Raw genomic sequence first — 72,089 nt, 5'->3', positions numbered from 1 at the left:
CAGCAAATATTTGATATGATTTGTGTAAGTTGTACAATTTTTTCTCACGGTTTTCTAGATCTCTGCTTGCTGTCCTGCTATCAAAGCTTCTATTTTTACTTCCAGAGGATATAAATCTGTCCATGTGATGTGCTGGAGGTGCAGGTGCACAAGCTCCTATGACTTCCTGTGATAATAAAGGATTGTGCATGTGCGTGTCCATCACATCACATGGACACTGGAAGTAAACAAAGAACATTCCTATAGAATGACAGCAAGCAGTGATCTAAAAAACTGTGAGGAATTGATACAGAAATTATATTGGAAAATTGTAAAACTTTTCCTTACACAAACCATATCAAATATTTGCTAAAAGTGGACAACCCCTTTAAGTCCCCCCTACAGACTGCCCATTGGATCTGCCCATAAAATAGCTGAGGTCACCCACTTTGTGGTAGAGGTTCACAAGCCCAAGCATATTTTTTTAAGCCAAGTCATGTAGAATTTTGGGTCTCTGGCACATACACATTTTTTAGAGATCTGATATGGCATAGTTGGTTGGGTTACTGGTAATTCACCAGTAATTAATAATAATAATAATACCTCTATTTATATAGCTCACACAGATTCTGCAGCGCTGCACAGAGATTGCCAGATTCCCAATGGGGCTCACAATCTAATCAATCTACCAGGATGTGGAGTGTGGGAGGAAACCGGAGGACGCGGATAAAACTCACGCAAACACAGAGAGAACATACAAACTCTTTGCAGATGTTGACCCTGGGACTTGAACCCAGTGATTATTTCCCCCTTTAGCCACCTCCAGGCCGAGAGGACATAGAAGGGTGTGAAGGGCATAGTTGTCCGGCGCGGGGCGTTCCTGCCCTATGTCTGTGCGCTCATTACAACCAGTGAACTTTCATGAATAAAGGATTGCTGGAGGCAGGAGCCTTTTGATGTATCTGCCGGGGCCAGAGGAACTTCACAGGAGCCGACGTATCATAAATGCCCCCTATGTTTTTATATTTATGCAAATGAGCTACTTAGTACAACAGGGGTGTGGCCATGACTGCTGGTGCTCCTATTGTTTTTCTTCTCTGCTGCTTAGCACAGCCCCTTTACACAATGATTGACACCCCCGATAAAAAAAGGCGATTAAAGAGAGCACTTATCGACATGCCCCTAGTGCACTGAGAAACTAATTTGAATAATGTAATTTTCACTAAAATTGCAGATTGAAGGGAAACCGCAAAGAAATGTCTGGAAAGCTTATAACACAGCGCTGGTTTTACTGGAGGGTGAAAGGGGGAGCAGCTAGACTGCTTTTAACAACACCCTTGTGTATATCGTGTAGCCCAAATTTTTGCTTAAAAAAGTAAACTCTTGATAAAGTTCATGATGAATAGCACAGGGTTAAATAAAACCAGAAAACCACACAATGACCTCACAGTGACATGGAATAAATACCCCCCGAGCATTGAATTGGGTACAATGATGTCCTGTGTGGCCCTCAGCGCATGAGACAAGACAATGAAGAATGAGCTTCATTGAAAGCCAGGCACAATATTTAGTGTCAGTCAAGGTAGTACTCTAAGTATATCTCCGGCACGTGCCCATTTCTTAAGGAGCTTGAGAACAATCCTGACTGTAAGGGGCTTGTGACGTTACAGCTAAACGCTCTGAAAAATACTACGCCGCACTCTGCCCATGGCTAATACCCCTTCCTCCTGTGGTTACATCTCCGAATAATAGTCAACGTCAATAATAATCTGCTGCGATGGGTTTCATTACTAATACAAAGCTACAATCATAGACACGTGATGAGAGGTGGCGCCAATCTCTGAAGACATCTGGGGCACCTTGGGGCAACAATGAGGCCGAAACACTTTGGGGATGAAGGTCATATCAAGGTTATAAAATATATTGTAATATGGGTCAGAACCATTCAACTCCAACATTGGAAGTGTCGCTCAGTTTTAGCTGAAATAAAACAGCCTAATTTATGTATAATATATACGGTATATATATATATATATATATATGGCACCCGGACTTTCCACCAATAATGTTGTTGGGATGAGCTAGGAATATTTAAAGGGGTTATCCAGGGGAATATTATTGATAATATTATTGAAGGGAATACATAGTCCCCAGGCCATTTTTTAGGTGATAAGGCAGTTTTAAAGTATAGTTTGTTGCGGGAACTGAGAACTTGCTTTTTGTGGTAAAGTTAATTTTGAGTTTTAGCTGCTATTTCAGTTTTTAGTTGTTATTGAAGAACAGCTGGATCAATGGCAAACTTGTCAAACTAGGGGCGTAACTTGAGGGGGTGCAGAGGGTGTGATTGCAACCGGGCCCTGGAGGCCTAGGGGCCCATAAGGTGTCACTTTCCCATATGAGATGACTGGTACTATAAAACATACATTATAGTCGGGGGCCAGGCACAGACTTTGCACTGGGGCCCATCAGCTTCTAGTTACACCACTGAGCAAACTATCATTGGTGGTCAGCTGATTGGAAGATGACTGCATCTACTAACAGATGAAGGGTCTGTCAGTGGGGTCCTGGTTCCAGTTTTGAAGATGAAGCCGTGTTCAGAGCCCCTCCCACCCTTTTTATCGGTTTTATTTATTGTCGTGATTGCTTATTAGCGGGGGTTTTTAAGTTAATATATTGGCTCACATTTAATAAGCTTCTTGCGCCAGTATTCTGTCCGTCTTTGTACGTAAATATATGTGCAGACTGCTTGTACATGTATTTATGAAGCTTGTGCGCCAGTAATGTGTCGTGGCTGCACTGTGTCCGGTACAACACAATACTGTGCACCAAAATAGGCGTTCCAGGGCATTCGCTCTGTTCAACACATGTATGGCGGCAAGTCCACCATAATTGTGCCGCACGCCCGTTAAACCGGGTCCTTTAGAAAAAAAAATGGTGCACTCCGTTTATGCGCTATCAGCACGTAGGGTGCGCCAGACTATTGAAGACTCTGCACATTTTTTATCCAAGTTGGTTGTTCTGAGTTTTATTTAATTTTAAGTATTCAAGTATTCTCTGCATAAGTACGAATAGTGTCACCATGCACACTATTAAAATAAACTCCCCATTACAGGCAACTTACTAATATATGTTTAGATTTTTCAATATGTGATGCAGAAAATAGCATTACATGGTCGCGGTCACTTGCTATGACATCATGTCTACAGAAAACTGATGATTGATGTAGTTCACCTTAAAAACACATAGGGGCTTATTTACCTAGTGTCCGCGGATCGCATTTCCGTTGGACTGTTCATGGTTTTCGGGATATGTGCCTCTGGGACAGGGATTTAGATGGGGATTGTGTTGCACGTGATCGGATTTTGGCGCAGTGGTCGGCTTTCATACGAGGGGGGTGGGCCTGATTCAGACTGAGCGTGGGATTTAATATTCAAATTGTGTTGCAAGACAATGTACATACATCCATCGGGAAGAAGAAGGTGACCTGAGTGGGAAAGCGACACATGCAGGATATCGGGTGCACAACCTTAGTGAATCACGCCAGAGTGCATTATCGTTGGGCACTCCGTACTTTGTGAACTCCTCCGGATGGGTAAGTAAATGTGCCCCATAATCTCTTAACAGGTATATATTACATTAACGCATGTGTGGATTTGAGCACCCTCTCCCTTCCCCTTGGCGCCAATCAAGACATATCTATTCCAACCAAACTACATCATGTCCACACATCAGTTGTAGTTGCCAGGCCCTTGCATTGCATTGCATTGCATTGTATTGTGACCTCTGTTGTCAAACCCAGATAGGAGGAGGGAGTATTCATGAGGACTGTGCCTTACTTGGTGTCTGATTGCAACTTGGCTTTCCGAGCCATCTCTAACCTATCCCTCTGCAATCCTATGTCTAGACGTAGATAGGGAGGGCCTGGTGGCATGGTGGGCACACGGCCAAGACAGAGATGGTAAGGCACCTTTATTTTTCTTATTTTTTTACAACAAGGGAGAGGTTTATTTTTTGACTTCCCCAAAGAACCCCTTTAATACTGACCAAATTCTAGTCAAAATATAAGTGTCCTAGGATCAAATTCATCTGTCATAGATCTTTAAAGGAAATCTTCCCCCAGGTTTATCTGAACAGTCCAGTCAAAGCTAATTCATGGAATAATGCATGGTGCAGGGCCTGGAGGGAGGAGCGGGACTCATTATCATTGTATTCCTAGAACCTGTAACATCCTCCACTGGGGCCTAGCCTTTTCTTGGGGCCTGGAGGCAGCCAGGGCCCAGAATACCGGGGTAGCTGGTTAGTGCGGCCTTGGGCACGCTGTGGTCACGGTGCTTGGTATCGGTACCGGAGGGCTGTCCTACAGCCTGGCAGGTCTCCAGCAGGTGGTGTGTGCAAGAAAAAAGGAGGGAGAGGCTGATGCAGTGGTTCTCCTTGGGGCAACCCCTGAGGTGTCTGTAGGATGAGTTCCTGGGTAATGGATGGGGAGCCTTTGGTGGTGACAGTCGTATCCAGGGATCAGACAGAGGCAATATTGTGAAAATCAACTTACAGTTTTTTATTCAACAGCAGGCAACGGCCAAACAATTAACAGCAGATTCTCATGCTGGAGCCGGTTCGGAAGGTTACACACAAACTCGTAGTTGGTTCAGGCTGGGTTGGTGCAGGTGGAACTGAGTCCGGGTGGTGGAGCTCAGTTTTGGGCTTAAGTCTCTGGAGCAGTAGGCCTGAGGCACCTGAAGTTCCTGGACAGGGGCAGCACTAACATGTGCTGTTCACCCTGGCTTGACACTGCAGACTGAACCTGAGACCATGTGCTTCCGCCCAGAAGGGGTTTATATACTCCCTGGTCAGGTGATAGCACCTCTCCAATCACCTTGCAGCTTATATTGTAAGAACATCATTTGGACAGTCACAGATCACAAGGTTAACTGTTGCCTTACCAGGCAGTAGCTACAGCTGCATTTAGTCAATATTCCAAGTTCTAGAAATAGAGAGACTATCAGTCCCCCCAAAAGCTCCTGACCTGGAGAGGATGCTATTCACAACTACAGGCCTGCCCATGCATTGGCAGGGGTGTTGCAGATCAACTGTGACTGGAGTGTAAAGCATGCACACTTACATGCTGGTGTGTGCCCCCTGCTTTCAGGTTCCGCTCTTCTTTGAGGGTGCAGTTTTTGATGCCCAAACCTGGAGCGGAGTGAAAGTACTGTAGAGGAGCAGGAGCCCTTCTTAATAATAAGTCCTCACCCATTATCATCTACAGCTGCTTTTGGCTTCAAAAACTGCATCTGTAAAAACTGAATGTGTGGCTGCAGCCTTAGCATTATATGCCCTTGTTTTTATGAAAAAAAGGCTTTAAAAATTATGCAAATTAGACTGAGGGGTCAGGGCACGATCAACTGCTTTGGAGCCTGGAGTCCCTCAGGCTATTGTGCATAATTTATAAAGCCTTTTTTTTGTTAAAACATGGGCGTTATAAGCTAAAAAAAAGAACAGATTCTGCCAGAGGGGGCACACACCAGTATGTCATGTTCTTGGTTTACAATCTTTGATCCTGATAGTAAATTTCCTCTAAGATGTCTTGCCAGTTTGGTTAAAAATGAGATTGTATGGTCGTAGTCTAGAACAAATGAATCAGAGGTCCATAAACCAATTATAGAGATAAGATGTGATTTCCATATATGACAGATAAAATCATAGGGTCCTGATATGTTAAATATTCTGCCAATGGCCATGGGACCCATTACTGAGATCTCATTACTCCCGAATCAGTGTTCTGCATCATATACCTCTGGGTTAACTACATGTAATTGCTTAATGGTAAACTAGGCCGCAGCCTGTCTCTGAAGGGAATTTTAATGTCTTGTAGTTACCACTACTAGATGTGGGCCTAGTATTTAGATTGAATGCACTTGTGACTATCCTCTAATGTAAGGTAAGGTAAGGGGTTAGCTAGATCACAACACTGTTAAATAAAGCTACAGAACCCAATGGAATATGAAAGTACTTTGCAGCAGTCTTACTTTATGGCACCAAACACAACACATGGTGGAATGTATAGTTTGTTTTTACTGATAGTATGAAGTAATTGTACACTAAATATTGGGCACGACTGACAGCAATTTCCAGGCACTTTGTATATATTTTTACCTCAGGAATTTGAGGGTCATGACTGAAGGTTCTTTGAGTCACCTCATAGCAACACCTGTCGTCTCAAGTCTTAAATGTGTTGAGCGACTATATCCTTAAGCCGGTTCCAGACATGCAAAGATATATACAAAATGTATGGGATGCTATGATGATATTCATGTTAGGATGGTCACACAGCGGTCAGCGTGCCATAGAGCTATCCGCTGCTTCAATGTATATTCTGTCATCGGCAAGCGGATAATTAAAGGGGATCTCCACTTCACAATCCCTACTTGTTAGACGGGTCCATTAACAAAAAAAGGGAAAAAGAGACATTTATCATCTCCTTATGCTAGAAAACTCGTCACATTTCTTTGATGCTTTCTCCACTAACTAAATTGGGTGTGGGGGCGGGGGGTAGAGGCTTCCAGCAGATTTATTATTTCTTGCACTATTTGTCTGGCTTAAGAGATGACTGGAAATCTACAAGCTGGCATAGATTTTGACCTGCAAATGCATTTACCGAATTTTTCGGACTATAAGGCGCACAAAATATCCTTTGATTCTCTCCAAAAATCAAAGGTGCGCCTTATAGTCCAGTGCGCCTTATATATGAACCGTACTTACAGACAACAGCTGCCTTGATCTGTGCACAGGTCTGAAACCTGCTGGTCATTCATCCTTATAATCAGGTGCGCCTTATAATCCGGTGCGCCTTATAGTCCGAAAAATACGGTATGTAATTTATGGTTTTATATAGACAATGCAGAAGATATATATATTCTAAAACTATTTTTTGGTGGTAATTTTTTTCATTATTTTGTGGTAGATTGAGCATATATTGTAAATTTCACCCTTTTACACCCTGCCAGGTTTTACTCCACTAAACTACCAGCCCCCTCAGCAAGGGTGTGAAATGTTCTTTTTAGAATTCATCCATGGGATAGGACCTAACTTGCTGATCAGTGGGGGTCTCAGTGCTGAGACTCCCACAGATCACAAAAAAAAAGAGGGGTCGGATGGGGTCCCACATACCTCCGTTGGATCCCTCATTGCTCCGTCAGACTATTTGAGAAGACGGCGACTCATGACTGTTCTTCTCCATCAATCTTTTTGGAGCTGATGGAAATTGCTGAGCTCACCGATCTACGACAACTACTTTCTTTTCTACAATTCGGCTAACACTTTTCACTCTTTCTTACTACGTCCTAAGAAATACAGAAAGAGAACCACATCCCCTTTTCTCGCAAATGTCAGTTTCGGTAAATAGGCCAAAAATGTCAGTATTTCTTCCTATATATTGTCCCAATTGTTATAGCATCTGAAGGTCAAGGGAGAGTTGCCAAAGGGTTGTCCAGTCAAGTTTTGGGAAACAGAATAGAAACTTATGAAAACAAAAAATTAAAAACAAAAAGTTTTACTGACCTTGTGTACAACCCCCATCACATAGACTGCAATCATGTAAGTAGTCTTTGTATCTCCTGTTGCAACATCTGGGTGAGACTCCTGAGGTCAGGCTGTGATGCAAACATTAGGAGCCACTAAGTTACCTTCATATCACACAAGAAACCTTTAAAAATGACTGTGGAATAAATATATTTTCAGAGAAAAAATGCTTCTTTTTCACAATCATTGTCAAATCTTTGCTAAATTCTTTCTATATCCTCAAGGTGGATCATCAAATAGTCACTGAATTATGGGTCTTCATAGAAGTCAAAAGAGAAAGGTATAGTCATGTAAAAGAGTGGCAGAAGCTGCTGGAGATAGTATTAAGTTTCCTATCTCACCAAAGGGCTTTATTCACATTTTTTAATGTCTGTATTTTTCTGTAATGTCTTATATGGTTCCATATTTTATCCCATTAAACCAGCTTCTAGTAGGATATGAAAGTGTTTTCTAGAATTCCCAATACTAATAAGTAACTCCCCAAAGTCATGTGACATTAAGCAGAGTAGATTGATATTTTGCCAGAGATGAGTCAAGTTTAGAGGCTGCAGTGGGAGGGTCACTTCAGACGCTGACTATCTTCTGTTCTATAGCACCAAGAACTCATTTGGGTATCATATTAACCATAAGAATTATATCTTCCATAACACATCAGGATTGTGGTTCTGTAAGATATAACATGTATAAAACCACACTACCGCACATTTACTTACCCGATCCCCGCCGTGCGTTGTCCGACGAGGATTCGGGTCTGCCGCAATTCACTAAGATCGTGCGTCCAATTTCCTGCATGTGTCGCTTCCCCGCTGAGGTCCACTGGAGTTCACCTTCTTCTTCCCGATGCATGTGAGTGCTGATCTTGCGACACAATTTGCTTTTTAAATTCCGCGGTTTGTCCGAATCAGTCGGGTTGTCGCGTTGTCCGATGGCCACGCCCCGATTTGTGTCACATCTAAACTGGTGCCGATGCGACACAATCCGATCGCAATTCAGGGCAAAACGGAAAAAAATTGCGAAACCCGTCGAAAATGCGGCGTTCGGACCCTTAGTAAATGTGCCCCATAGTTGTCTGAAGGGATTCTTCCCCTGCAGCCTCTAAACTTGACTTATCACAGGCAAAAAAAAGACTCTTCTTAGCTCATTTTCACATGACTTTGGGGGAAACATTTTATAAGTAAAAGGGTGAGATTTAACATAATAGAGGAAATTCAAGAAGAAACATTTCATACCCTACCTGAGAAGTCTAGTAGTTTAATAAATTAAAATCTGGTAACGAAGTCCCTTTAAGTTGTATAAAACGGATGTGGTCCCTCTTGTAGCTTAGGCTGAGTTATAGCCCCTCAATATTGTTATTGCTTCTAGGGTTGGCCTGTGCATTGACAATAAATATACAGGCGTTCCCCTACTTAAGAAATGCTGACTTACAGACGACCCCTAGTTACAAACAGACCTCTGTATGTTGGTAATTTACTGTACTTTATCCTTAGGCTACAATGATCAGCTATAACAGTTATCACAGGTGTCTGTAATGAAGCTTTAGTGTTAATCCTGGTTCTTATGACAACCCAACATTTTTAAAATCCAATTGACACAGGGAGCAAAAAATTTTTTGGCTGCGGTTACAATTATAAAATATAGAGTTCCGACTTACATACAAATTCTACTTAAGAACAAACCTTGTACATATTAATTAAAGAAATGAAAGAAAATGCCCACAATTGTCATAAATTGAGAAGCAGAAGAGGGACATAGGGTGTTTGTTACATAAGAAGACCAGATAATTGTGGAGCTGGGGGTCTTACTGATCTTGGTGTATCTATGACCCTGGTAATAACATCCATGAAGGCCTCATAATGTATTGTGTATACAGGAGATGTCGGATTGTATATAGAATAATATCCCTGCCTTGCATCAGCGGTGTGGGAGTCACAGGACCCAGATCTGGAGCAGCTCACCCATAACAAACATGCCTGGGAGCCGACCCAGATAATGGTCCAGTAGCTGAATGTCCGCACTGTGCTCCGAATAGTACACGGTCCTCCCCTCACACGATATAAATAACTTGTTTTGCTTTGTCTAGTAATGAATCCTGGAAAACACAGAGCAAAGGCTTTTTTTTTCCAAGGGCAAATAGTGTTTATTTGCTGTCACCCTGTTACACATTACAGACATCTGTGCACGTGTTCATGTCGCGTGACCTCCGAGGTCAAACAGGCGGCGAAAACACAGAGAAAGTGGTAAAAAATACTGAAACCGGGAGGAGATTTCAAGACGTATGAAATCACATGCAGACAAAACATTAAAGGGGTCGTCTGCTGTCAGCAAATATTTGATATGGTTTGTGTAATAAAAAGTTATACAATCTTTTAAAATACTTTCTGTATCAATTCCTGACGGTTTTCTGGAACTCTGCTTGCTGTCATTTTATAGGAAGTTTAATTGTTTACTTCCTGTGGATACAAACTGCTCCCTGGTCATGTGATGTCACACAGTTGCATAGCTCAATATATCCCTGGTCAAGTGATGTCATACAGGTGCACGGCCCGTTATATCCCTGGTCTTGTGATGTCACACCGGTGTACGGCTCATTATATCCCTGGTCATGTGATGTTACACAGGTGCACGGCTCGTTATATCTCTGGTCTTGTGATGTCACACAGGTGCACGGTTTGTTATATCCCAGTTCAAATGATGTCACACAGGTGCACGGCTTGTTATATCCCTGGTCATGTGATGTCACACAGGAGCGCAGCTCATTATATCACAGAGAGTAATCAGAGCTGTGTGATGTAACGGGCCGTGCACCTGTGTGACAGGTTTCTATCAACAGGAAGTAAACAATGAAGCTTCCTATAGAATGACAGCAAGCAGAGATCTAGAAAACAGTGAGGAATTGATACAAAAAGTATTTTGGAAAATTGTATAACTTCTCATTACACAAAAAACGTCAATCATTTGCCCTTTAAAATGGGATGTCCCCTCATTTATCCCCTATCTTCAGGACCCAGATTTTTAGAGATCCAACAGCTAAGATTAGGAGGATTGAGGACATTAGGAGGATGGAGGTACCAAGGTTCTGCAGCACAACATTGTCTGGAGCATCACATATTCTATCCATTATATTTATCATTGTGAACCTGTAACCCAGTTGACCAGACCATACCAGTTTGATCATTACAAATGTCCTGCTTTCAATATTTACAACTTTAAAGAGAATCTGTCATCAGAAATGCCATTTTTAGCTAGTGACAGGTTCCAATAAATTATGCTGATTTTACAAATGCCTTTTTCAGCATTCTTAATCATTTCAATACTTTATAAAAGTTTATTTTGCATTACCTGGTTCCCTGCCAGAAAAGTGTGGTGAGTCCCTAGGGAGGGGGCAACTGCAGCCTGTGTGTTCCTGTGTCAGATTCCTGTGGTGTGGAGTAGAAGAAACATGCATGTATCAGAAAGCCTTGTGAGTTCTGTCCATTTCAGACAGATAAGGAGGCTAATGATTACTTATTTCCATACCTAGAACATATCTCACTTGATGGTTCATCTCTCTTAGGAGATCAGACTAACCAGGGACTCTCTGTAAAAAGAAGACACTTTCTCAGTCTCCTTAATCTCTCAGCTGTCAGGATACAAAGGTGATTTATACAAACTGCTTAAATATGGAAGAAAGGCAGGGGAAAAAGAAGGACACGGGAACAGATTTCTTTAATAAGGTGTATTACAAAGTTTACTATTAATATTCATTTATTCAATTTGGTCAATAGTCTATTTACGTGTAGTGGCCACAGTGTGGCATGAGAACATGGCAAGTAAGTACAGGCGGACCCCTACTTAAGAACATCTGACTTACAGATGACCCCTAGTTACAAACGGACCTCTGGTAATTGGTTATTTACTGTTCTTTAGCCCTAGGGTACAATAAACAACTGTAACAGTTATCAAAGATGTCTGTAATGAAGCTTTAGTGTTAATCCTGATTCTTATGACAATCCAACATTTTTAAAATCCAATTGTCACAGAGACCAAAAAAAAATATGGCTGGGGCTACAAGTATAAATATACATGTCCGTCTTACATACAAATTCAACTTAAGAACAAACCTACAGAACCTATCTTGTACCTAAACCGGGGACTGCCTGTAAATTAGTATCTGGTGGATACATCAAGAAATATGTATCTGTAAAAGTAGCCACTACACTCAAGAGATATCAGCAAATAGAAGATTGAGGTACAAGACAGCCAGACTTACTGCTCAGGGCCTGCTAGAGTAAAAGTGCAAAGATGCAACAAAAATACCAAAAAGAAACCGAAAAGGGTAAAATACTAATAAATAAGACCTTACACTATAGTCATAGTTTTATGTTTTATTATGGTAACAGGGTGACCTCTTGTGGACAAAATAGGGTACTACTTGATTTTTAATATTTCATAATTGTAGATTAAAATTACAACATGACAAATGTTCAATTCCAGTAACTACTTAGCACCAGGTGGTGCAGAAGAGCCATTGCAAATGCAGGACCGTCCCCAGGTTTGTGTCAAGGGAGAAGGTTTTAAGTAATGTAAATACTGCACTCTATGTATATATAGATGCAGAATCACTTTAGTAAGTGCTTATATTTCACATAAAAGTATAATGCTGCATAATATCTGAAAAAGAACTAAACTACAAGGGTCAATTGCTATGCCCTCTTAGACTGCAAGCTCTGGTGGGCAGGGTCCATCTTTCCTATTGCTGCATTTGATCATGTTATTACTCTGTAATACCTTATTTTGTGTGTACATGTACCCCATGATCTGTACTGCGCTGCAGAATGTGATGGCGCTATATAAATATTTATTATCATTATTATCAGTTGTAGTCATTGGGACCTAACACTATAGTTCCCTTTGTGTTTTGTAATAGGTAGTAGGATGACCTCTAGTGGACACAATAGAGAACTACTTACTAAGCAAAGTGCATTGTCCGATGATAATGCTCTCTGTGCCCGATATCCTGCATGTGACGCTTCCCCACTCAGGTCCGGCAGAGTTCACCTTCTTCTTCCCGGTGCATGTAAGTGCTTGATCTTGCGACACAATTTGAAAGTTAAATCCCGCGCTCAGTCCGAATCAGTCAGATCGTCACATGGAAGCAGAGCAGCTGTGCCACAATCCGATCACGTGTGCCAAAATCCCAGCGCAGACACCTGTTAAATTCTTGTCAAAGCTGCGCAAATCCCGATACCGGCAAACAATCCGTCGAAAGTGCGATCCACGACCCTTAGTAAATGAGCCCCATAATGAATCTCAGTATGAAGAACACAATAGGTCCCCTGGCAAACCTGTGTTTGGACCTATTGTTTTAGTGGCATAATAACCAAGTCAGGTTTTGGTGAGGAAAATCCACAGCGTAATACAGTAGCATAAAAGTGCATGTGATTTGGAAAAAGTAATGTAGATGATGCGTATTGTTTCTATGCGGAAATTGTTGCTCAATGCGGAATAATAGTCAGTAGCACTTCTGCCTTGCAGCGCTGGGGTCCTGGGTTCGAATCCCACCAAGGTCAACATCTGCAAAGAGTTTGTATGTTCTCTATGTGTTTGCGTGACTTTTTTCCGGGTCCTCCGGTTTCCTCCTACACTCCAAAACATACTGTTAGGTTGTTTAGATTGTGAGCCCCATGGGGACAGGGACTGATTTGTCATGCTTTGTGCAGCGCTGCGGAATCTGTGTGCGCTATATAAATATAAAAAATATAATAATAATTATTGTGCCGCTTTTCTTGTGCATCCTTGCAGATTTTTGCCTGTGTTTTTTTTTTTTTTTACATTGAAGTCTGTGGGAGAATGAAAATCTGTGTCAAACCTGTATCAATGTTCGGTTTTCATGCAGAATTCCCTCGGATTAAACGGCTGGGAAACAAAGAGAAAGAAAACGTGTGAAGAAAATCTGCTTAAAAGTGCAACACTAAAAAGACAAACAGACATGAAAGACGCACATAAAAATAGCGCTAATGGTTTATTGATGGAAGGTTCGGATGCAGGTTTGAACTTGGCCCAATACTTCCACATTGTAGAAAACAAATGATGTTGTGTTACTATGTAGTGGAATCTGTATAGACATTGGGTAGTGATCTGTAGATACATCCATATTGGCCTAGGGTGCTGCAGGGGTTAATTCCCGTGTGTTCACTCATCCATTCTTCTGTTCAATCATAGGAAAAGAAGAATGGAAATGATACTTAGAGCAGATTGTGTGTCTTGGTATCTATTATGTTGGCAGGTGCATGAATGTTTTGTATACATATTGAGACATCCATAAAAGATGCGGCCTATGGGTTTATGTGTAACATTTAGTGACCTCTAGTGGTGGCTGCTGGTGCACATTTTGTAGTAATGAGAGGCAGGTGTAGCTACCTATGGACTACCTATACCTGTCGCTGTCTTTATATATTGTCTCTTAGTCAGAGATCCAAATGACACCAGAATTAAGCTAAAATATACATTGTATTGTAAAAATCGGACTATCCTTAAACTCCTGATGGCCGTATCATAGATTATTAACAAGATGAATGCATGGATTGCTTCTGTGGGCTGGGGGCACGTACAAGGTGAATCCAAACCCTGAAGGCAAATTCTGTTTTCTTTGGCACAGAGGATGAGATCTGTATAAATTCTATATATCCCATCCAGGGTCAGATTATAGGGAGGGTTTCCAGGAGCGCGCGCCCCAGGGCCCCCATCAACAGTCAGCTCACAGCTGTGAGCGATGTGCTGTGGCAGTGACTCTGTACCCGATTTGTGAGAGGAGGAGAGAGAACTCTATGGGACGTCAGGTCGAGTAGGACAAGCAGTCAGTACTGCTGACAGTGTGCCAGGGGCTAGGCGACATGTAAGTAGGAGAACGTTATATAGTTATGACAATATGGAATAGTGTGTACCATGTCTGGGCTACAAGCCGTGCACATGTGTGACCATGGTCAGATTTCTATCCACTGGAAGTAAACATAGACACTTTCTATAGAAGGACAGCAAGCAGAGATCTGGTAATTGGTGGTATATTGGACTCACATTGTCTATGAGCGGACTGCAGAATATGTTTGGAATTATTTTTAAAGGATTTTTTACGTCAGAGCTGCAGAGCATGGGACAATGGGTGTGATTTAGAGAAAAAGGGAGGGGCTTTGTCCCTCTTACTCTTGCCCAAAAGTTGGGAGGTATTCTATTGTAGTGGCTACAAGTTTGCCCTCTCAGAAGTTATTCCCTTGATGATCAGTGAGGGTCCGACTGTTGGGAGCCCCCTCTCCTCAATCATAACTATCACTATTTTGGAGGGTTAGAACATATGCTTAACCTCCATATTCACCCTCATAGAAATGAGCAGAGCAGGATGGTATGTGCTTGGCCTGTGGCTGCACCCACTGGCAATTATGGGATTCCCATTCTACAGATCAATGGAGCCCCATTCTTATGGTCAGTGGGGGGGTTCCCAGCAGTTGGGCCCTAACCAATCAGCTAGCTGTTCTCAATCATGTGGGTAGGGGATCACATGACAATTCAACACAAGGTAATCCAGCCCAGCTCTGTATGTTACATGAAGATTTTTTCCCCCATTTAGATTATTCCTTCCCGTATGGATGTAACCACATTGTGAGAAATAGGGCCACCATATTTATATACATTTATATGCATCACTGCACACAAAACCCAGGTTTTTCTACAAGGTTTTGATGTGGACATTCCAGTGTATTATAGTAGCATTGCATTTGAGTAACTGCTAGTTGAAGACAGTTATGTACACAATGGAGGAGATTCATTATGGCTTCTCCACCAAATTTACTGTAGTCTCCATTATGTTTTCAGCACAGAAATCATTTTGTATAGAAAAACAAAAAATTTACAATTGTCACTTTTCTGCCCCAGCTTTGCATTTTGTTTTTAAATATTAGTCTATGGCCAACCAGCAATAAAGGGACTGACCGCCTCTAGAAAACTAGAACAAGCTAAGCTTAAAGGGGGTTTTCCCCATGAAAGAAAATTCTCACATCTTAATCCCCTAGTGATGATGAAGATCATTTTAACCATTTACTTTACAAATTTACTCCGTTTTATTGCGGTTTTAGCTCCTATCACTGCTCAGTGTAAAATCCCAGGGTGTGGGCGGGGCCTCTCTAAGCAGACATATTATAATCCATCTAGTTTTATGGGGTGACAATGTGGTTATCAGGGTACAAGGTGTATATGAACTTTTATCTGGCTTCTGTACTGACACAGAGAGGGATGAGACAGATCAGAGATGCATGAGATTATTATACAGAGGCTGATAGACTGTCACACTGTGAGCTTTGCTACATCTCACAGACATGTGCCTGCCTCCCCCTTCCCCTAGTAGTTTGCAGCCTCTCTGCTCACCATGTGCTGGCAAGAAGTAATCAGTCAGTGTCTGAGCTGCGTGGCTACAGACAGTAATCTCAGCAGCACGATCACACACAAAATCCAAGATGGCTACTGACCCCAAGTTAGAAGTTACTGGGTTGTGTCTAGGGGGAAACTGAAAGTGTACAGCAGGACTGATAGAAACAGGTTGGACTTATATCTGTGAAATGCTGTATTTTTGTTAATAACAGCAAATTAGAGAATGTGTTATTTTGTTATCCTGAGTACATACAAGAAACTTGTCTTTGTGGGAATACCCCTTAAAGACCCCAATAGAATCACCCATTTTATAATTACTCTTGTAAAAGTTTCCTGTTTGCCCCTGGACCCCCTCCCAGCCAGCATGACTCAGGACTTCCGGTGACACCCCGAGTCTTGCTGGCTTCCAGATAATGGAGGAGGCCGTGTAGCCGTTTCTATGTGGATGCCTCCTCCATCATAACCACTCCCACAGCATTGGTTGGAGAGTGTCAAAGACATCTGTGCACCCCTCCAATCTCCGATAGGGTAGTGGTTTTGATATCTGAGACATACGGACGTTCACTGCAGATTTTGCATTTAAAAGTGTTCCCAACCATTTTGCATGTCCTCCATGTGCTGCAAATAGCAGCTAGTCTCCCTCTCCCCCAACCTTTCTCATCTGAGCTGGCAATGCTGTATACAGTGGAAGATGTGCACCGTTATACACATGTTGTACAATGGGAAGTATAATATGTATATAATGGTGCACATCCTCCATTCCTTGAAGTTTGCCAAGGCCCCCTGACACTGCAGGCCCCATAGGAGCCTCCATGGCTGCTACCCTTGTAGCTACGCCCCTGTCTGAAGTGTGTAAGACTGGTGAAACATCTGACTATATCAGTGATGGCGAACCTTTTAGCGACCGAGTGCCCAAACTGCAACCCCAAATCCCCTTCATTTATCGCGATGTGCCAACCAAAATTAGAGCAGTAACTTATTGCTCCCTGTTCTTCAACAATGTTCAATCTTCCTGGCCTCCTGAGGACACCAACACAGTAGAAAAGGAGGATGGCAAATTTGCATCATTGTGTACAGAGGGACACTGGAAAGAAGCTACAAAGAATCATGGGGCCAGCAGGGAGTCCTTAAGAGATAATTAGGCCCTGTCTACACATTCTCCCTCTTCCTACATTCCCAAGTAGCCAAGTAAGTCACTTTAAAAATATAACTGAAAACAGCATCTTTGCTTGGAACTACAGGAAAATTATTTGAGTCCTGTCTGAACTGGGTGCCCACAGAAAGAGCTTTGAGTGCCGCCTCTGGCACCCGTGCCTTAGGTTCGCCACCACTGGACTATATGAACAAATATATTTAAGATGGAATTTCAATTTTCTGTCACTAGTAGTGTAGAGATTCAAGAACATAGACCACACTGGTGACACCCCAACAGTATTTGGACAAGCAGAAAAAAAAGCATTTTATTATTATCTGCACATGTAAACAGTTTATTCACAGACAATATTTTTTTCTGTAGTTTTTTTTTTTTTTTTTTGCAGTTTGTGCAATACAGCATTAATAAAACAGTCATGTAATGGATACACAGCTTAAACTGAAACAAACTACTCTTTATAGCACAAACCAGTGTCTAGACATGCAATGACACACAAACAATAGAAGTAGTGACTAAACAATTGTTCACATATTTTCTTTGCTATGAAACCATCCAATAGTGGAACATATACCATATGTTCTCACCGATAGTTCGGCAATTTCATGTAAATGTGATCACGTAAAAAGTAGCTTTTGGGTCTACAGGATGACCGGTTTAGATCAGGATTTGACATCATTAGATTCGGAGAGGGTAGTGATAGGGGGATGCCAGGGGCAGAGGGAATCTCCCTCATTGACGATATCATTGCTACATGCAAATCCAAAAAAAAAAGAGAGCTCAAGCGTCTTTATACGTGGAACATCCAAAATGTACAAAAATTGTATATACACATTAGCCCTTCCAATATTGCTGGACTAGAAGAACCTTCTTGCCATGATTTTACATGGAGCGCTGATCTTCTAGAGGTAGAAGTCAATAGGAAGCACAGTTTTTACTCCATGGACAGGACCATTAATAGGTGGGGGGAGGGTTTGATGGGAAAAAGATCCCTTAGAAACAAATTTACTAAAAAAAAAAAAAAAAAATTAAGTGAATAATTAAAGAGCTAATTCATACTTAAGCAACTTTACTATAATATAAATGTTCACAAGACGACGTTCTGAAAATATATACAAATATTTAATATATAAATGTAACAAATAGTGTTTGACGAAAAGCAAAAAAAAAAAAATATGACGGGAGTGCATCATGCGAGGGCATTTGCATTCACAGGTAGACATCTGCTTCATGTTGCCAGCACACAAATTTATCAATTTTTTCGTCTTTTTTTTTTCCTTCTTTATTTGACTTTTTTTCACCTTTATTTTTTTTTTATATAATCTTAAACTAAAAAGGTTACATAGAATATCTGAAAGCTTTAGAAATTTTAAATCTTGACGTAAAAAAAAGAAAAAAAAAATTGTTGTATTATATACAACGCAAACGTATGCATGTATGGAACAGACGGGCCAAGTCTTCTCCGAGCATGGCAAATGGTGTAAATCTATAGAGCGTCAGCCTCTCTGGTTTCGTAGATTTGAAGAAAAAAAAATATAAAATATTACATAAGAAATATCACCGTATTAACACTCTTGGTGCAGCAGTGGAAAAAAAACAAAAAAAAAAAACAAAAAAAAAAAAAAGACTAAACGGAAGATGGCGGAAAAAAAATTAAAGTCTTATTAGCTGGAGAAATTCCTCACTTTGTTGGTTTGTGCCACTTCCTAGACACACACAAAAAAAAAAGTCCTTCCCCTTTAAATGCTCTGATGAGGTCATTAGTAAGCGGATGCTCTCATATCAGGGGTTGCCGATTAGTCCATCTACCCGGTCTATGTGAAGCCATTGACCATTAGAAGTTTATGTTCTTGACATCTTGGTGGTAGACTGCCATACTGTGGCTGCTTTTTGCCCAAAATGTCCTTCCTGGCTCGGTTTAGGAGAAAAATAAAAATAATGGAAAAATGGCCAGGGGGTTCCTGCTCAGCAAAGTGACACGGTACAATTAAACTGGTCGAGGAAAACCTGAAAAACAGAGAAGAAGAAGATTCAGAATGTGACCTAAGGCAGGACAACATAGGGGTTGTACCAACTAAAAAGTTAACCCCTCTCACAAGACAAGGGTCAACAAGATGAAGGTTGAGGGTCTGACTGCTGGGAACCCTTAGTAAGAATTTGACCTCTCTTCTCATGATCACTAATGGGTGGAGCAGCATGTCCTGTACATGTCCCGATGCTCCTGAGAAATAGATCATTACTAAATTTAGCCCCAATTATATTCCTAGTTGGCTGGAGAGGGTCTGGCCAGTTCTACCATGCCTCCTTTAAAGGACATCTACCACCAGGATGAAAGGCCATATACAATTGAGCCCAAGGGGCTCCAGGCTCCATGGGTCATATGCTTCTTTAAAGGACCCGGATGAAAGACTGTATGCAAATGAGCCTGAGGGGCTCCAGGCTCCATTAACACCTATGGAGCCTGGAGCCCCTCAGGCCCATTTTCATACAGTCCTTCATCCTGGTGGTAGATGCCCTTTAAACTCCCATCACCTTTAAAGCAGGAGTTCCGTTTGTTTAACCACCAATTCCTGCTCTAGCTATCCAATAGTGATCATTTTTTGCCATCTACTTGCTAAGAGTGTTTATACCTGTATTCCTTCATGTCTGCCACTGAGATTTATTATTATGTAGAATCACAGGCTGTGATTGGTAGGCAGCTTAGCATGCTTTTGCATGAGCTCAGCAAGAATCTATTCCAAAAGGTTCTGTGTCTCTGGGTCCATTCACTTGTTCAGTTTTGGCTTTGAAAACTGCATGTGAAAACCTGAACATGTGAACACAACTTCACTCTTTGAGATTCCTTCAGAAAGATACATCTCTGTACACAGATTGTTGTTATTCTGTGCTGCTGGTGCAGCAGAGCCAAACTGGCTCCTTTGGATAGAAATGCCAGTCTTCTGACCACTGATTCAAGGCTGAGGTATTCCCAAATGGATCATCGGCAAAGCCAACCAACCCACCACCATGTGTGGCTGCTTGAAGGACTGATACCAGCCTGTTACTTGCTGCTGTGTGGACTGTGTCTAACATTAAAAGAACTGCAAAGATTTCCATTGTCCAGTGTGATTCACCGTCACATGCAGCACAAACCCTTATAACACTTATATTAGGGTATGGTACTTCACCGATCAAGTGTGTCATATGGTGCACAAATATTTCCAAGGAACACAACCCTAAAATAATAAATTAGGATTCGATTTACCTCTTCTACATAAGCGCTGTGAAGTCCTCTATATACACACCCATTCCTTTGGGTGGGTGATCAAGGCCCTGGTCTGGTCAGTTACTGGGAGTAGCCCCTCTTCCGGGGAGTACTATAATAAATGAGGCATAGAACATACAAGATGAATAATGTCTGACAAATAAAATCTATGGGAAGATTTATCAGAAGTCTCTTAGAGCAGAACTCTTCTAGTTGCCTACAGCAACCAATCAGAGCTCAGCTTTCATTTTCCCACAGCCGTTTATAAAATGAAAGCTGAGCTCAGATTGAGGTAAAACTGTTCTATTTGCCCATAAAAACCAAACTCATGATAAATCTCCTATGTTTTTATACACATCTATAATTTAGTAAATCCCTCCTATGTGATTTCCAGACATCTAGAATTACAGGAATCGCCAGGGCATTCACTATACATATGTAGAGGGAAGCTTGTGTGTTGAAAATTCAACATAAAATTCTAAACATCTATAGAAATCATAAAAAAAAAAAAAATAATCAAAACTTAAAAACCTATACAAAGTCTAATTATTATACGCAACTTCCAGAAAACACCTAAGCAGCTACCATATGCACCAAAAGATTTCCCAGCACATACTGCATAAACTGTGTTGCAAAGATCCACCACTTTCTAATGTCTTTTGTGTTTCACTCTCTCGCGGTTTTTATATTCGCTTGTGGTCAGGGAAATGTTTTCGCATTAAACCTCATGAGTTTTCAATATATGACCCCTTTAAAAGGAATGAATACACCAATTAAACTTGATGCCAAATTACAATGTATACAAATCGTTATTAGTAACACAAGCACCCAATAAATGGGATACACACAAAAAAAGGTGCGAGTTTCAAAACAAGCGAGAGGAAGTTTAACAAGTACATACAATTATGTGACAAGTTAAAGGGAAACCAGGTAAAAAGTATCACAATACGAATCAAATAGAGTTCAAATTTCCCAAACCATTGCATTGGCTGAACTACTAGTATCCACCCGAATACCAAAAGGGTCCGAAACATGAATTGGGGTGCTGTACGGATGGGTGGAGTTATGGACAGTGGTGGGTATTCTGGTGGCCACGTATAATTCAGGTAGTGCAATGGTTTGGAATTTGGGACACCATTTGATTAGTTTTGTGATACTTATGACTTTGTTTCCCTTTTAATTGTCCGCATCATTAGATGTACTGTTACCCTTCCCTTTAGTGTGTTTTATGTGTATCCCTTTAAGGGGGTATTTTTAATTTATGATGTAACCAATATTAGGCTTCTAATGAAATTAAAGTGTAATTTGTGTTTTTCATTCATTTTGAGGAGGTCCTGTGTAGGAAATAGTAATTGTCTTTGGAGGGTCCTCTCTCATACTGGTATAACTGCAGAAAATAATTCGTATGAGTCTTACAAAAAAAAAAAAAAATTGATATCATCAATATCTGATTAGTATGAAAAGGTCCTTATTTGTTTGAAATTTCCATCACTTTGCAGCGGAGTTGCAATAAAAATCTGCTATGGTTATGACAACATTTTTACACCAATTAACGGTTTATCCGAAAAATAGTTAGATTGTCCATTATTTATCCGTCCTCGAGGGCGCGTTCACACGTTCCGCTAGCGCCGCGTTCATAACGCGACGCTAGCGCACAGGGCGCGGAGTTTGGGGCGATCGCATATGCGTTTCCAGAGAAACGCATGCGATCGTGTTATTAATCGCATGCGTTGCCCGGGAAACGCATATGCGATCGGCCCGAGCCCCGCCCACTGAGCGCTAGCGTCGCGTTAAGACCGTGACGATAGCGGAACGTGTGGACGCGCCCCCAGAGAGGCCATTGATGCCTGACATGGTCCTGCACCCTCATCAGCTGTTTGCTGGAAGCAGTTCATGGCCATCATTACCAAATCCTGGCTAAACCCTCAGCCTATGTTTCAGCAGAACTCTGCAAGGAAGTCTAACAGGAGCGGGTCGCACCTTCATCGGAGATTGTCGCACAGAATAAAGTGTCATACCAGGTCACCTACCTGATAACCTTGGAAGAAATTCAAGATCTCTTTGACACCAGAGTTGTAGGCCAGTCCTTGCATGCGCACCACTGTAGCTCCATTGTGAGGGGGGATAGTGCTGGCACCCGCCGTGGCTGGGAAGAACCCAAGATTGCTCGGAGAACCTGGAGGACTGGGGATTAGAGAACATAAGGCTTGATTAGGGTGAACATGAGAGTTAGCATTTCTATATTAGGTCATTCACTTTCCAGGTGGTCCAAGACTATTGGGGCATCAGTCATAATGGGGGTCCTTTGATATGTCTATAAAATTGGAATGGCTCATCAGCATGTATATGCAACAAATGAGAAACATGGCATTCACTTCCTACAGGACATGCGAGAACCCAGTTCTTGTGACCTTGTCAAGTTAACTACTAAATACTCGGGTGTGTATAAAGCCCCCTTCACACTGCACATATGGGGATGTATATCTGGCAGATTTGGCTATTGTAACCCAGCGGCTGTACGGTGGCATACAAGTGTGGTACACAGGTAACACAGAAAGCTCCATCTTTCCCTGTACATACAGCCAGGTAGGTAGTGCCGTTTCCTCTGGAGAGGGGAGGGGTGAGAAGCGTTCACGAATTCATGAAATTCGTTTCAGCATTCATGAAATGTCTTTACCCATGGGGGGGGGGGACATGCCCCCACCCCTTGTATACATCCCATTGAATGCAGCCACAATGGCTCTCACTTATGTAACATGGCATGTGCCATTTACTATACACTTTTTTCTTCGGTGAGACCCCACACATATAGAATACATATGTGCGGTGTAGCCCTACACAGGGCTAAAACAAAGGGCAGGATTCCCTCAAATACTCAAATAGTTGTAATACGAATGAAAAAGGAGGAGATTTCGCCATTCAAAAAAAAAAAATAAAAAAAGCCATAAAAAAAGAAGCCCTTAGGACAATGTAACTTTGATATAAAGGAGCACCCACAACCACAACTATGCACAGGCCTGTTCACACCCACAGCGCAGCCAATGACAAGCGCTAAATTGTGAGAATGTTGTTATTTTGCCTCCAGTCAAATGTAGGCGAAGAAAAACACGAACAGAAAAATTCAAACTTCGTTATAGAGGAAATTGAAAAAAAAAAACAAAAAACAAAAAAAAACCTCAACCTATAATCCAACAGTGTTAATCAAGACAAAGGCAAAAAGCCAAAAAGGAGGATGACAAATGGTCAATAAAAGGGGTGGGGGGATTATATCATAATCTTAAAAAAAAAAAAAAAAAAAAAACCACAGGATTTCCTAGAATATTTACCATAAATTGTAGAATAACACAAGTACTGATAACACAACCATGGAATAGGTCCTCAATATCAGATTGTTGGGAGTCTGACAACCATCTCTTCTGATAAACCCCCCCCCCCAAAAAAACAAAACAAAAAAAAAACCCCCACAGGAAACAGACAGCTCCGCTCTCTGTGTAGTGGCCGAGTTAGGTACTGCAACTTAGCACCTATTTCAATGAATGGGAGAGATGATCTGCAGTAACCTGCTTTGACTACTACACAGAATGGTGCTGACTGCTTTTTGTTCCGTTTTATTTATCACTTGCTGGGAACAGGTGACGTGTAGTGGCGCTGCGTGGTGCACGCCCAAGGACCTATACTATTGATTTTTATCAACCCTTTAAGTACACATCTCTAGATTACTGTAATTGGGAAATGTTTAAAGGGGAATTACAGTATCACATTGTGCAATGGGTCCCCTTTTTGCAATGTATATTCTATATTGGTTTTAATTTTTTTCAAAATTTTTAACTGCAGCCATTTCAATATTAACCCCTTCACGCTACACAGCCCTCTACATACACAGGTGGAGTTTGTTGCATAAAGCAACACTTGTCCCATCAAGTTCAACTAAGGAAGGGAATGGATTGGATGAGGAAGAGATTTATGGGAAACCATTCTATATAACATAACCATCAATGTTATTTAGGTGTAAAAAAGCATCTAGACCCTTCTTGAAGCTCTCTGCTGTCCCTGCTGTGACCAGCGCCTGAGGCAGGCTATTCCACAGATTGACAGTTCTCATAGTAAAAAGGCAGAAGGATATTAAAGCACAATAAAACCTTTATACATTTGATATCACTGTGATCGTACCGAACCAAAGAATAAAGGAACGTGTTATTTGGAGCGCACCATGTGAGTCAGAAAACTGAGCCCACAAGAATGTGATGCAAACATGTTTTTTTTTTCCTCAATTGTTCCACTTTTGGAATTTTTTTTTTTTTAAAGCTTTCCAGTACATGGCATGATATTATAAATAATGCCATGGAGAAGTAAAGTTTGTTATGCACAAAATAAGCCCTCACACGGATAAATTCTAAAGTTATGGATTTTTGAAGGTGGAGAGCGAGAAAACCCTGCATCCTTAAGGGGTTAAAGGGATTTTCCTGACTTGGCATCATAATGGTTAATCATGACCTATACTTATTACTTATGTTCCTGGTTGCTTTCCACCCCCCAGAGCTATGCAGGGGATGAAACTAGAAGCAGAAGACTAGTGGCCGGGTGGGGGTACTGCACTTCAACACACTAAAAAAAAAAAAAAAATCCTGCAACATCTCTGGTAACAAGTCAAAACAAAGCGTTATCCACTATGGCATAAAAAACTGTGCATACATTACAAAATATGTATAATTATTTGTTAAAGCTCTAATACTCCTTTAACTTAAAAAGTCGCCATCAAACCCGTAGCTCATGTGCGTCTTACAGGTTCCACCCCGCCCTATAACCTCGGCATTCACTTCTCCTACATAGGTAACATTCTTCAGTCTCCACAGAAGCTGCAGACCCAAGAAACAAAGCCTGACCTTGCACACAACTATTTTAACTCCAGGGCAACAATTTGGCAGGTTGAAAGATTTCTCCTCATTACAGAAGCCTTTACCCGCAAGACATTTATTGCCGCTCGCTCACCCATTAACCGTCGCCGCCCTTGAGCTTAAATAAAAACGGGAGTCTGCAGCTACCATGTAGTCGCGGGTCTGTGCACAAACATTGGTAATGGTGTAATGGATTAGTGATCTCCAATGCACCTAAGGCACAGCGAGGCCCAGCGTGCGCTATTCCAGCACATACACAGTAAGGTATCAGGCCCCCTGGACCCGTGCCAGGTGTTAAGTGGCACAATTCACCCATTGTTCCCGGTCATTCATACCTTGGGTAGTAAGCAGTGTAATTCATGAAGAGCTGTGCGCCAGCTGGGTAATACGCTGCAGATGGTTGCAGGGCACGTGGGTTGAGGAGTAAAGAGGGCTGGTAGATGGCAGCAGCTTCCGTAGGAATAACGGCGGTCGGTGCCGGGAATGTGTATGAAGGGGGAGACAAACCTGGACAAAAAGGAGGAGAAAACAGTAATGAGAGAAAACTCCAAAACCAATTAAAAAAAACGAAATAAATATATTGTAAAACTAAGCATCTGATTGCTGCAGGTCCAAGTGGTCAGGTCCCATCAATCGGGAGGATGGGACCAAAAACCTCTTAAAGTGAGGAGAATCAGGTGAATGTGCTTGACCTGTACTCTATTTTTATGGTGGTCCCCGAAGTCACTTGTAAGTGAATTAAGCCCAATTTAACCTTTGGTTCATTTATGGGACATTCATTTCCCCCCCCCCCCCCCTCTCCCATTGACCCGATACCTGGACAGACTCTTTAATCACTCTCAACCATCTTTTTATTGAAGCGGTTTTCCCATTTTGGCAAATTCATGTTATGGTTTGTAATATAAAAAGTTTAACAATTCTCCAATATACTTTCTGTATCAATTCCTCATTGTTTTCTAGATCTCTGCTTGCTGTCATTCTATAGAAAGCTTCTACGATCACTACCAGCGGACAGAAATCTGACCATGGTCACACGTGCGCGGCTCGTTAGTATCATAGAGAGTAATCAGAGCCGTGTGATATAACGAGCCGTGCACTTGTGTGACAGTGGTCAGATTTCTGTCCGCTGGTAGTGATCGTAGAAGCTTTCTATAGAATGACAGCAAGCAGAGATCTAGAAAACAATGAGAAATTGATACAAAGTATGAGAAAATTGTATAACTTTTTACAATACAAACAATAACATTAAATTGTTGAAATGGGAATACATATAGATTAAAATACCCAGCATTTATAGGACAAGATTGCAGCTGGACTTGGAGCACTGTGTTATGAATCACTGCTGTGGGAGGCTTCCATTTGAATACTACAGCAGTTACTTGGAGGGGAAGGACAGTGCAGCAGTACATTGAAGAGATCTCTCAGCAGTAAACCAAAGTGCACCAAAACTAGCTACAATCCTGGAATGTAGGGTTGCTAACCAACATGGTTTACAGCTTTGTATTGTCAAATTCCCTTTAAAGACTAAAAACTCTCCCCACTGACTACTGAAAGCTATCTGGCCATCACTGTGGATGGAGAGGAGAGAATACTCAAGCCCCATCCCTTCCTCCTGTCACCCATGAATCATAACGCTGTAAGGTATCTAACCCACAGGGAACAAAAACTTGAACATGAGTCGACTTGAAATACAGAAAAGGAGATATCCAACTGCTTAAATAGGTCAGAGTCATGGTCACTGCGCAGCTTACATTACAGCCCTGCAGAATAATTGTAGATATAGGAAAACATCTATATACAAGAAGAAGATGAGTGTTCACAGCTGTGCGCTGGCCCTGGAGCCTGACGAGACCCAAGAGGTCCCTCAGATCCACAGAAGTAAAGTATAAAGATAAAATGAACTGCAAGAATTGAAGTGCAGCACAGATTTTGCACTTTTATGCTTCAATATGAATAAAAATTCCTCTGCCGGAACAGCAAAAAAAACTTGATGTTAATACTGAAGTGCTAGAGCGGCAGAGGATTGGGATCAATTATTCCCTTCCCAGATCAGCAATGAAGACAGGTAAAAAAATTAAGGAAAAAATAAAATAAATCAAGGATGCAGCATGACGCTGGTCTGGGAGAAAGCTTCTAGTCTACTAAAAGGGTCTTAAAGGGGAACTAAGTCCAAGTCCTGATTAGGACGGAGCCGTACACTTGTATGTTCTCAGATTTTTATCTTAAGAAATAAAAAACGACAGCAAGCAGAGATCTTAAAAGGCCAAAGCTATAGTGCTACAATGATTCAATAGGTCTAGGCCTTAGTTTGGTCAATGGATGGTTCAGTAAGTGGAGTGAATGTTGGTTGCACCAAATTCTCCAAAAAATTCCGTATTTGGAGTAATTATAGAAACATCAAATGCACGTTTCTAACTAAGCTTTTTCTTTAGTTCCCCTTTAAAATAAAAAGGCGGGATGAACACTCCCACCGATGCCCCAAAATCGCATTCACCACCAAGGAATTGCAGACGTTGATTCGTTGTCTCCCCTTAATGAACATTAGGTACAACAGGCAAAAAAACCTCAAAACCACACAAAGAAGAAAGCAAGTTCCAGCACCTACCAGCTCAAAGCGCAGAGAAGCGGCAAGACCCTCAGCCCAAACTTACATGGTAACTTACATGGCGGCGGGGACAAGCCATTGCGATTTAAAGTTCCCCCCATTAAGACAAAGTTCATCTCCTCTGCAGAACACTGAAACACCTCCACATATCTGTCCTTCATGGTCTTCTTGTGACACTTCTGTGATGCCAGAAAAGCCCTTTCCGCTGACTTCATCTGAATGAAGGAGTCTCCCGATGGCCGCCCCTGGGAAAGGGGAAAAAAAAAAAAAAAAAGGGTCATTAGCAAGAAACATGGGGTTATTCACTTTGCTTTAGTTTTTTTCTACAGCACTGTAACAGAGCCATGCCATCCGGACACACAGCCAATCACCCATCTAAGTGGAAAGATCGCTGAAGACAACAATGGAATCCGTGATGAGCCACTAGAGGAACGCCATAATGGTTTAATCTTTTGTTAGTATTTAATTTGCATATTAAAAATAGTTTTTTTTTACAAAAGTAAGTTACTGTCATTTGCTTAGAAATGAACGGCAGCAAAAATTCTAGACCGATTGATTCAGATATTCCAGTGGGGGAAAAGAAAATTCCACCCCGTGAACCAGACCTAGGGCCGACTGCCCGCAAACCAAGTGTCAAAACATATGACTTTGGCCAGCAAATTTCTATTTTGATCAGAGCTTGGTCCCATTTTAGTCATTCTGCTATCCTACCATCTAGTTTTTTTTGCAGTGCTAGTGCTGTCCATTTATTGGCACACACATTAGCTTCAATGAGCAAGTTTCAGGAGTTCTGGGCGAGTTTGTGGGGAACAGACCCAGTCTGATGGGAGGAGAGAAATTAGCTAAGATTTTAAAAACAAAAAAAAATTGGGGTTCTGCCACAATTTCAACAGTGGCATTTGTGGGAAGGGGAGAGGGGGACAAAATAAAACAAAAAAAAAAAAACAAACAAAAACGTTTTTTGAAATTTTCCATAATCCAATACAGCTGGACCAAATTGTATTCTTGTAATAAAATCAAATTTAGAAACCTAAGAATTCAGGAGATGTTTTGCATGCCCAGCATGTTTTTTATGTTCTGACACCGTAAAAAACTCAATAAAACCTATTTACTATTGCATATTATGACTGGTATAAAGTTGCAAAGCACCAACTTTACAACTAGTGTGGCAGCAGGTCACTCGCTTGTGCACAAGGAGGAGGAGGAGGAGCTTCCATGCTGGGGCAATGACACCTGCAGCTCCTTATTCCAAAGATTTTCATTGGCCGACAGCAGGAAGTCCAATAGTGATTTGTGTCACCGTCTACACCTCGTCTCATAAAAAGTCACATCTGAACGAGCAGTGCAGCAACCATAGTGTTAAGTATGGGAGTTTGCAGAAGCATTCAATAAGGAGCTTGTCATTAAGTAAATGGGAGTTGCCCGATGTGCGGCATGGTATTTGCTTGGTGACCTTGGATAAGGCATTATATTTACACAGCGAGTGCATGTCTAGCCTCCCTGTATAGCAGCGTGTGCAATATATACCAGGACTATACTCTACTGCACGCTGGCTAAGAACCAGGTGTTAAAATACTTCCTACACTTAGATTATGGATTAGGTAGCCATGGATATGGTTAAATATTTAATCAAAATAATAGTTTCTAACAGTAGAAATATTTATAGGTATATTTATATATTTTTTCTTTGATTTCACTTTATAGTGCAGTTCTACACCAACATTGCATCTATAAGGGTCCAATGATGCTGAACATTCTAGCATAATCTGACAGTACATCTGTAGTACATATTATTTTACTTTAAGGGAATCCATCAGTTTTTACCATAAAACACTGCAGACAGTGCTAGGCATAGACCCTGGAGATCGGTGTAATCATACCTTTGTGTGTGTAATAAGTAGCAGCAGGACTGTCCAGTTTTTTAGCTCCTAAAAGGCTCTGGGAGGTTCTTTCAACCTGAAGAGCTTTATGCTCTTCCAAATGAACTGTTCCACAGGCACTCCCATTTGTTCTGACTGTTTTAAGTATCCAACCAAAATCCTGGCACAGCTGCTACTGAGAGGAGAGGGGCAGTTGAGCAGCAAAGTGCCTATAGCAGAAAGCTCTTAAGGCTCAGATTTGCCCAGAGCCCTTGTAAGAGTGGCAGAGCTGGATTATAACTTCCATTTTCAGTCCTTTCACTACTAACACACACAAAGATATGGTTAAACAGCTCTGCAGTTCTGCTACCTAACACTGTCTGCATCTTCATATGATCAAAACCACTGACCTTTTTAAATGTTGGAAACGGGGGGAAAAAAACCCTCCTATTCATCTTGTTTATATGCAGTATGCATAGTAAATAATTAGAACACACAGTAAATAATAAGGCGAACTGAAAAGCACCTTTACACATGAAATCCTCATACATCTCTTCTTCCTCTCAATACACATGTTATTTCAGGACCTTTGAAGGTCCTCCTAAGATCCTGAAACCACAGATTGAAAGAGGCAGAAGGGACACATCCTCCATTCGCCAAAAAGCTTGATTCTAGTACCAGATGTAGGAAGTGACTCCAGACTTATAATATTCATAGAACCCAGGCCAATGGCAGTCTTACTCTGCCCCCGAACCCAAGATCCTGGTGATGCAAGGCAACAGTGCTAACCACAAAGGCAACCTACTACATCTATCATCTATGGAAGGCACATATGTGACCACCACTCAGTCCGAAATTCCTATAGAAATGGGGTTTGTCGTTTGAAAATCTGCAAATGTCAATGTTTTTTGCCCAATATTAGACAGATCCTAATAATGTTCTGACTAATGGGAGGTTTCTCCTGGTTTAATGTAGGCTCCAATCTAGACACAATAACTTTCAAGTTAGGAATCCTTCACATCTATGCCCCTATTCCCCCTTTGACTGGAAATTTCTGTGAATTTTTTTCTGACCGCTCATACTAGACAGTCCATCTAACGGCTCTTGAGAGGGAACAATACAAGACCTGAATGAAAATGTATAATGTCCGTTCACAAGAATGAGAACAATGGAACAGGTTTCCTTGAAGGGCCATGCATCACATCTGACACTTATAAATGACAGCCACCAAAGAGGCGCGTAGAAGCGGTTCTACTGGTTTTCTGCACTACTTTCAGCAAAAACGCCAAACAAGATACATATTTCCCGGAGATCTTTTATTATAAATTTTTCTTCAACAAACCATTGCCTATTTAAATCAACATGAAGGAATAGGCCGCAAAGCCTGAGCTAGAGTAGCTAAAGTCGACCATTGTGAAATTTATAGTAAAAGCCTATCAAAAACATAAATTACATGATCAATATATCAGATTAGCAGTCATATCTTCTCCCTTGCCTTTATACAGAGCATAAAAATATCTTGACAAAAATGTAAGAAGATAAAAAAGCTGGCCACCATGATGAGTGCTAAAACTGCATCGGCCGGCTGCTCCTGACTACATACACTGAGGGTGCTAGGAGTCTGACCCCCATACCAGTAGTGCATTATAATAGAGAAGGCCCTGGTCCTGAGCCTCCTAGGGGACACACGATCAGCCAAACTAAATTTGATAGCAAGGACCTTCACGCATGAAATCCTCCTATACACATGAGAACTCAAGAACCATTTAAAGACCTTTGAAGTTCCTCCAAAAGGTTATGATCCCCTGACGCAAGCTAAAATGGGAACCATCCCGCCAAATTGGTAAATTTAAGGGGTCTTTAGGTAATAGGGATATTCTGGAAAAATATGAGACAAAAGTCAACCCCTAAACTTTCAAGTACAGTATGGATCTTTCATTTGTATAGAAAAAAAAAAAAACAAAAACAAAAAAAAAAAACACTCATCAATAGTGCGAGCATTAAGAAAACATACCTGGTGATTGAGCACCATATGTACTCCATGTGTCCGGATATCAGCAGAGAATTCACCCAGGAACTCCAAAATGTCCTCAATAGTGGCAGCATAAGGAAGCCCTCGAAGACGTATACAGTCTCTGACATTGACCGGAGGGATGAATGGCTGAGGTAGTACAGGGATGATCGGGGGTGCCGGGAGTGGGATAAGAGGAGTAGACGAGTATCTATTAAGAACCTGCAGAAATATAAGATATACTGAATGAACTTTCCAAAAATACCTACAAATGGTTATAAATATACATGGTGTGTGCTACAGTGAAGATCAACACTGGAATCTAGGGCACGAAACTGCTGACGGATCAGATCATAACATCAGAAGGAAGGAGATGGCATAATAGTCTCTGGTTTATTGGCAGCGGAGATGCCACTTTACTGGATCATTGTTTTATGTTTTTTTTTTGTATCCTTGGGTTGGGTCAAAAGGGTGTGAAAAGTTTCACCATGTCATTGGCGTGACGGGATTTGAAGACGCAACGTGTTGCATCTCCCTTCCAACAGCTGGGCGGAACAATGTCTTTGTAGGTTACAGGTGCGGAGGAAGAGTTAACATTTAGTGGCCTTTGGCCTGGACGTCACGCAAGTGTTATAGATGGTAAACGGTAGGTGCAGTATTTTATATGTTGGGACCTAGGAGCCTCACATCATTGACATGAGCATCAGACCAGTATAACAACAACAGGGCTTAGTATCTTGTTTATATGGTACATTTACCCACTTTGGAGCACCTACACATTTAGCATGAAAACATACCCATTTGTTGATCCAAAAGTCTGCAAAAGGTGATTCCTAACACTTGCAACAATTCAATAAATCAACGTGATAAGAGGCCCAACAAACCTGCTGCACCTCGGCTGCTGTGCTCCTAAACAATTCGATATATCTCTTGCCCAGCAAGTCCTTGTGCTTCTTTAATGCATTCTGTGCATATTCCTCGCAGGCAAATAACACAAAGGCGTCTCCTGTCGGCCTGCCGTCAGGGTAAGTAACAAACAAAATTCCTTCTTTGCCTCCAGTGACTGGGCAGTGTTGGCCGAAAAATGTCAGCACTTCCTCGGCGGTGGCAGTGAATGGCAGCCCCCTCATGCGCACAATCACCTGGTTCTCCTTGGACAAAAACTGAGCAACCTCATTGGATGTACCTTAAAAAAAAAAAAATTGTGATTTTTTAAAAATATTTTAGCAATTGTGGACAATGTACTTTACATTATGGATTTAAAGTGACACTCTTCCACGTTCGGCCTACAGAGTACCAATACTGGTCCATTAACTATCATTACAGCTCTTCTACTGGAAACTGCTTAGGGGGTAGCCGTTTTCAGTACAAAATCTTCCATTTCCTGTATATATATTTATTTAAAACTTTTCCCCCAGAATACTACAAAATGGGCAATGCCGGATACAAAGCAGTCCAATGTAGGTGGAAATCAGAAACTTTTTCCAAACCCTTACATTCACTCCATATAGGCATGAGCCAGGTCTGGCATTGAAAAATTTCCTATTATAGTGAAACCTAGGGCTAAAATGGATGCACCACATGGAATTATTTTCCTTATTGCCGAGTAGTAAGAAAGGCACCACTTCTACACAACATACCACTACTCTTTTTTTTAATATTTACCTCCAGCTATTTTCAGAAAGTCTTCTCCAGTTGCTTTGTACACCTAAAATATGGAAAAAACAAAATCAAAATTTTTTTTAAATCTTATACTACATAAAAATTAAATAAATATATAACCAGTGCATACCTCAATGTATCTGTTGCCCATGTGATGCTTGTGTCTCTGCAGGGCCAAGTCTCTGTGCTCCTCACTAACAAATCTGACCAAAGCTTCTCCATTTCTTCTCCCTTGGGCGTTAAGACAGAGGGCAGCTCCACCCCTATAGGTGCATTACATACGATTTATACATAGGATACCTATATGTTAGCTACAAGGATCCCCAATGACCCGTGCAAATATGAAAACCCAATAACAGAAGTGGACGAGAATGTGGAACAATGAGCTCAATTTGCAGACCACAGTTCACATTGTCATTAAGGAAATAGGCAACCCTCTAAAATCAAAGATCCAACCAGCAAAATAGGTTCACAGCAAACTAAAAATAAAATAAAAGTTATTACATGCAGAGATCAAATAGATCATAGTACCATCAACTAAATTACGCCAAAAGGAACCGAATTTTTAAACCAACCATACTAAACACAGCGACCAGAAAAAGTGGAGAGGGGGGTGGAAAACGCACACACACGCCGCCGAAAAACCCATAAGGCATCTTGTTTAGCAAAGACCATAACCTGCCTTGGAACCTGCACTAATCTTACCTTATGTAATGCAGGGTGGATACAAACCACCCCTTTAAGAAATGGGAATTTCCCAACTGGGAAAAACAAAAAACACAAAATAACTAAATCGCATACACACAGCATAAATTACAAGGGAATTTAGGACAGGAGCAATGAGATGAGCTGGACGACGAGGGGAGAAACTCACTTTGCAATATTTAAGCCTTTGAAGAAACGGGCAATGTCCTGGTCCGATGACTGCCATGGTAAACCTCGGGCTCGGATTATGGTGTTGTCATCAATTATTTCCAGTTTGCTGCTACAAAAAGGGAATTTAAAAAGAAGCTAAATTTAAGAGCGTAAAAGCTACAAAGTTTTAAGAAAATTAAAAAAGAAAGAAAAACAGAAATTGGCTTGTAACCAATATCAGCCAATCACAACTTATTTGTTTATGAAAAAAAAAATCTTTAAAAATGTAGCTTTTTAACTTATAAAAGCCCAGAGGGTTATAAAAATAATCACTGTTTACTCAACATTGTCCGGTACTCAGATTCAGCGCAGCCCCACCCATCAATGCCGTATCTGTATTCAGAGCCCCCACTGATGACTGCACTGATTCAGCAGCAGTTGCAAGCTGTAGCGTGTACCATACATGGTGGGTGTACAGATACAGAGAGATCTATATCTATATACAGTAATTGAAACCGAAAATAAAAGGCTTACCAAGTTCCAGACTCAAATTTGTAGTTCACTCTTTCGGGGTCTGAAAATTTGTGCCCTAAAGCATCAAAATACATAATTCTGAATTAGAGAAATCTCAGTAATTCTACCAAATCTTTTGTTACATTGGCTAGAACTAAGTGTATAACATAGCTAGCTTCCTAGCCTTGCACAGTTATGGTCTTATGAGCAGGTCAGCAGGTTGCTGACAGGGATCTCGTCTCAGGCAGTTGCACGCTACTACACGATTATTAGTGATTGTTACAGTATCTTAACGGGTCCTCAATCAGGGACACCTACCATTCTAATGTGGTTGATAAGGAGGTTGTGTTTCCACATAGTAGATTTGTTGTGTTTTTGAAGACTTTGTTACTTACTGTAAGGTTTGGAAATCATTGTCGCAATAATGTCTCCCATAGCATCCACCTCTGAGGCTCCATGAGGCACTTGAATGTCTGGTTGTTCAAGGCCGAAGTCTGAAGATATTGAGTTAAGGAAAACTAGGCACCAATTATAACAGTAACTTTTTATTAGGCGATAAAGAATGAGGTGGCAGGAAGGCAAAATAAAAATCTGGAGCAAGGCGTAAAAAAACAAAAAATACACAACAGTTATTGAACAGAAGTGAATATCTACTACAAGGTTGTCATATTGAGTGTAAGGCGTAACCTGACGCTCCTGAAAATCCTATTAGAAGCGCCTGATCCTAAAGTTCCTAAAGCTACACACCTGTTAAACCAGTATAAAAGAATTTACATAGTTTATCTGGCACAATCTGCATTTTGCGTAGGGTTGTCCTCAGGCCTTTCAGCATTCTGTTGGCCATAAATCTGCAGATTCTGCTCCTCCAATGTCATAACCCTAAATTCCTTGTGCAAGTAATGAGGGGGGACTACTTGGAGAGCATCAAAGTTATGGACTTTTGGGAAACAAGTGCCCCATAGGATGTTACTCCAGTACTTTGTTTACCGACATGGCTGCGGCTGCCATTATGTTAAAAACGCATGCCCCCCACCACTCAGCCAAAAATTGGCTGCAATGTCATTGGCCATATGACAGTCAATTAACAGATACTACAGCTATAGGTAAAAAAAAAAAAAAAAAGTCACATAAGGTTTTGGTTTCATATCTTTGTATTTTTCTCCATTGATAATCGCACTATGGAGGTTACACCAGATCCATTTTGAGCTCCAGATACCACCAACCTAATGTACAATTACAGGGGCAGACTGGATCACCAGAATAGCAGAGGACCCTCCAGTCTGACGCAATAAGCTGCAGAAGTTCAGCAATTTGAAGGCTACAAGAGGTAAAATGCAGGCAGCCATTTTCTACGATGGGCCCAAGAAGCGTCAGATGCCGGCTACCTACGATTTTGACAACTCTCTGGCTTCTCGGATGCGTTTTTTTATATATTAGTTTTTCGATCATACCCACAGAAAGAAGAAGAGGAAGCAGAACCCAACCAAGTCTTCTCAAAATAAGAAAAAATAAATCTCAAACTCGTAATTACACATTATTAGAATTCCATTCCTACAAGGAATGCAAGTTATTAATATTTTAATTGTTTTTCATTACTTCTTCAGGGTTTGTCCCGATGTTTAAGTCAGTCTATTAATTTAACCACGGAGACAGGAATATGATGTGGAGGGGCAGCAGCGCCCAGGACGTGCTCTACCCAGACATGTTCTCTGCATAACTCATTAGCATGTACAGAGACACAGCCCTTCCTATTATTATTACCATCAAGTATCTTGTCGCTGCTTGTACAAGTCAAACACATCAATTCAGTTTTTCAGGACATTTGTTGTGCAACGAAGCGGACAAACAAGTTTTTTCCTCCGCTTTTTAACCACCATCATCCTACTCATAAATCGGGAAGATTAACTTGGTGCTTGATGTTAATCTTAGTTTCGAGAATTAAGACCAACCGGGTCACTAGCTGCACCCTCAAATTGTAGGTATGAGTATTGTTGGTAGCAGATTAACCCAAACAGAGTGAACCCAGTTAATTTAGGGGGAGCAGTTTTGTATCCCCATAGCTGTTGCATCCTCAACGTAAAATGCAGGGAATTCAGGGGGTCCAAATGTTAAGCCATAATGGCACATGACTGGTGGAGGCCCATTTTCACAATTTACTTTGGATTCCGGAGGTTAAAGGTCTTGGACCTCTGCATTTCCTCCAAGTCTATTAGTGCAAGTGTCACCCAGGAAATGATGCACCATGACCGATTGTGCCGTCACACATTCACATAGGTGTACCGCACATTCTTCCATCATCACCACAAAAATTGGGAAAAATACTACTGCCGCTTCTGTAACATTATACCTTAGGAGTCTGATCAAGAAGCCTCAAAAATGTGACACCAAAAGGAGAGAAAATCATTCTCCCATCTGCTGATGCCGTGAATAAATTGGGTGGATCACAGGGATCCAATTACGCACTTAAACAACATTTTTCTCTTCAGGGAAAGGCGGTTACAAGCTAAGGCGGAGTGACTCACACAGGAACAGCCAAGAAAACTCTGCGCACCTCGCCACAAGGCATCCATAAACAGACCAAACAGGCTCGGCAGGCTCGACATATGTATAGGAGCTGTCATGTTGTATTATCCCCAGTCAAATGTTAACCCATTTGACAGAACGAGAGCAACAGTAGAGGAGCAAGAGCTTATCACTCCAGTCTCCGTCACGTAAAGTATAATGATGCAATTCCTTCAGCTCAGCACCTTTGTCAAAGATCTTAATTCTCAAAAACCCGTTTGGAATGGTCAGTCAACACTGGTCTGGTTAAAAGCAGAGCAAATGTTTGATGGGCGCACAAGTATGTATGCATTCATGGTATAGGTCCGTCAAAAGCAGTTACCAAAGTCCCCACCACACCACATAATGAACGTCAATGTCCCGACGTCCTCCTGGACGAAGCTCCAAAATCGAAAAAGAATTACATTTTTGTTCTATTTTTTTAAGGGGCTCTGAGGGTGTCAACGAAGCTGCTCTGCTGGGTTTTTACTTTATGCACTCCACTGATGCCCGCTATGGCCCACCCTTACTCCAGGCTCTCTGTACATCTCCTGCATGAGTTTTACAATCTTCATTGCGCAGCCACCGTTCTAATAAGCTGGGCGCCCAAGAAAAATTGGAACGCGCATTATTTGCAGAGAACATGGTGATGTCACAGTCATCTGGAGTAGGGACAAGACGGGCAGCGGAGTAGAGAACAAGTTAAAACACTGCAGATTCCATAGAGGCTCCATGGAAATTCATTATATATATATATATATATATATATATATATATATATATTTTATTTATTTTTTTCTATATCCTGGATATAACAAAGACACTACCAGACTTCACTTAATAAGACATACATGTGAGAGTGTCAGTGGTCTACGACCAGGGATTCTGATGGTAGATTTCCTTGAACATTATATGTGGTTCCACCTGCGCCAGAAGTGTCCTCCTAACTGCAGGTGTAAATTGCCAAGACAACAAATATTAGAATAACGCTAAGCAATCCAACTTCCTTACTGTACACCTCCAAGTCATGCAAAACATATTCCTATCCGCATATTTGTAGCGCAACAAAATGGGCATTTATTGGAGAAAACTGGGCTGATATATGTGCCAATTCATTACTGCGACGCTTTCTCAATACTGGTAGGTCTAGTGTGGAGGCTGGATGTTTCGAAAGGAATCTCCAAAAGGATTGACTTTTTGTAGTTCCATCATTTACGTTCTTAATATTGTTACATTTAACTTATTTTAAGTAAAAACTCGGAAAATAAAGTAAACAATAGGTGGAAACTTAAACTGGAAAACAAAACTTATCAAACTTTTGTTTTTTTCCATATTTGTCATCTCTGCTTAGAGTTACTTGAAGATGAAATCTAAAGAGGTGGTAAGAGGTTGAGAGACTGCAGCACTTTTTTTTCCATCTTGGATGAAGCCACCCGGAACATTTCTCAGCAGAACACTCGCTGTGCAAACAAAGAGGCAACACATCCGGGATGTGCGAACTGAAAGCAAGTTAAACAGAAGGACAGTGACAGTTATTGGCACAACCGTCTAGAAATATAAGCAAAAAGAACATTCATTCTGCTTGGAGGACATCTTAAAAAAGCACAGTAAAAAAGTTCAAGAAGGAACTTTATAGCATAAAAAAAAAAAATATACAGAAAAAATTCTAAGTATTATGACCAAAGGTTCAGGCTCACCCAGAAAACATTTGCACAAGCTTATATCGATAATTGGAAGAATTCATTTACGAATTTAAGTGACTTTCCTACAGACTTAAAAAACTAAAAACAAGAGTAGAATACATTTTAGGCAAAGCTGTCAATTTTTATATATTTGCATTCTCTAAGACCGGTACATATTCCATGCATAACGGTCTGGGAGATGATGACCACTACTGAACACAGCTACGCATCACTTGCCATTGGACAACATGATACAATGTGCCCTAGGACAAGATCTAATGAACTTCTGGCATAAGACCAAGAAGGAAAGTCAAAGAAGATGTCCAAGACATCACTATGTACACAGCCAAAAATACCCTTGCCACAACTAACTTCCGCTAAATTCCCCCAACATATCCCCAGTCATCTTCATGTTCATGGGCCACATACAGAAAGCCCTAGCCAACCAAAAAATCTTATTCCATCAGCTTCATTTGAAAGTTGACACAGAAGTGGAAGACATTACAGAAGTGGTAAAGATGTCCCCATTATGAAGCTGTAGACAAGTCACCTGGCTGTAATAACTGCTCCAGCACCACAACTCACGGCTCCACCAGTGAAAGGTCCGACTGTTTCTTGAGATGCTGATCAGTAAATAAGTTCTGCAGTAGCTAGTGCTGCCAAGAGATAATGCAGTAAAGGCATAGCAAATATGATCACAAGGCGTGGATTTTTTGCATGTTCCGAAAATCCACTTGAAGTTTTTTGCCAGAAGTTCAAAGTTTCCTTTGCATTGGATAATATATCTACTGTAAGTGGATGTAGGATTCATAAGACCTCTTCTACAGGATAGATGGCTTCTAGACATCACTGCTGCAGCTCATACTTAAGAACGACATCTCTGCATACATATAGAGAGTCCAACTTTCTGTTGAAGAACCCTTGGAGGCCTCCATATTGCCAATAAACCAGTCATTTCCAGATGCCCAGGCATACAAAACTGATATGATTTCTGGGTGGAAACGATGGATAATAGGGGTATACATAAATACAAAATAACATCCCTACCTGTAAGGCCCATCAAGGTGGTGGTCCACTACGTTGAACTTGGTTTGATGCACATTCAGGTCTATAGGCGCATTGAAAATAGAGGTTTCCTAACCCCACTATAAGGGGCTATAATATGGCTACAACACAATTACCTAAAACTGGTCCTAATTTTTCCAAGTTTGAGCTTACTATTTGCTATGGTAAGCGTGGTGCCACGTTGTACCATGTATTTTACTTGGCGAGTCATTAACAGTTCGGAGAGTTTCAATAAAGGAACATTGTGTGACGCCTGGACAGATTCTGTTCTCTAGATAAGACTATGAAGAAACTTCTAGCAGGTCCAAGTAAATAAAAGGACAGATATGTGGAAACACGGGACAAGTTTTCTCTTTTGACAACTGCTGGAAACACACAAGGCTTTGACGCAGGGTCTGAGCCAATGCCAGAAGCGGATGAGAATTTTGAACCTAAATCTTCCAGAAGTTTGTCCTATTTTGCAGCTAAATTTTAGACCAGAGCCTATCCATTCCAGTCTATAAGTCTCCTGTTTTTGTGGACTTTTCTTTTCATGCAACAAACATGGACAGAAAAACGACTTAAAAACGGACCTACAGGCCTAAGATTGCGGCAATACATATGCAGATTGTGTTTGTGACTATCAAAACAGAAGAAGGTGAGCACATAACTATATATTGGTTGGCCACTGCAAGTTGAAATCCTACACAATGGGGCTTATTTACTAAGGGTTGCAGATCACACTTTCGCCGGACTTTGCACCGTTTTAAGGATTTGCGCAGCTTTGACAGGTATTTAACAGGTGTCTGCACTGGATTGTGTTGCACGCAATCTTTTTTTGGCGCAGCTGCGGTGGCTTCCATGCGGCAAAAATTGTGGGCTTGCCGTCGGGCGATCCAACCGAATTGGACTGAGCGCGGGATTTAAGTTTCAAATAGGGTCGGAAGACAATGCACTTACATGCACCAGGAAGAAGAAGGTGAAATCTGTCAGACCTGAGTGGAGAAGAGACACACGCACGATCTTAGTGAATCGCGGCAGAGGGCATTATAGTCGGAACAATGCACTTTTAGGGAACTCCGCGGATCAGGTAAGTAAATGTGCCCCTATATCTGGCTTTCCTCCTCCACCCCTGTATTGGATACAGAATTTCTACCCTAAAGGATTTGTTGCAAAGTCACCACATTCAGGTAAATGTCATTTATGCAACTCATCAGTATATTTGTACAGGCTCGCCAGGGTGAACAATTTCACGGGTTTACAAAACTCAAAAGGAGGGAGGGAGTGGGGGGGTGCACCTTTACAGGACAAAGAACACGGATCTAGCACATGACAAGAATCAACAGAGGAGTGTCAGAGCAGAAGTCCTATTACAGGTTGTGCACAGCAGCAACACTTTCCAGATATTCATTGAATTGGAGATTATAAGTGCAAACACAAGAGGTGATAAAGAAGTTTGGACAACTTTCTAGCAGGACGGCAAGAAAAAAAAATAAATATATATATTTTTTGCAGATACTGTACACAGGATACAATACCGGTGAGTCCAATGTTAGAGACATGGCTAGAAGATTGAGGGTCATGGTGTGAAATCAGTACCAGGACCCCCTGATGGTCTTTAGCGAATACTTTATATTACACAGGGGGGTAATACAACACTGCAGGTATAGAAGCAGTGAAATAATTGCAAATTCTTGTGCACTGCATTATGACAAGACCACCACCTCGCCATGACGAGGCGTAGATCCAGGCACCGTGACTGGGGTAATCTTCTTAGATTTGTTATCCATGGCCTCCTCCTTTCTAATATAAAAACATTTAAATTATTAGGGAAGCCCCTCAGGCTCATTAAGGCACAATTAGGGGCTCTGCAGTGTAACAGCCTATAAAGCTACAGCCCCTCCCCACATCCCTTCAGGCTCATTAAAATAATTTTAAAAGTTGATTTTAGAAGGAAGAATGTTAAGCCTCTACCCTAATTATCAAAACCCCTGGATACCGGGACCACTGGAACTACCACTGAATACAAAATGGGTCTCTTCCCAGTAATTCGTGAAGCAGCAGGTCACTCATTTGTTCCGTTATCCCAATTGAATAACTGAGCATACGTCATACAGTTCCAGGCATCGCTATTTGCAGCTAAAAATCAATAATCATCATTACCATCACCATGGGCATTCAAAGTAGTCATAGCCACAAACCATTAGAACAATAAAACCCAAGACAACCTCCTTAAAGGGAACCAGATTGTGCCCCATTAAACCAATAGCACCCTCAGGTAGGGAATAAAAAGTCCTTTCATAAATTCCTTCTTATGTGAAATCTCACCCATTGACATAAAAAGTTACTCTTCTCTGCTAGTTTACAAATGAAATTGGAGATTTTTTTTTTGTGTTAGGAGTTTAGAGGCTGCAAAGTGGAGCATCACTTCATATCCCCCCCCGCCCCCCCATTTTCAGTTCTGTAGCACCGAGCAATATGCTGCTGGTGCCATACTAAAGAGAACAATCTCATCCATCTCATCACATGAGGCTTGTAGATCTGTGAACTATGGTACTGGAGATACAGGCAGTTTAAAGAAGCAGGAATTGGAGCAGCTCACGTCTTAAGCTGTCTGACGAGTCACAGAACTACAAGCTTGATACAGTCAGAGAGAAGATTCTTATTTTTAACATGACACCCAATACAGATTTCAATAGAACAAAGAAAGGGGCACCTGAAGTGACTCCCAAGCTGCCGACTTGACTCGTCTCAGGTAAATATGACTCTTTTCTGCTCATTTGCATATGACTGGAACATTTTTAATTTTTAAAACATTTTTTTTTAGGTTAACGAGTCTTAAAAGTGGATTCTATGAAGGATATTTCCTACCTTACCCGAAGGGAAGTAGTTTAATGGGATAAAATCTATTGATAGGCTTCTTGTAGGCTTAAGACCATTGGTTTGGTAAAAACCAATGCTCCAGGGCAATTTCTTACCACATCATGGACTCATCAAACCAGATCAATAGCGACAGTATCAGATTATTAGGTCTCTGTGTAAAGGATACAACTTGCCATTGCTGTGACATCCAGTTCGCCTGCATCGCCGGATCCTGGGCAGCATTTCTTGAATTCTTTCCTCAAGTCGAAGAATGAATAAAAACATTCAGGCAGAAAAATATTCTGTTGAGGAAAAAAAAAAAAAAAAAAAATTATCAATTTTTATGAATGTAGCATCCAACAGTGCCTTCAAATTACATGCACAAGCGTGACCCTATACAATATGAAGTTCATGGGGTACAGCTCAGGCCCTTGAGGTCTACAATACAATCATGGATAAAAAAATTTTTTAAAATCAATAGATTTTCAAACTAAAGATTTCCAATGGCTTTGCTGCAGGTTTACGACCCAATAACTATTTCTAGAAGTAGTCTCGTGTAGGATAGCCAAACCTTATAGGACCCAAAGGTTGCAACCTCACCATCTAGACCACCTCAAGTTAGGTCTCCCCTAGAAACTAGTTTTCCTCATGAAAGAGCCCACCAGAACTGGCATACCAACCAAAAAAAGAACCATTATTTGGAGCTGACAGAAATTTATAATAAACCTCAAAATGTGTAAGAGATATGTGTAATCATACTATTGAGTCTGTAATTAAGTAGCAGTAGGACTGTGTAAAACGTGAACTTTTAATCCAGGTTCTGCATCTCTTGTAAGGGCACTGGTTAGGACCTTCAGCCTGAAGAGCTGTCTGCTCTTTAAAATGAACTGTTCCACTTCCCCTCCCCTGAGTGACTGCTGTAAGCATCCAATCAAAATCCTGATACAGCTCCTACTGGGAGCAAAGGGGGAGGGGCTGTGGATGAAGCAGAACAGTGCAGAGAGCAGAAAGCTTTTCAAGCTGAAATTATAACTTTTTTATAGTCCTGCTGCTTGCTGCTAATAACACAAAGGTATAACTACACATTTCCAGGGACGGTGGAAATTCCTAACCCCCCAGGATTATGCAAATAAAATATAGGATATACAAGTCAAAATCTATCAGAAAGCCAATGACCGTTGGCGTTTTGTCTAAGCTCATTTATATCTAAGCTTTGTAAATGATCATGCATTTAGACATTACTGAATTGGAGTCATCCATTACACCAACACACCCATAAAGAGTCCTATAAAAGTAGATAAAAGCTCCACAGCTCCTACGCCTTATATTATCTAGAGAGACAAGCAGCCGTGAAAAAAAAAAAAAAAAAAAAAAAAATTAAAAAAAAAAATCACATGTTATGGTTTAGACAAAGCTAAAAAAAAACCCCCAAAAACACAAAAAACACTTGTCTCCAAAAAATTTTCTGTACGTAAGGGTTAAATATTCTATTTTTATTGTCAGACAATAAAACCTGTAATCTGAATAATCCCCAACACTGAGATTTGCTGGAGAGTCTCCCTCCGCATCTCGCCTGCATCAGCGACAGATAAGGAACAATCCTCTTTTTGTTTCGGTGGCGTTTTTAAAACCATGAAGCTCATCCTCACTACGCCAAGCTGAGAAGCCGGTCATGCTCCGAAAACTAACTGTGACCATCTCGCTTACTGATGCACCTGCCCAGAGCAGGGGGCACAAAAGGGCAGTATGCTTCTCCATGTGTGCACTGCTCACTACATCCAGTGCTCACTACAGATGCTATAGATCAGTAATATTTACCAGGGGAGAGATAGGGGGAACAATAAGGGAGAAGTTGCTCAGCTCCTCCTGTCCTACCTGTCTGCAGGTAGGACACTATATACAAACCACTCAGCTCTTGCTGCTCTATAACATGATACCTGCTGATAGGGCACCATGTTCACTGCTCAGCTCCTCCTGTTCTATAACCCACCATCTGCAGATCGGACACTATATACAATGTGCTCAGCTCCTCCTGTTCTATAACCCACCATCTGCAGATCGGACACTATATACAATGTGCTCAGCTCCTCCTGTTCTATAACATGCTACCTGCTGACAGGACACTATTTACAATGTGCCAAGCGCCTCCTGTTCTAGAACTTATAGTGGTATTCCCTTGACAGCAAATCATACAAACAATAACAGTAAAAAAATTTCCAATATACATCATGTATCAGTTCCTCACAATTTTCTAAATCTCTGCTTGCCGTCATTCTATAGAAAGCTTCTAGGTTTCCTTCCAGTGGACACAAATCTGACCATGGTCACACAGGTGCACGGCTTTCTATAGAATGACAGCAAGCAGATCTAGAAAACCGAGAAATTGATACAGAAATATTAGAAATTATACATTTTTATCATACAAAACAGTAACATTAATTTGCTATAATGGAAATAGCCCTTTAAAGGATTAGCACAAGTAAAGCCACAGTAAATATAACCACAGCCAAGTGGGTCAGATTTTACAGATCACATCCACATGCTATAGACATATTATACAGAATGTTAAATTTTCTTTGCAGATCTCTCTCCATTTCCATGTACTGTACACCACAGCAGCAGCCATGTCTCACTATAGCCATATACTGGGGGACATTACAATATACAGCTACTGAGACCAGGCTTGTACGAGGGACATTGGTCACCTTCCAGCAACATTATATTTGCCACCAATGTTGAAAATGTCACACTGACACAAACTTTGTGCTAGGTTACACTATTACATACTACTACTTTAATATTACTTTACAGCACCTTATGGCCATGGTGTTACCAAGCTAATTATGATTTTTTTTTGCTACAGGGTGCAAAAGAGTTGGTCTCTGAAAAAGACCCGATATAAAAGTGGCCTGGAATAAGTTAAATAGTTTAGCAAGGAATGTGTAAAAGCTCATAAAGTACAATATATGTGTGTGTTCAGACATGAAATGTAACCTACATGTATTAGGAAGGACCTGGAGGAGAAATGCAGACAGTAAAAGTACAACTATACAACAAGCCTAATGTGTACGCAGATAATGGGACAGGCATGGAAGATCCAATGACCACAAGGAACTTTTGCATGTTGCAATCAGGGTCCGCAAAAAAAAAAAAGTAACAATCCCAGTCTGCAAGTTAATCAAAGTGAAGATAAAAGGGGTTTTCCAGCCGTTATTCTAATCACGATACATCCTGGCACTCACACAAACCATGAGATATCCACTAATCCTGAAGTTGGAGGAAAAAACTTTTCTGCAATTTCACAGAGTTTGGCCGATACCCTATAGAGGGGAGACCATGGTGTCGCACCCACAAAGATAGAAAAGGCCATTAGTGGTTTAGGTGCCTGGAAAACCCCTTTTATGCTGGCCGTACACCAGATTGTACTAGGCTATAAACATGAGTAGCCCCATTCAAATTAGAGGTTTGCCTTAGACATTGTACCAAGGATAGTGGATAAGCCGAACGGTGAGGGACCAACTGCGGGCATCCCCACCGATCATATTAAGAAATATCCAATTCTCACTAATCTAGTGAAGGGTCAAGCATGTGTCCCTACTAATGCATTCAATAGTATGGAAATGTCAGTAATTGCCGAGCACAGCGCTTGGAAACACCCGGAATTCCCATTTACTATCTAGAAGAGTGCCGGAGATACCTGAGCACTGTGCTCTGCAATCTCCCACAGTATTGGATGTAGTGGCAGGGCACATGGTAGATCTGCTGATTCAGCACTTAGTAAAAATGTCCATTCTCTGGATCGCTGGAGGATGGTCCCTCATCAATCAGATTGATTGGGGGGGGGGGAGGAGGGAAGAGAATAAATGCAAACTTGGTAAATCCCTTTAAAACAAAAATGTTGAGAAGCACAGTAAGCCGGATCCTTTTCACCTATAGAAGAAATCCATTTTCTTATATGTTATCCACAGTCACCTTTCTTCTAAAATAATTTACAGACTGTTATAATGAGCAGAAAATATGTACCCCTTTTTCTCTCCCTCCCTCTGCCGATGTATTCTAGCAGCAGAAGAAAGTGCAGGGGGAGGGGAGACCTGCTCAGCTCATTGTAACATCCTGTGAATCTACAACAAGGGAAGGGCTCTGGAAACACTTAAGGAAGAAAACCTGGAACTAAACTCACGTCCTATTTTCAGGAATTATGCCGACTGGAAATAATCCATACAACCAATGTGCATGTTCAATGGCCGCCCACATCTACAGACCATATCACATTTTGCATGCCTTGCTTGGTGATAAATGGGGCAGGTAAATCTGAACATTTGTGTATAAAGTGCAGTCACTAAACGCCAAAACGGAATAGAGCAGCCACCAATAGGATTAGACAATAAAAGTGACTGTAAACAAAGCTCATCTACCATCTCCCGGTCCACAGGGACTCGGCCTCCGTAATAAATTATAATTAGCAATTCTATTCTCAATGTTTCATGTTGTCAAACACAGAAATAAAAGATGCCGGATTTATCCAGCACAACACTTCTCCAATTAACTGCAGGGAAGAAATATATATATATCCAAAAGAGGCGAAAGATACAGTTATGTCCTTAATAATTGGGGGGCCCTAAGGAGTTTCAGATTCCAGTCATTATCTCCACAGAGTCGGGGCTAGATCCCATCTGCTCAGGACAAGTCATGTTTACCAAGATTTATACTACTATCTACCATACTCCAATGTTCTGTAATTCATACTGATAATTCGGGTTTTCATTAAGGTCTAAGGAAATCAACCATCAAAAATTCATTATGATAAACCAGGGACACCGACTCAGAGATCGTGGGACTGTGACAGTGGTAATCTTCTTATATTTGTTATCCATGCCCTTATTCCTTCTTAAAATCTACTTTTAAAACTCTGCCAGTGAGCCTGAAGGGCTCCTGGGGAGTGTTTCCACAGCACTCAATGCTACAGCTTCACAGGCTGTTACACAGTCACCTGCTCTCCCAGCACTTCATCCTCCCTCTGCCTGATGTAATCTCACTGCTGCAAGGTTATTTTCTACACATAGTGGGGGGCTCTGAACAGCAGTGTAACAGACTATGAAGTAACAGCACAGAGGGGCTCTGATAACATCTCCCAGATCCCTTCTGGATCCTTAGCATAAAAGTCAATTTTAGCAGGAAGGAGGCCATGGATAACAAATATAAGAAGATTACCACAGTAACTACGAGTAAGTGCCCTTGGTTTATCATGCTTCATTCTGATGGTAGATTTCCTTCAACATCTTAATCTTAGATAACAAGTTGATCTGGAACTTGTGTGCATGATATAGTCAAGTTTTAGATGTCTTAGACTGCAGTTGACACTGTTGAAAACCTATATAAAATGTATTAAAAGAACACACTAAATATAAAAAATAGATCCAACTTAAATTAAGAAATTTCAGAAATCTGAAAGGTTCAGCTGTCCCCCACTAGTTACATGTAAGATAACTGTGTGGCTGCAAGACAACTGTCTGTGTCCCACCTCCCAAATGTAATCACTGCAGAGGTGACAAGGCTTAAGCCCCTTGGATCTGCACACCATGTAGATGCTGGAAGCAGATAGGGGACTCTAAGATGTCTTGGTCAGACAATACATTCTATGTGGGTATCAAAGATGCATAAAATTTCAGAACAGAAATAAAAACAAAAACCGTGCAGATACCTTTTTGGAGGCCTCGGGGTGTAACACTTGTCTGATGTGAAGTTGCCCGTCGGTGCACAAGCAGAAAGAAGTCCCCACACCAATGTTTATTTCGTTTCCTACCGACTGGTTGAACTGTAATACAAGAAGAGTGAACGTTAAATCCGTGTCTACATGTAATGAGAACTTCATAATCTATTAAACACAACCTTTATGCGCACTTAGTCCAAGTACTACCATAGCAGTGGGTGCAGCTGTAGGGTCACAGGTTGAAGACTATTGGTCTAGTAAAGATATGAACTCTTGGTCCTATGAGGAAGGACCAAATTTAAAGGGAACCGGTCATCAGAAATTGACCTAATAAACCACTACCAGTATTTTGCCAAGTCAAGCTCTCTCTTTCTTACTAAGCCCCTTCACTGTAATTGATGGTCCTGCATGTAGAGACCACTTTCCAGATCTCCTGAAGTCCATGGTGTCAATCACAGAGCAGGAGGCGTTCAGAGCTCCCCACCTTGACTTCAGTGTTAAACTCTCCTCTTCCTTGACTTTATACAACCAATTTACATCTCACTTTAAAGTTGATTTTCTAGATGACGGTAGTGGTGTATTAAGCCAATTTCTGAAGACAGGTTCCCTTTAAACAGAATGGTGACAATGGAGGATGCTCATTTTTAGAATTCACATCCATTATTTACAAAAAAAAGAAATAATCAAAAAACGGCGTTTTGATGGCATAATGTATAGAAACGACATATGAAAGTGGCTGCGTGATAATTGGTTAAAGTTATAACTATAGCGTCGAAGGTCTTCTGATCACCCCCTCAGGGAGTAGTAGCAGTTACATTCGTAAAAGGGTCACAAAAATGCTGCCCCACCACTGAGAAGATGCTTTTTACAAATTTCTGAAGCTTCCACAATCATCTGAAAACGACTCGCAGAAACACACATTCTTGCTGCAAAACCTCGTACAACTTCACACAGAGGCAAAAAAAAGTTGAAAATTCTGCAGACAATATGGTATTAGGGTCCCCGGACTACAAATTTATAATTGCTACTGAATACAGATGCTCATCCATCTCAGCTTTAGGTGAAAGGAGACAAGTGTCATAATTATTGTAATCTGCTGCCTGGAGGAATGTGGAACAAATGTGTTTAGGGTTCAGGTTGTGCAAAGAATTTACACATAATTATAATGATGAAAAACATTCTGGGTCAGACCCGGTGTCCACTGTGGATGGATGGAGAAGGTGAAATGGTCTCAGATTCTGGAAGATGAACTCCGACACAAGGCCAGCGCGGCGTCACAGTGACGTGGAGGTGTTGCATCACCCAGAAGAAACTAGTTATGCAGAATCTATACATAGAGTAACGCAAGGGGTTCACAATCCGACTGGCAAACCGCTGTCTGAAGACCCTGAAAAGTCCTGAAGACCCAGATACAGGGAGATGCCAACTACATTCAGACTGAGGTCAGGACATTGTGTGTAGATGGGACTGCACTTCTCCAGCTGAATTAAGTATCCGGTGTCACCAGAACTACCAATAACCCTCTAGAGAATCATTGGGGGAAATGTATTCATGTGTCAATCATTAGACCAGTGCAGAGTAGAATTGGATATCAGTCTGATGCTGGATGGTTAATCTGATGCAATACATGACCTCATACAGATAGCCAGGTGAGCACTCCTCACCCCTACCCTCTCCATAGATTACCAGGCGTACCACAGTGACCAGGTACCATAGACCTGTATGGGGAAGGAGGGGGGTGATCAGGCCAAATCATGGCACCTATAACCAACTTGTGCATGTGGTCCAACGCTGGCGAGTGCGACATTGCACCTCCTATTAATTGGTCTGCTTTTCTGCTCCACAATCATGGAGGACCCTACATTGAATCCAATTGTGAATCAAATCAGATTTTCTGAAAATGCACTTCTTGGTATCTCCTAGATTCCTCTGTCAATTGGTATTGTCTAGAAAGAAAGAGCCAGTGATGTCAACACTTGGCATAGTGATCGCTAGTTTGTGTGCAGCTGCCCGTCCTTGGAAACCTGATCCATGGACCTATTCACAAAGTGCTTGTGAGCGGCCATTGCAGTATGGAGCCACGTGCTACGTAATAAAATCTGATGTGTATATTCAGGACAGAAGTCTTAGGCTGTATCCTTCCATTATAGATATCCACTTACATTCTTTTCTATTGAAATGTGCCTACATAACATATGGGAAGGTTTAGTTAGAACTTTACAGATATGAAACAAGTGTGGGCTAAAGTTCAAGATGTTGTGTTTGGTGTAGGGAATAGTGTTACCATTAGGACTTGTTTATATGGTGTGGAAACCTTTGACATTTGGATACAATGGATGTATTATTAGAAAATCACTCATTTCCCTAATGGAACTTATAATCCATTGTTGTAGACACAAACATCAAATTGGGACATTTTCAAGGAAAGCCAATTCAGGGCATGTATAAAGATGCATTCTCCTGCCGTATTTTTTCCAATCAATTTACTTAAATTTGGAGAAAGCCTAGCAGGATGGAACAGAAGATTTATGGGAAGGGATACACTTTGGGATGCAGGAGTGACTGTTGGTCCAGGACAGGAAACATACACAAATTACATCACACTTTTGTAGAGATTTAGATCAGACTATGTTAAATCAGAAGATTTTGTTTGGGCTGTAATCAAAAAGCTTCACTATTAACCTTAGAAAATAGCAAAATCTGAGATTGTAACATTTATAGTCACCCACAATTGTGTATTATACGCTTTTAAAGTCATCCTGGTATATGCTCGCTATGGGCCACCCCACTACATAAACGCTTTTCTGAAAACCTCCATCAGGAAGGTCATTATAACAAAATATCCCTTTCCAATATCCTACAATAGTTAACATATTAGAAGTGCAGAATACAATGAGGCATGGTGATAGTGTTACGTGTTGGGTGCCAAGCAGTAGTTCAGCACAACGTACTCCTTACCCAACAACAAAATACCAAGCACGTGCCCAAACCCTTTATTATGTAACCGTGTATATATTATACTCCCTGCTCATCTGGACAATGAACACAATATGGTGCAGAACAGTATAGTATTTAAAGGGATGCACACCGCTCAAAAAATAAAAGGGAACACTGAATGACATCCTAGATCTGAATGAATGAAATATTCTCATTGAATACTTTGTTTTGCTGTTGTCAGCACATTCAACTTTGTACAGAACACTGTGCAGGAGGCTTGGCATTTGCCAAGGGAAACGCATTTGAGTTTTGTCCAAAAGCCTTCCCACTTGCGTTTTAGATGCATTTAAAAACATGACAAAATCCGCACGTAGGAAACCATCCACAACCTCATCAGGAGCATGCCGAGGAGTTGTAGGGAGGTCATACAGGCATGTGGAAGCCACATACAATACTGAGCCTCATTTTGATGTGTTTTAGGGACATTACATCAAAGTTGGATCAGCCTGTGCTTCCACTTTAAATTTTTTTGGGCAACTCCAAATCCAGGTCTCTGTTGGGTAATAAATTTTATTTCCATTGATGACTTTGGCCATTTTGTTGTCAGCACATTCAATGAGAATATTTAATTCATTCAGATCTAGGATGTGTTATTTCAGCGTTCCCTTTATTTTTTGAGCAGTGCATTTGGCATCGGCCACTTAAGTGCTTGACATGGTTTGTAACACATTGTAGCAAAGATTATACAGCATCACTAGAAAGTGTTACAGAAGATGAAATTGCTACATTGTTTAACTATTTACCAATAGGCTCCTTGAATACAAATTTTTTAGGGTATTTTCACATAGCAACTAAGAAAGCAGGAAAGTTTATGTACTAGGCCTATTCAATTGAATGGTCACAGACATGTCAGCTATAGAGATGAGTTTGCACATTACCTAGTCTGACCAGGGTTTGTCTTAACAGAACCATATTGACATGTAGAAGGTCAGTAGGTTTGGAATTCATAGAATAGATCACTATGAAGCCACAAGATTGCCAGCCAACTCTGCAAATGAATGATTCAGCTAGCTATGCAAGATTACAAGTTACAGTCAGTACAGTTCCATGATGTCCATAAACATCAGAAATTCGAGGGTACAAAAGTTGTGATGGTGCTGTCCAATGCAGAGTCAAATTCACATGAGCCCTAAGAGGTCAGACCCGGTTTAAAAAAAAAGGAGTTATTTTCAAACGGTACAAAATCATATTTCAATATATAGAATGAGGTTTTTTTAAGACTTAGATGGTAGCATATATCATATGTCCACCCGCTGCTCTGATATAGTGCCCTGGGGTCTAAACATGTTAGGAGCTGTAGCTTCATAACACCTGGAGAGTCACAATATACAGAGCAGCCAAAACTTCAAGGGGGTATTCCAGGATTGTTTCATGTTTTGATCAGTTATCTATGGGATAAATAATTAATAACACATCAACGAGAGTCTGACACGCCCACAATCAGTGATTTTTGGATAAGTACTACGGCTATGTCACAGGCCAATGGTCCAGCAGCTGTGTCTTACACCAGTTCACTTAAAGGGGTTGCACAAACTCTGCAAAGGTAGGGGGATAAGATCACAAGCCAATTGGTGAAGGTCCGACTGCTGAGAAGTTGGGTTCCATTCTCATTAATTAAGGAGCAGCAGGACAAGCTTATGCATGACACTTTCATACATTAGAACATGCCCATCCTGCCGCTCTACCGGTTAGCGAGAATGCAGTCCCTATTCTCTGGATTGCTGGGGTTCCGGTTCTTGTAATCATTGGGGGTTCTAGCTGTCAGGCACTGATCAGCTTGGTATTCCCCATCCATTAAAAATGGGATAACTTAAAACCTTGGTCAGAAGGCGGAAAACAGCCCATCGCCTCGCCGCAGTGTACAACCTTTCCGTCTCATTTGTATCCATTCAATAAAGAGAAGCTTTACCCAGAAATTGGGAAGTGCCACCTTTTTCTCCTGGATTATTTGGCACTTTTACTCCTGGTGGTGCACCCTAAGGGTTGGTCTTTAACCCCTTTCCTGGGCAAACTACTGGATACGAGTGATGTCCCTGCTGTTATGCTCTGGATAAGGTAGTGCTGGTATTTCCTTCCTATATTTATTTACAAACCCAGGGATCCCATATTGTACGTAATCCGGGGACTGCCTGTATCCAAATGACTGATACAGCCAAATGTGCGGGCTGTTAGTGACATATATAGTGCAAGATAACTGGCTGTGGTGGCTCCGTTGTACAGTACTAAGAATTATCTTGTGATGCAACAAAACCAATACTCCCACATTTTCTGCCTTAAGCGAATTGTTTGTTGGATCTAGGGAAGGTCAAGTTCACACCTACACGAAGTTATGGAATAGAATGATGGACACCTAGAACCGATGGTAAATGGAAGACCTTCATTCGGGGCCACCATCAGGGGAGGTTTAGTGTGACTGTGTTCAGGGGGCCTCCTAAGTCACAGAAAACCCCTCCTCCTTTTCCAGGTGCAAGGAACTCACTGTGTACACAGGGGTGGAGATCATTCTGTGGGGGGCCCACAAAATTTGCCAGTCAGGGTCCCAGAAATTCTTAATCTGAAGGCAGGGCCGCCACTAACAGCCGTTCCCATTGACTAGAATGTAAGAAAGTTTCACATCCCTTATTATAACTGTAAAAATGCAGCTCCAGCTAGTGTTACTTTTGCCATTAAAAATGGAATTTAGCAACAGACACCACACCCTGTAGTGTGAACTGAGCCCAAGGCTACATAACAAACATGGGATGGGGGGCACTTATCAAACTGTAGTTTTTCTTTTTTGAGAATTTTTATTGTAATTGGGTTAAGAGTTTTACACAGCTGAGCCTGAGGACGTCGCAATTAACCTCCAGCCCAGAGCAGGCATAGGCAAGGGGTTGGACTTGCGACTTACGTGCAACCTGACAGTCAAAAAAAAACGGACTCACATGCCTCATTTATCAGCCAAGCAATCCCAAAACCTTGCAAAAAAAATCTGCACATTTCCAGGCTTAGATAATGGTTCCCCGTGGTTTTTATACGGCTGTTTTTTTTTTGCGGATGTCATACTGACACGTTAATAATCAATGGACCGGTGCGCACATGAACACGTTTTTTGACGGTTCTGTGTGGAGTCTTTATAAAACTCAGAGCCGGTCCTATTGCTGGCCGTGTTCGCAACTGGAACCTATCCATCAAAATCTATAGGAATGTGAAAATTAGAGATCCAAGATGGGTATAATCCACGTGCGCTCCGTATTTGTGGATCAGTTGCTATACAATCCTCTTCAATGTGTTGGGACAAGCTAGTGGCAATCTTGCCAGACTTCCATATTTGTTGTGGACGACACCAGGCTCAGAAACGGATTACACCCGGATGACAGACTGTGAAAACGGACCACAGACATCTGTTCGTGCCTGACAACAGCACGCGTTCATTTTATCCCATTTAAAGTTATAAAAAGCCCATTAAAGACATCCCCATCCGTGCATAATAAGAATGAGCCCACAATCTATAAAAAAAAATTCCTCTTCTTGAGCCACAGAAGGTTTTACCCAGCCCCTGTGTGAACACGGTCTTACGGCAGCGATAATACCTGGCTTGTGTATCAAGTATGACAAAGGGCTTATTTGCATGAATCTATATCAGAACACATGGCCATACATTTTGTTAGTGCAAGGCGACTGCTTCAAAGTTAACAAAAAAGTAAAAAAACGAAAACCCATAACATTGAAGAAAAAAAAAAAAAATTGTATCCATTTTAATCTGCGCCAAATTCTACTATGGACTTAAAAGGGAAATGTAAACACCAGGTATAAGCAATATTACAATAAAATCACATCCGCTGGAGACTTCACATCCCAAAAGGTGTCAGAGACTGATCCAGAATGATGGGTCCCACCTCCAGGAAAGACGCCACCCGGATCTCTGCGATTACAAGGCACCAACAGACGGATTATGGGCGGATACCAGCACAGCTGTAGTTGTGCTCAGGCCACCTGTTTAGTTAATGACTTTCTGTGGGTGTAATGACGCTCCACACAGACGGAAAAAAGAAAAAAAAAAAAAAACTGGTTAATCAGGTGGGAGACCTGATGGTAAAACCTACAGCTCAGGGGGGGCGGCCATTGTGTCAGGAAAAGCGACAAATAACCTTACAGGGGAGAAAGGGTTAACTACAGCACACATGCAGGAGGCCAACCTGAGGACCGCCATGTTTCACCGTCGCTCTACAATATCCTAAATCGACGAGATTACGTGTAACAAGAGGCTTTACGGCAGCAGAAGAGTTAACACGAGCTCACGCGTTTCAGGAAGTGCTGACAACTGCCATGACGGTTGTCACTGCCACATGCAGATCATACAGTCACAATGGGGCAGGAATTATTTGTGAGAAATTATCACCAAAAAAAACAAAAAATGTAGCAAAAACTAGCTGAAACAATCATAGCCACCAAAAAGAATGTTGCGCCAAACGTTAAGTTAACTACATCCTATAGAACACGGAACGGACCCCATCACAATTCTGATACCTAAACCCAAACTCTGCACGATTGGGTTTGGTTTTTGTAGTTAGATACCTACAACCTCCATGATCAGCCCGACAGGTCAGTCCTTCCACCAAAACCGCGTTCACACAAAGCGTTTTCATTACGTGTTTTTTTTCGCCAAATCTCATGCGCTTCAGAATGCTATAAAAACGTATCGTGTGAACTCGGGCCTTAGTAAAAACTTACCTCAGGAAGAGAAACCTTCCCTTATATAGTCTTTTCTATCCCCAATTTAAGGAGCTTACCTTTTTTTTCCAGTTTTTTGACCAATGAGCAAATTTAGTAAAAATTTTATAAATTAATATAATAAATATGAGTCTATAAATCTGGTGCAGGTTTAGCTTTGACTACAGCTATAGGTGCTGGCATGCAGCAGGGAAAGAGTTAAAGCCCCCAGGTGCTGGGCTCAGCAGGGGGGACAGGGGGCGCCTCACCTGCTGCAGGGCTTGCTCAAGCTGTGGGGCCAGGTACAGGCTCTCGGCCTCGATATTTGTGGCTTCCTTACACTCTTCTGTCAGGTCCAGGTGGTCAGGTCGGACCATCACTTCGTGCAGCTCCCCCACCTGCAACAAAAAGCAGCACAGAGGGCTTCAGCACACACGAGACTCCATGTTTGTGCTGGTGTCAGGTGTTGCTCTGGGGGTCTGCAGGTGGGCACTCACCTTCAGGTTGGCCAGGTCTATGACCTTCCATAGCAGCTGGATCACCTCCTTCTCATCAGAGCCCAGCTTGGCACAGTTTGCCCCCGCGGTGGTGGTGAAGAGGATCACCAGGTAATCCGGGGAAGCCGCCGTCATGATGAATCAAAAAATTAAAAAAGAGACAAAAATGTATATATACAAAAACAACAAAAAAAAAAAGATAAAAAAAAATAATAATGATAAACTTTCACCTTCCCCACCCAAAAGAAAAGTGAAAGAAAAGCCCCCCAAATACAGCACCACCCTACACCTTGAATCACCTCCACCTATAGATATGGAGGAGGACACCCTGGGGACCTGCACTCACTCTGCAGGAGGATCCAGGTGAGGGGGGAGGGGAGGGAGAGGCCGGTTTTGCCTCTTTTTTTGTTTTGCACTCCTGTAAGGTAACCAATACAATGCAGGCTGCGCCCCTAGCAGGCGCCCAGCACTGGCTGCTGACTTGTCATTGGGATGGGTCCGACCCTCCCCCCCGTGACCACGTGGTCTCCAGGTAAGAGATACCTGGCCAGGTCGGGCCTCGGCTATTTCCGTACATTCCCGTTCGGCTCTTGTCGGCTGCAGTCTCTCTTGCTCCCCCTAGAGGCAGTGAAGGAGTAGCACAGATTCCCCTACCAATCTGTAGTGGAAGACTTAGATGTGTTGTCAGTGTCCTGAGGTGTGGAGATGGCTGAGCCCCTCCAATAAATGCCTGTAAATAAATCAACCGTACGCTAATTATTCTTTATTGGCTTCCGTAAGTTAGAGACACAAGAGTGGAGGTAACGCGGTGGCACTATGTGGCAGTACCATGTCTGCCAGACTGCTTGTGCTCTCATTACCAGCATCAGGAGGCAGCACCAACATCGATCAACGCCCTGGTACTAATAAGTCCGCGTGAGGGACCTGGAATATTGGTGGACCCCTGAATTATAATAGAGGATTTTAATATTGGCGGTTTGGGTGATCGCCCCTGGACCAAGCCTTCCAAATTTTATACTGAGAAGGACCTTCACCCATTAAATTCTGCTCTCAATCCACATACACACAAGAACCATTTCAGGACCTTTGAAGGTCCTCCAAAGGTCCTGAAATCACTGATTGAAAGCAGGCAGCAGGGACACATCCTCCATTCTCCAAGAAGCTGTAGGAAGTGATTCCAGACTCGTAGGGGCTATAATATTCATACAGCCCAGAGCCCATGGCAGTCTTTTTATTTACTATCCCCATTAGTAGATATTTCAGATGCAGTTTTTGAAGCCAAAAAGGAGATGTGGATGATATTGGGTACAAACATATCATTGAGAAGAGTTAGGCCGGTGCCACACGCACCGCTTTGTCTGCGTTTGAAAACGCAGACAAATCCGCGGCCACCGGGGCGGGCCGCGGCCCGATCGCATGGGCATTTCTATGGAAACGCCTGCGATCGGGAACGATCGGGCCGCGGCCGGCCCCGGTAGGCGCACAATCGTGCTGGCTTTCATGCAATACAAATCAGGGGGCGGGCCGTCAGACGATCCGACGGATTCGGACAAACCGCGGGATTTAACTTCAAAATTGTGTCGCAGGGCAAGCACTTACATGCAGCGGGAAGAAGAAGGTGAACTCCGGTGGAGCTGATCGGGCGCACAATCTTTATGAATCGCGGCAGAGTTCATCCTCATCCGGGTCGTGGATCGCGAAGGGACCGGGTAAGTAAGGGTAATGGCACATGTGGCATTTTAAACGCGTTTTTGGGCCGTTTTTAAGCAGTCGGTTAAAAAACACATGCGTTAAAAAACGCATGCGTTTTTGAAAGGTTTGACCAATTATCTTAATTCAAACTGGTCAAAAAACGCATGCGTCTTTTGACGGACTGCTTAAAAACGGGCCAAAAACGCGTTCAAAACGCAACATCTGCCATCACCCTAAATGTGCACCTATGTGTCCAGTGCCCTAGTGCTCAATGCAAGTTCAGTCCGTAAACTTTGCAATGAACTAGGGTTAGACTGACCCTTTACTCTAGGTTTGGGCACTTTTCCAGACATTGTAGTCAGGGATGGCTGACACTATTGTCATTCACATGAGCACTGAGAAGGCGTCAGAGTCTCACAGTGTTCTGATAGATAAAGATAATGCTAATCATAGGGTTGGGCTCCATTACATGGATACAGTAATGTTACAGCAAGTATTATACTAAATGATAGGGATCTCCACTGATTGAGACCAACAGGGTCCTGGGCCTTAGTGTTCATCAAGAGGTCATTATCATCCAACTAAAATTTGACCATTTTGCTCTTGAATTTAGGTTGAGTTACAGAAATAAGATTTAAATGTGACAAAATCCTAAATGCCTAAATGTCTAGAATATAGACATCTGCAACTGAGGGTTTCCACTTAGGCAACAGTTGCCATTAATTACATTTGAAAGGTAATTCCAGAATCTTCTCCAAAGTCATGCGAAAATGAGAAGAGTCATATTTTTTCTGAGATGAGTCAAGTTTAGAGGCTGCAGGAGGAGGGTCACTTCAGATGCCTCTATCTTTAGTTCTATAGCACCTAGAAACATGGTGTCAAATTAAAGATAAAAATCTCATCTTTCAAGCTTGTAGATCTGTGAGCCGGCAATTTAACATACAGGCAGTTTAAAAAAAAACCTAATGCCTAATGTGATCTGAAAGATGAGATTTTTATCTTTTATATGACACATGAAGCATGTTTCTAGATACTATAGAACTTAAAACAGAGGCGTCTGAAGCGACGCTCCACCTGCAGCCTCTAAACGTGACTCATCTCAGATAAAATATGACTCTTCTCTGCTCTTATTTCACATGATTTAGGAGGAGTAAACGGGTGAGATTTCACATAAAAGATGGAATTTGAGAAAGGACATTTCATACCCTACCGGAGGGCGCTGCTAGTTGAATGGGGCGGATTCCTTTTTGAAGCTAATCATTGGCCTATTTAATAGGGCCCATATACTATGACCTGTAGTTCTAATTGTGTGACCACTAGATTGCTAGGTGATCTTTTAACACACGAATGCAAAGTTTTCATAGCAACAAACTCATTAGCCATCATGTGGCTCTGTTTGTGTAGAGGTGAACAAAGATTCTTCAAAGTGAGTATTCATTGTGTGGATTGTCTTGCCCTGTGAATAGCCCGTGGCATATACTGCTGCTTGTATATACGGCTGTGTTCACACTATGTCTATGTTGTTGTGTTTACTCTGTAGTCTTCCTTTGTAATGCTAATGGTTTCAATTAATGAAGATTTTCTTTTACAGCTATTACAATACAGTACTGGTCACTGACTGACAGAGCAAGGAGTGATGACATTGTCTGGCCCTGTGCTTATGTAAAGTCCTAATACCCCAGGGGGCTAATCTATCCCAGCATGTACTGGTATAAGGGGTAGCCGAATAAGCATCAAGTCCACAGCCAAGTTGTATGGACAACTTTAAACATCAAAACCATCATTCTTGGGCTGGTTGCAGTACATCCAGTATGGCCGGTGTTGTGGTGAGACGTCATCTCAGTGATACAATGGCAGTTACACACAAAATTACTATGCTAACAGAGCAGGACAGTCTGTTGGATCTTCACTAGGAGCAAAGTATAAGAGGGAGGAGCTGTTACTGAGAACTGAGGGATCATGGGACTTGTAGTTGTAGCAATCTTGGAGATAACTCCACCTATTTTAGAAAAAACAGAAAATTTTGTGAATCAGAAAAGCAAACTATTTAAGCTGCATTTTGTGATTAATGATATTGGGGGAGATATATCAGAAGTGTCTGAGATAAAACTGTTCTAGTTGCCCATGGAAACCAATCAGAGTTCAGCTTTAAATTTATAAACGGCTGTTGGAAAATGAAAGCTGAGCTCTGATTGGTTGGCATGAGTTTTATCTCAGACACTTCTGATAAATCTCCCCCATTGAGTTTTGTTATATTTATTAATTTATAGCATTTTGCATTTTTGTAACAGAAGTTCATATTCCCAGAATACCCCTTTAATTAAAATCCAATACTAGAAAATTTACAAACTGTAACTCATTTCTGAGCACCATGGTCTCTTCATCGTAAAGGGAACCTGTCACCAGATTTTACCCCATTAAACTACCAGCCCCCTCAGGTAGGGTAGAAAATGTCCATTCTAGAATCCCCTCTTTCATGTGAACTTTCACCCTTTTACAAATAAAAAAAATCAAGTAAAACATTAGCAAAGAAAAGTCATATTTTGTCTGATGGGAGTCAAGTTTAGAAGCTGCAGGGGGAGGGTCACTTCATGAGTCAACGTGACTCATCTCAGGCAAAATCTGACTCTTCATCTTTGGAGGAGATTTGATATAGGTAAACGGGTGAGATTTCACATAAAAGTGGCAATTCTAGAAAGGACATTTTATACCCGACCTGAGGGGGATTGTAGTTTTAGGGCGCTGTCCCACGTTGCGTTTGCAAATGCAGACCAAAACCGTGCCCACCGCCGGTGTTTTGCATTAAATTAACACAAAACACAAAAGCTTGTTCCCGATCGCAGGCGTTACCATGGATATGCCAATGCGATCGGGCCACTGCCCGCCCCTGTGGGCACGGTTTTGTCTGCGTTTGCAAACGTGGGACAGCGCCCTAAAGGGGCAAACCTTGGTGACATGTTTCCTTTAATTGATTCCTTGTATATTCCATCGGAGTAATCACAGACGTTATGTAGTTATGAGTTGCATGAAAATTGTCAGACACCTTAAAGGCATCGTCCACTTTCAGCAAATAATTGATATGGTTTGTGTAAGGAAAAGTTATATAATTTTCCAATTTACTTTCTGTATCAATTCCTCGCCGTTTTTTTGAGATCTCTGCTTGCTGTCCTGCTATAGAAAGCTTCTATGATTACTTCCAGTGTATAGAAATCTGACCTTGGTCACACAGGTGCGCGGCTCGTTATATCACACGGCTCAGATTACTCTCTGTGATACTAACGAGCCGTGCACCCGTGTGACATCACATGACCATGGACAGATTTCTATCCAGTGGAAGTTAACAGAGAAGCTTTCTATAGCAGGACAGCAAGCAGAGATCTAGAAAACAGTGAGGAATTGATACAGAAAGTATATTGGAAAATTGTATAACTCTTCTTTACACAAACCATATCAATTATTTGCTGAAAGTGGACGACTCCTTTAACAATAACCCAATGGACCCTATAAGAGTCATTGGGACCTCTTTTTTTGGACCCAGCCAGTGACCTGTTTCCTGCATATCCTGTACCTTGGCTGGCACCGCTGGCCATCTCCTGCGGTGGTCAAGAGGGTCCACTGGTCCACAGACTCCTCCCTCTGGACTCTTCCCATAGAGACTTTTAGTCCTGTCGTCTGTGTGATCGTTACAGTTAAATGGTTCTATCAAGATTCGAGAATTCTTGCATTAAAATGTTTGAGTAATTTATCTGAGATGATTCAGGCAAAAAATGTTGTAACTTTTTTGGTTTGATCATATCCCCTTTAAACGCTTTTCAAAGACCCTAATATTGGTAAAATAGTTTGGAACGTACAGTTGCTACTTCAAGGTTGTTGGACCTGTTCATGATACATCTCCCCTACTGCGCTACTAACAAAGAGTAAAGGATTGAGGCGAGGTCACATAATTAGAGAGATTACGATCTAATGGAGATTTGTGAATTCTCATTACATCAAAGTTACAAGTAACAAGTTTCTACCTTCTAAAACCCTTTGTGCCTGGTGATGGTGGATCTGTCCATACAGGACATACTGTGGCTCCTCATCTATCATAAGATGTCACACATATACTGTATAGTGTACAACTTGAAGGACGGTCATTGTTCCCATTCATACAATATAATACATGGATCTGTAGCCAAGGTGCTTGTGGTGGTGGTGTGCAAATTAGGGTTAGATCAGCAGATACAAGAAGCTGGGTGTGGAGGCGTTTTCTATAGGAAACAGGCAAAACTTGTGGGCTCAACTTTGAAACGAAGAGAAAACTTGTTCGATGTCTACAAATAGGAAGGAAAGACTTTTCTTCTAAAACATCCACACACCCCAAAATATGACAGTGCACTTTAGATATCTGTTGACAGATATTCCTCCTTCCTTACTATCATACACATGTATATGTTCTCAATAGGCCAATCAGCATATAAAGACATGCGACCATTGATTTCAGTGAAGGATGTAAGGGGAAGGGATGTAAGTGAACACAATTCCATACAATTTTACTTTCAGAAGGCGCTTAGGCACTTTGGCACTTTTTGCAGCCTTCTGCTGTTCCTGCTGTGCTTTACTGTTGAGCTCAGCTATTCTGCAGGTTCATATAGTAAAGAAACTTAGTTGTCCCTGGAGATTAAACCTTTTTTTTTTTATCCAGAAAGAGATGATGACCCCTTGCCTTTTGAAAAGAGGTCACTTTAGACCTCTCTATAATTGTTTTATTCATTTATAAAACATATCAAGTCAAGGGCAAAGACTGTGGAAGCTGAAAATGACAAGAAAAGCTTTGGCCAACCCTCACTTGACCAAACACAATGTATAGGTGTACAGGAGCTGTCTTAGTTGTCTTTTCCTGATATATAGATACCCGTAGTATAAATGATATGTTACTAGTTTCTACTGTGGAAAAACTGTGACTATTGGCTACGGTGGAAAAACTGTGACTATTGGCTACTGTGGAAAAACTGTGACTATTGGCTACGGTGGGAAAACTGTGACTATTGGCTACTGTGGAAAAACTGTGACTATTGGCTACGGTGGGAAAACTGTGACTATTGGCTACTGTGGAAAAACTGTGACTATTGGCTACGGTGGGAAAACTGTGACTATTGGCTACTGTGGAAAAACTGTGACTATTGGCTACTGTGGAAAAACTGTGACTATTGGCTACGGTGGGAAAACTGTGACTATTGGCTACTGTGGGAAAACTGTGACTATTGGCTACTGTGGGAAAACTGTGACTACTGGCTACTGTGGGAAAACTGTGACTATTGGCTACTGTGGGAAAACTGTGACACAGTGGGGGTAATTTACTAAGGGCCCGATTAGCGTTTTTGCGAGGGGTTAACCAAATTTTTCCGTTTCGCGCCGATTTTCCCTGTATTGCCCCGGGATTTCGGCACACACGATCAGATTGTGGCGCATCGGCGCCGGCATGCACGCGACGGAAATCGGGGGATTCGGAAAAACCGCCGCATTTAAAAAAAAATAAGTGTCGCTCGACACGCGCTTACCTTCACCAACGATGGCTCGGTGAGCTTCAGTGCATTCTGATGCTCTTCAGCGTAGCAGCAACACCTAGTGGACGTCGGCGGAACTACCTTAGTGAATCCCGGCCGGACCCGAATCCGCCGCTGGATCGCGAATGGTAAATCTGCCCCAGTGAGTATTTGCTACTGTAGTGACCATGCAGGTGTCTCTAGTCATTTAACAATATGTTTAGCTCTGTTTTTGCCCTCAAATGGCTGCTTTTTGGTCCTTTTAAGGCAACCTTTTAAAGCTGATGTGGCCCCTGGTTGAAATTAGTTTTACACCCCCTTCCTTGTGCACATTTTGCATTTGGGCCCCTATGTGAAAGTCTCACTTGTCCGATCATATCCCCCGATGGATGACCTTGTGGACAGTCCGGTTAGCTTCATCACCAGTATATTGTTGGGCTGTTAGCCCAGGAGGGTGATAAAGGCGCTGTAGTCAATAACATGAGGGGTTGATAAAACAGTAATACATTACAACTAATTGATAGTTTACTTAAGTGTTAATGGTCCGTGGTGTGACATGATAACGAGCTGTAATTTACAGGATCCTGTAATGAACAAACATGGAGACAAAGCTGAAGTTGTCCTTCGACACCAGTATGAGATATGTGTGATGATAGCATTGGACAGGTGTGCATAATCCTTCACATCCAACAGGTTCCTTCATGTCAGCCGCATGCTCCATAGGACCCACACAGGATATTCCTGCAAACAGCATCGGAAATGCAAAACCGGTATCCGATCCGGAATATTGTATGTGGAGATTATCAATGTTAACAAAGACTGACTTGCACTTTATACTTAGAAGTTGCGTTGGTTGGAGGCCCACATCGCTAAAAGAAACAAGAGAAACGTAGATGAGTTACTAAAACATAACAAACATAGAAAATACGAAATAGTTACAGTATTTTTCAGACTATAAGGCGCACTGGATTATAAGGCGCACCATCTATAAATGCCTGCTAAAACGTCTAGGTTCATATGTAAGGGGCACCGGATTATAAGGCGCACCTGATTATAAGGATGAATGACCAGCAGGTGGCAGATCTGTGCACAGTTCAATGGCAGCTGTTGTCTGTAAGTACGGTTCATATATAAGGCGCACTGGACTATAAGGCGCACCTTATAGTCCACCTTATAGATTTTTTTGTGCACCTAAGGGTGATGCTACACATGGCGTTTTGAAACAGTTTTTGGTCCGTTTTTAAGCACTAGGGAGAGGACCAAAGATCATATAATCAATAAGATTGTAGACCCCAATAATATTGTATTCTATAGATTGGGGGTCATTATATGTAAGGGGGCTATAGAAAAGGGGCTGCTATAAGGCCCACTTTTCTGTAACTGTGACTATTGGCTATTGTAGGGGCACTGTGAGTATTGGGGGAACTGACACTATTAGCTACTGGGGGGTCGGCTTCAGGTATCAGTAGGCTCCTGGGCAGCAGAGCTTTAGTGGCCCCTTTGCAGGGAACTCATGTGTCGGCATTATGAATTCAGAAACTAAAACAATCTCCTGATCCCTACAGTATTCCCCAACATATCATACCAAACAGCCCCCTCATGGTTATTTAATATAAAGCCCCCTCACCCCCTATGGATTCTTTAGATACAGCCCCCCTCACAACCCATAGTTTCCTTATGTACAGCCTTATGTGGGCCCCCCCCAGCAACTCTGGTCCCTGACACTTTACCGGGTATGCCCAGTGCTGGAGCCAGCCCTGGGCACGGTGACTCATTACTTCTGTGTAATCATACTGTTGTGTGTATTGTTAGTAGCAGCAGGACTTTGAAAGATACATTTATAGTCCTTGATTTTTTAGGGGGGGGATGGGCTGTGCAGTAGTAAAGTGAAAGGATCTCACACACCAATGCATCCAGGGCCGCATCTGCCAAGAGGCGAGATGAAAATCTCGCATCAGGCGGCAGAATGCGGGTCCCTGTAAAGGGCGGCGAAATTCGCCGCTCTAAAGTGGGCGATTCGGGCGTCCATTAACGCCCGAATCGCCCACCAGTTAAATAAATCGCGCCTGTCTCTTTAAGACACAGGCGCGATTTATATGCGGAGCGACGCAGTGCCTTTCACAGCGGCGGCTGTGAGAAGAGCCGCGTGAAGACGGGACCCGCGCGCCCAGGGAGCACCTGCCTGCAGGTGAGTATGATTTTATTCTTTTTCATTTACTGTCATTTATTTTATGTCGGGGAGGTATATGTGGCCATAATTGATGTATACCGGGGGGGGGGGGGGGAAAGGGGGGGATATACATTACATGGGGCCAGAATTATTTTATACTGGGGGGGGGGGGGGAGTACTGTATATATTGTATAGGTCCAGAATTATTTTATACTGGGGGGGGGGGGGTACTGTATATATTGTATGGGTCCAGAATTATTTTATACTGGGGGAGGGGGGGTACTGTATATATTTTATGGGGCCAGAATTGCTTTATACTGGGGGGGGGGGGCACTGTATCAGAATTGCTTTATACTGGGGGGATGCAGTATATATTATATGGGGCCAGATTCATTTAAACTGGGGCGGGGGGGGGGGGTGCTCTATATATTATATGGGGCCAGAATAATTTTATACCGGGGGGCTGTATATATTGTATGAGGCCAGATTATTCTTTTCCTGGGGGGGTTATATATTTATATGGGTCCAGATTTCAGCTGGGGACTGTATATGGGGTACAGTATATTACTAAGCTGGGGGCTGTATATGGGATACAGTATATTACTAAGCTGGGGGGCTGTATATGGGGTACAGTATATTACTAAGCTGGGAGGATGTATATGGGATACAGTATATTACTAAGCTGGGGGGATGTATATGGGATACAGTATATTACTAAGCTGGGGGATGTATATGGGATACAGTATATTACTAAGCTGGGGGGCTGTATATGGGATACAGTATATTACTAAGCTGGGGGGGCTGTATATGGGGTACAGTATATTACTAAGCTGGGGGGCTGTATATGGGATACAGTATATTACTAAGCTGGGGGGCTGTATATGGGATACAGTATATTACTAAGCTGGGGGGCTGTATATGGGGTACAGTATATTACTAAGCTGGGGGGATGTATATGGGATACAGTATATTACTAAGCTGGGGGGCTGTATATGGGGTACAGTATATTACTAAGCTGGGGGGCTGTATATGGGGTACAGTATATTACTAAGCTGGGGGGCTGTATATGGGGTACAGTATATTACTAAGCTGTGGGGCTGTATATGGGGTACAGTATATTACTAAGCTGGGGGGTTGTATATGGGGTACAGTATATTACTAAGCTGGGGGGCTGTATATGGGGTACAGTATATTACTAAGCTGTGGGGCTGTATATGGGGTACAGTATATTACTAAGCTGTGGGGCTGTATATGGGGTACAGTATATTACTAAGCTGGGGGGATGTATATGGGATACAGTATATTACTAAGCTGGGGGGATGTATATGGGATACAGTATATTACTAAGCTGGGGGGATGTATATGGGATACAGTATATTACTAAGCTGGGGGGCTGTATATGGGATACAGTATATTACTAAGCTGGGGGGATGTATATGGGATACAGTATATTACTAAGCTGGGAGGATGTATATGGGATACAGTATATTACTAAGCTGGGGGGCTGTATATGGGGTACAGTATATTACTAAGCTGGGGGATGTATATGGGATACAATATATTACTAAGCTGGGGGGGTGTATATGGGGTACAGTATATTACTAAGCTGGGGGGCTGTATATGGGGTACAGTATATTACTAAGCTGGGGGGGTCTGTATATAGGATACAGTATATTACTAAGCTGGGAGGGTGTATATGGGATACAGTATATTACTAAGCTGGGTGGATGTATATGGGATACAGTATATTACTAAGCTGGGGGGCTGGATATGGGATACAGTATATTACTAAGCTGGGGGGCTGTATATGGGATACAGTATATTACTAAGCTGGGGGATGTATATGGGATACAGTATATTACTAAGCTGGGAGGGCTGTATATGGGGTACAGTATATTACTAAGCTGGGGGATGTATATGGGGTACAGTATATTACTAAGCTGGGGGGATGTATATGGGGTACAGTATATTACTAAGCTGGGGGGATGTATATGGGGTACAGTATATTACTAAGCTGGGGCTGTATATGGGATACAGTATATTACTAAGCTGGGGGGATGTATATGGGGTACAGTATATTACTAAGCTGGGGGGCTGTATATGGGGTACAGTATATTACTAAGCTGGGGGGATGTATATGGGATACAGTATATTACTAAGCTGGGGGGATGTATATGGGGTACAGTATATTACTAAGCTGGGGGGATGTATATGGGGTACAGTATATTACTAAGCTGGGGGGATGTATATGGGGTACAGTATATTACTAAGCTGGGGCTGTATATGGGATACAGTATATTACTAAGCTGGGGGGATGTATATGGGGTACAGTATATTACTAAGCTGGGGGGCTGTATATGGGGTACAGTATATTACTAAGCTGGGGGGATGTATATGGGATACAGTATATTACTAAGCTGGGGGGATGTATATGGGGTACAGTATATTACTAAGCTGGGGGGATGTATATGGGGTACAGTATATTACTAAGCTGGGAGGGCTGTATATGGGGTACAGTATATTACTAAGCTGGGGGATGTATATGGGGTACAGTATATTACTAAGCTGGGGGGATGTATATGGGGTACAGTATATTACTAAGCTGGGGCTGTATATGGGATACAGTATATTACTAAGCTGGGGGGCTGTATATGGGGTACAGTATATTACTAAGCTGTGGGGCTGTATATAGGATACAGTATATTACTAAGCTGGGGGGCTGTATATGGGATACAGTATATTACTAAGCTGGGGGCTGTATATGGGGTACAGTATATTACTAAGCTGGGGGATGTATATGGGATACAGTATATTACTAAGCTGGGGGCTGTATATGGGATACAGTATATTACTAAGCTGGGGCTGTATATGGGATACAGTATATTACTAAGCTGGGGCTGTATATGGGGTACAGTATATTACTAAGCTGGGGGGCCTGTATATGGGATACAGTATATTACTAAGCTGGGGGGCTGGATATGGGATACAGTATATTACTAAGCTGGGGGGCTGTATATGGGATACAGTATATTACTAAGCTGGGGGGCCTGTATATGGGATACAGTATATTACTAAGCTGGGGGCTGTATATGGGGTACAGTATATTACTAAGCTGGGGGCTGTATATGGGATACAGTATATTACTAAGCTGGGGGCTGTATATGGGGTACAGTATATTACTAAGCTGGGGGGCTGTATATGGGATACAGTATATTACTAAGCTGGGGGGGCTGTATATGGGGTACAGTATATTACTAAGCTGGGGGGTTGTATATGGGGTACAGTATATTACTAAGCTGGGGGGCTGTATATGGGGTACAGTATATTACTAAGCTGTGGGGCTGTATATGGGGTACAGTATATTACTAAGCTGTGGGGCTGTATATGGGGTACAGTATATTACTAAGCTGGGGGGATGTATATGGGATACAGTATATTACTAAGCTGGGGGGATGTATATGGGATACAGTATATTACTAAGCTGGGGGGATGTATATGGGATACAGTATATTACTAAGCTGGGGGGCTGTATATGGGATACAGTATATTACTAAGCTGGGGGGATGTATATGGGATACAGTATATTACTAAGCTGGGAGGATGTATATGGGATACAGTATATTACTAAGCTGGGGGGCTGTATATGGGGTACAGTATATTACTAAGCTGGGGGATGTATATGGGATACAATATATTACTAAGCTGGGGGGGTGTATATGGGGTACAGTATATTACTAAGCTGGGGGGCTGTATATGGGGTACAGTATATTACTAAGCTGGGGGGGTCTGTATATAGGATAAAGTATATTACTAAGCTGGGAGGGTGTATATGGGATACAGTATATTACTAAGCTGGGTGGATGTATATGGGATACAGTATATTACTAAGCTGGGGGGCTGGATATGGGATACAGTATATTACTAAGCTGGGGGGCTGTATATGGGATACAGTATATTACTAAGCTGGGGGATGTATATGGGATACAGTATATTACTAAGCTGGGAGGGCTGTATATGGGGTACAGTATATTACTAAGCTGGGGGATGTATATGGGGTACAGTATATTACTAAGCTGGGGGGATGTATATGGGGTACAGTATATTACTAAGCTGGGGGGATGTATATGGGGTACAGTATATTACTAAGCTGGGGCTGTATATGGGATACAGTATATTACTAAGCTGGGGGGATGTATATGGGGTACAGTATATTACTAAGCTGGGGGGCTGTATATGGGGTACAGTATATTACTAAGCTGGGGGGATGTATATGGGATACAGTATATTACTAAGCTGGGGGGATGTATATGGGGTACAGTATATTACTAAGCTGGGGGGATGTATATGGGGTACAGTATATTACTAAGCTGGGGGGATGTATATGGGGTACAGTATATTACTAAGCTGGGGCTGTATATGGGATACAGTATATTACTAAGCTGGGGGGATGTATATGGGGTACAGTATATTACTAAGCTGGGGGGCTGTATATGGGGTACAGTATATTACTAAGCTGGGGGGATGTATATGGGATACAGTATATTACTAAGCTGGGGGGATGTATATGGGGTACAGTATATTACTAAGCTGGGGGGATGTATATGGGGTACAGTATATTACTAAGCTGGGAGGGCTGTATATGGGGTACAGTATATTACTAAGCTGGGGGATGTATATGGGGTACAGTATATTACTAAGCTGGGGGGATGTATATGGGGTACAGTATATTACTAAGCTGGGGCTGTATATGGGATACAGTATATTACTAAGCTGGGGGGCTGTATATGGGGTACAGTATATTACTAAGCTGTGGGGCTGTATATAGGATACAGTATATTACTAAGCTGGGGGGCTGTATATGGGATACAGTATATTACTAAGCTGGGGGCTGTATATGGGGTACAGTATATTACTAAGCTGGGGGATGTATATGGGATACAGTATATTACTAAGCTGGGGGCTGTATATGGGATACAGTATATTACTAAGCTGGGGCTGTATATGGGATACAGTATATTACTAAGCTGGGGCTGTATATGGGGTACAGTATATTACTAAGCTGGGGGGCCTGTATATGGGATACAGTATATTACTAAGCTGGGGGGCTGGATATGGGATACAGTATATTACTAAGCTGGGGGGCTGTATATGGGATACAGTATATTACTAAGCTGGGGGGCCTGTATATGGGATACAGTATATTACTAAGCTGGGGGCTGTATATGGGGTACAGTATATTACTAAGCTGGGGGCTGTATATGGGATACAGTATATTACTAAGCTGGGGGCTGTATATGGGGTACAGTATATTACTAAGCTGGGGGGCTGTATATGGGATACAGTATATTACTAAGCTGGGGGGGCTGTATATGGGGTACAGCATATTACTAAGCTGGGGCTGTATATGGGATACAGTATATTACTAAGCTGGGGGGATGTATATGGGATACAGTATATTACTAAGCTGGGGGGATGTATATGGGATACAGTATATTACTAAGCTGGGTGGATGTATATGGGATACAGGATATTACTAAGCTGGGGGGCTGTATATGGGATACAGTATATTACTAAGCTGGGGCTGTATATGGGGTACAGTATATTACTAAGCTGGGGGGCCTGTATATGGGATACAGTATATTACTAAGCTGGGGGGCAGTATATGGGATACAGTATATTACTAAGCTGGGGGGCTGTACATGGGATACAGTATATTACTAAGCTGGGGGGCTGTATATGGGATACAGTATATTATTAAGCTGCGGGGCTGTATATGGGATACAGTATATTACTAAGCTGGGGGGGCTGTATATGGGGTACAGCATATTACTAAGCTGGGGCTGTATATGGGATACAGTATATTACTAAGCTGGGGCTGTATATGGGATACAGTATATTACTAAGCTGGGTCTGTATATGGGGTACAGTATAT

The 72,089-nt window shown here is 41.8% G+C and overlaps 1 protein-coding gene across 2 annotated transcripts; it reads right to left on the bottom strand.

The window, feature by feature from the left end:
- Positions 1–17,383: 17,383 nt before the first annotated feature.
- On the bottom strand, positions 17,384–57,130 carry ESRP1 (epithelial splicing regulatory protein 1). 2 transcript variants are annotated; one of them, XM_072151439.1, is made up of 16 exons: positions 56,771–57,130; positions 56,543–56,671; positions 48,576–48,689; positions 43,062–43,176; positions 35,141–35,239; positions 34,767–34,821; positions 34,252–34,362; positions 33,508–33,640; positions 33,381–33,423; positions 32,600–32,901; positions 31,719–31,937; positions 27,904–28,090; positions 25,576–25,747; positions 22,376–22,529; positions 20,346–20,457; positions 17,384–19,108 (listed from the first exon to the last, which is right to left on the bottom strand). In XM_072151439.1, exons 1-15 carry the CDS (start codon positions 56,903–56,905, stop codon positions 20,374–20,376), a joined length of 2,052 nt encoding a protein of 683 aa, XP_072007540.1. In that variant the 5' UTR covers positions 56,906–57,130; the 3' UTR covers positions 17,384–19,108; positions 20,346–20,373. The 2 variants fall into 2 exon arrangements, with proteins under 2 accessions (XP_072007540.1, XP_072007539.1); XM_072151438.1 differs by having other exon boundaries at positions 27,892–28,090; positions 56,771–57,129.
- Positions 57,131–72,089: the final 14,959 nt, after the last annotated feature.

Source organism: Engystomops pustulosus, chromosome 5 (assembly GCF_040894005.1).
Source record: "Engystomops pustulosus chromosome 5, aEngPut4.maternal, whole genome shotgun sequence".
NCBI lineage: Eukaryota > Metazoa > Chordata > Amphibia > Anura > Leptodactylidae > Engystomops > Engystomops pustulosus.
Note: the sequence above shows the minus strand (reverse complement) of the source record. Positions and strands in the feature narration are given on the sequence as shown.

Bases quoted from the DNA above. Each gene is read 5' to 3' on its own strand.
- ESRP1 (XM_072151438.1), bottom strand. From the start codon at position 56,905: ATGACGGCGGCTTCCCCGGATTACCTGGTGATCCTCTTCACCACCACC. The intron at 33,424-33,507 runs GTATGCACTGGT...TCCATATTTTAG, and splicing joins TGGGCAACAGATACATTGAG to GTGTACAAAGCAACTGGAGA. The intron at 20,458-22,375 runs GTAGGTGACCTG...CATTTATTATAG, and splicing joins ATTTCTTCCAAGGTTATCAG to TACTCCCCGGAAGAGGGGCT.